Source organism: Botryllus schlosseri, chromosome 7 (genome assembly GCF_051294905.1).
Source record: "Botryllus schlosseri isolate E-star chromosome 7, Bs_hap1, whole genome shotgun sequence".
Taxonomy (NCBI): domain Eukaryota; kingdom Metazoa; phylum Chordata; class Ascidiacea; order Stolidobranchia; family Styelidae; genus Botryllus; species Botryllus schlosseri.
This window is the reverse complement of record NC_137242.1, coordinates 4096098-4167531: the sequence shown is the minus strand read 5'-3', so window position 1 is coordinate 4167531 and position 71434 is coordinate 4096098. Positions and strand designations below refer to the sequence as shown.

The 71434-nt window shown below is 40.3% G+C and overlaps 7 protein-coding genes and 1 long non-coding RNA gene across 12 annotated transcripts in view; 4 read left to right on the top strand and 4 right to left on the bottom strand.

Annotated features, from left to right (window-relative positions):
* LOC145442746 (5'-AMP-activated protein kinase catalytic subunit alpha-2-like) overlaps window positions 1-8770 on the top strand; it is a 12203-nt gene extending 3433 nt beyond the window's left edge. Inside the window, exons 4-8 of the mRNA XM_080320730.1 lie at window positions 427-666; window positions 1123-1374; window positions 3552-3665; window positions 4455-4623; window positions 6231-8770. Of these exons, the coding sequence (XP_080176856.1) occupies window positions 427-666; window positions 1123-1374; window positions 3552-3665; window positions 4455-4623; window positions 6231-6391 (936 nt within the window). The 3' untranslated portion in view covers window positions 6392-8770. The remainder of the gene's footprint in view (window positions 1-426; window positions 667-1122; window positions 1375-3551; window positions 3666-4454; window positions 4624-6230) is intronic.
* An 836-nt stretch (window positions 8771-9606) lies between these two features.
* LOC145442749 (phosphoglycerate mutase 2-like) lies at window positions 9607-10564 on the bottom strand. The gene has a single exon (XM_080320734.1). The coding sequence runs from the start codon at window positions 10497-10499 to the stop codon at window positions 9738-9740; it is 762 nt and encodes a 253-aa protein (XP_080176860.1). The 5' UTR covers window positions 10500-10564; the 3' UTR covers window positions 9607-9737.
* A 1199-nt stretch (window positions 10565-11763) lies between these two features.
* Window positions 11764-27064, top strand: LOC145442741 (centrosomal protein of 89 kDa-like). Its single transcript, XM_080320722.1, has 17 exons — window positions 11764-11922; window positions 12728-12893; window positions 13304-13392; window positions 13989-14088; window positions 15123-15178; window positions 15249-15414; window positions 16032-16184; window positions 16485-16672; window positions 16743-16835; window positions 17835-17857; window positions 18683-18798; window positions 19405-19585; window positions 20203-20266; window positions 21234-21337; window positions 22165-22396; window positions 25131-25300; window positions 26745-27064. Exons 1-17 carry the CDS (start codon window positions 11893-11895, stop codon window positions 26839-26841), a joined length of 2028 nt encoding a protein of 675 aa, XP_080176848.1. The 5' UTR covers window positions 11764-11892; the 3' UTR covers window positions 26842-27064.
* Window positions 27065-28153: 1089 nt separating this feature from the next.
* LOC145442748 (transforming growth factor beta regulator 1-like) lies at window positions 28154-29163 on the bottom strand. The gene has a single exon (XM_080320733.1). The coding sequence runs from the start codon at window positions 29161-29163 to the stop codon at window positions 28234-28236; it is 930 nt and encodes a 309-aa protein (XP_080176859.1). The 3' UTR covers window positions 28154-28233.
* Window positions 29147-31453, bottom strand: LOC145442745 (MSL complex subunit 3-like). The gene has a single exon (XM_080320729.1). It carries the CDS (start codon window positions 31162-31164, stop codon window positions 29446-29448), a length of 1719 nt encoding a protein of 572 aa, XP_080176855.1. The 5' UTR covers window positions 31165-31453; the 3' UTR covers window positions 29147-29445.
* Window positions 31454-38877: 7424 nt separating this feature from the next.
* LOC145442750 (RPA-interacting protein A-like) lies at window positions 38878-41261 on the top strand. The gene has a single exon (XM_080320735.1). The coding sequence runs from the start codon at window positions 39903-39905 to the stop codon at window positions 40539-40541; it is 639 nt and encodes a 212-aa protein (XP_080176861.1). The 5' UTR covers window positions 38878-39902; the 3' UTR covers window positions 40542-41261.
* A 661-nt stretch (window positions 41262-41922) lies between these two features.
* On the top strand, window positions 41923-45021 carry LOC145442751 (uncharacterized). The gene is made up of 2 exons (XR_013916147.1): window positions 41923-42424; window positions 44227-45021. It is a non-coding gene; the product is annotated as an uncharacterized LOC145442751 (long non-coding RNA).
* Window positions 45022-45625: 604 nt separating this feature from the next.
* On the bottom strand, window positions 45626-68762 carry LOC145442742 (mitogen-activated protein kinase kinase kinase 7-like). Of its 5 annotated transcripts, none has more exons than XM_080320724.1 (15): window positions 68588-68762; window positions 65204-65331; window positions 64586-64680; window positions 64167-64305; window positions 63630-63810; window positions 63056-63186; window positions 60971-61117; window positions 60379-60493; window positions 58473-58521; window positions 57507-57581; window positions 55499-55696; window positions 53361-53478; window positions 52499-52668; window positions 48089-48231; window positions 45626-47422 (listed from the first exon to the last, which is right to left on the bottom strand). In XM_080320724.1, the coding sequence occupies exons 1-15, from the start codon at window positions 68663-68665 to the stop codon at window positions 47222-47224; spliced, it is 1968 nt and encodes a 655-aa protein (XP_080176850.1). In that variant the 5' UTR covers window positions 68666-68762; the 3' UTR covers window positions 45626-47221. The 5 variants fall into 5 exon arrangements, with proteins under 5 accessions (XP_080176850.1, XP_080176849.1, XP_080176851.1 ...); XM_080320723.1 differs by having other exon boundaries at window positions 52457-52668; window positions 68588-68761; XM_080320725.1 differs by lacking the exon at window positions 57507-57581 and having other exon boundaries at window positions 52457-52668; window positions 68588-68761.
* Between the last annotated feature and the right edge of the window lie 2672 nt (window positions 68763-71434).

Genomic DNA, 71434 nt, shown 5'->3' with positions numbered 1-71434 from the left:
GTCAACCGAGCAAAATGTGGTCTTTTAGTGCAGCTTTTGTGAAAAAATGAATGCGACTTTTTACTGCAACTTTTATCAAAAATAAATGCAACTTTCCACGGATTTAACTGCAACAAAAACTTGCCCTAGTCGTAATTCATCATGAAAATGACCTGAAACTTCAAATTTAGTGTGTAGCTGATGGAACTATCCAATTTTTATAGGCGCAAACCGTTTAGCCCTTGAGTAAGTACTAAGTAGTGCAAGTTTAGAACTACTTTCTAATTTTCAAAGTGCAAATTGTAAAAAGTAAATAGTTTTGCCTAAAACTGTTTGAGTAGAAGTAATCTCAAGTTATAACTGCATGAGGAAAAGTAGAAGTACTTTTTATTCTGGAAAAACTATGGCGTTGCGAATGTAGACTATTCTAAAATGACTTCCGATTAGGTGGACCCGATGAAACGCGCCACCATCGAAGACATCCGCGGATGCCCGTGGTTCCAGCAAGGCCTGCCAGGCTATCTGTTCCCGGACGACTCTGGAAGTAGCGACACGATTGACGAAGACGCGTTGGCCGAGGTGTGCAAGAAATTCGACGTGACCGAGCAGGAGGTGTACCACGCGCTCGGACATAACGGCCCGGAGGACCCCCTGAACGTCGCTTACCATCTCATTATCGATAATAAGGTGAATATCTTTGTTTGTTCACTCATCAGAGCGGAGTTGGACGAGAAAATTCTTTTCCGAATCGATTTGAATTAGAATTATAGCTACAGTTTTTTCAAATTAGATTACAATTGCTGAATTTGCAAAATTTCATTTCCGAATTAGGAAAAAATGCAAGAAAAATCAAATTCAGCTCATATCAAATAAAACTTCATTCTCATAGGCACGAGAATGGCAAGTCTTTGTACGCCAAGCTTGACTCGTTTCGCACTATATAGTTCTTTAGCATTTTCAGGGAATTCAGAAATTACATTATAATTACAATTAGAGCATAGAAACATTTCAAATTTCATTTTTCATTATTTAATAAATTATCTTTTGAATATCTACTGTATTTTGTCACTGCAGCTGATGATGCCGTAACTGTCGTATCTCCGTGCAGAGATTAACGATTCACCGCTTAAATTTTTCGTTCAGATCATATACAGCCAAGCCCCGGATTTCTTCCTGGCCCAGAGTCCGAGCGCGGCCAACATCAATATCGGTAGCGGAGGAAATTCAATACATCACCCGGAACGCATCGCCCCCTTTTTGGACTCTGTCCCGACCGGTCTTCCTCCCGCCAACGACCCGGCGGGCAATCCCAGAAACCGGTCCACCTCCATGAAGCGGGCAAAATGGCACCTGGGCATCCGGTCCCAAAGCAAACCCAGGGATATCATGTACGAGGTTGGTATCGGAAAAATCTCGAATCCGAATCGAGCATTAATTGTAATGGTTCGAGCCGAGTTCTGAGAGAATCGTACACCCCTCTCCACAAAGACTTATAGACAGGCGCGTAGCCAGGGGGGGGGTTTCGGGGGTCAGTACCCCCTCCTTTTGAAACGCGAAACCCCTTCCCTTTACGCGAAACCCCCCTCGATTCATTTCAATATTTCGTCGGTCAGTAGCACTAGCTAATTTGTAGCACGCTCTTGCGCAATGGTATGACCGATACATATGATGACTTTTTTCTCGTGTCTTCTCTCGTGTGTACAGTCCATGCGAGAGAGCTTTTTTCATGTGCGTGCAAGGGAGACAAGGTAAATTATCTCGTATAATGTATTCGCAGTAGTCAAGTGGAAGGGCACTATACTCAACTCGTCGCTTTTCTGAACGCGCGTAATCAATACTAATGATATCGTATGTATTGCAGTATTCACCTCACTGGCGACGCGTAATTCGTAATTGTCGGGTGGTCCGCGATCTAATCTAATCTAAAACTCTATTAGATTTATGCTTCAACAATTAGATGCTTAATCTCACGCATTCACCGATACACGGCAACACAACTTTGATCTACAATTTGACGGTTTAATATGAACAAAGAACAAAGAAATAGCAACAGGTTATCTGAAGAACACTGCATTCAAACGGCAATCTTCAATCTACGCGAACAATTTTTGCTAACTTCCTCTAACACAGCCAGGCCAGGCTTGCGCGCGGCCGCGGCCAATTGGCGACAAGCGTGTTACCAATTAGAGATTTTGCTGTGCACTGCAAAAACTTAACGAGACTCGATCTAGCTGAGATGATTGCGAAATTGTATGTCGCGCCGGTGCGCGCTCAGCAATCGTTGCTAGCCTGATTTATCACGTCTCCAACAAGCCTAGTTCCGCTGGCTTGAAGAATCGCATAATCTGCAACAGGCCCAGTGCGAACTATACACCATCGTTGGCCTACACAACAATCGCACCTGCAATATGCCTGATACGAAAGATATCATCGCTAGCCTAACGATCGCGTCTCGGGCCTAGCATGCTTTGGCTCCTATCTCTCGATGGATTGTATGCGGATTTGCGATTGTGAATAAAGAGTGACATCGCTAAACTGAATGACATCGAATGTCCGCAATCGACCGCAAACATTTGCCTGTGCGTGCGTACTGCGTACATACGTAATTGATTTTCGCTAATACTTGAACATAACTTCGGAAGATGTGTGTCAATGCTTGAGTTATAAAAGATGAGAAAGGTTTGAAATTGAACCACCTGAAATCGGTGCCATTATAGAACAGATTCCATAGCAACTCGGACATTTTGACTTGTGCAAATCGTCGCCGAGGCTACGTAATATGCGTTGATGATGCGCGTAACACGCGTTGAGAAAGCTCGCGCATTTAATTGTTCGCGAGAAATCAGGGACTCGCTAATTGACTGCACTTCCACAGACACGTTGGCAAGCTTATCATACGCGTAAGTTCGTCAACGCGAGGCGATTGTATAATCGTCATTTACGCATTACTTAACTCTAATGAATTGATGCTATAAAAATCGAAACCCCGCCCATTTTATTTCAAACCCCTCCCATATTTTTCGGCTGGCTACGCGCCTGCTTATAGAATTATAGTTTCGATGCTTTTTTCTCAACGTGGTAGCCTTGAAACCTCGATTGATCGTATCACATCGTGTAGTACAAAACATGCATTACAAAGCTACACATTAGGGTTGTTCAAAACTAGTTTTTTTTCAGGATTCCGGGGATTCACTGATTAAATTGTTGGTTGCCTGCCTGAAAAACATGCGGCATACCAAATTTGGCTCAATTCCAACCAGTAGCAATTTTTGAATATATTTGAAAAAATTTTGAACTATCCTACTGCATGTTAGCGGAAATGACATTTCATCATTGTCATTGTCACAAAGTCCAATGAAAAATACCAAATTATCTCTTTATGGTTTAAAACTGGCATTATCGTCTTTGTGGTTGCGCGAAAGGTACCTATTTTAACTTCTCATATCTTCAATGCTCGTACAACGTTATAATAGTGATACTTGAACACTTGGTTCAGAATCAGAACACTCGGTTACTTATTCTTCCCTACTTATTTTCCCTTTCGGAGTCCGTAAACGTTACTTATATGACAGGTATTCAAGGCTATGAGGAAGCTTCAATTCGAGTGGAAAGTGATAACGCCTTATCACGTTAGGGTGCGAAGGACCAACCCAGTCAGCGGTCATGTAAACAAAGTGAATTTACAGGTGAGTTACACGCGAATATACTGCTCTCTAGGAAACAGATGTATCAATTCGTAGCCTAGATACCGATTCCTGCCGTCGTCTTCCACAAATTTGAGTGTTCAGATATCTTGTGATTGCATGACTTTCAGTCTTTGAAGACATCAATTCCGATGATGACATTTTCATGAGTCAACAGATCTAGTCGATGGAGTGTGTCCACCACAAGTCATAAAATAGTAAACAAATCAGTGTAGGATGTCGTACATCTATCAAAAATACAAAATTTCACACACAGAATACATATTCTATATATATATCAGGAGAAAGAGGTGAATAGCACTCGACTTGAAGATACTTGTGTCTAGAACAGGGGTCGCCAACTCAAAACAGGCTGCCGGCCACATGAATTCAATATCGATCAATGCCTGACAATTTACTAACCACATTTTTTAAACTCTCTAACATGGGTGCACGCCGAGGCAATATGCCCGTTCATATCAGCTAATTCTTCCTCCACGGAATGCTATCACCATTGTAGAAACCGTATCTAGTGAGGAATAGTGATGTTTGGCACAGCAGAATAACATTCTTTGAACATCAACGACAATATTTTCAAACTGAAATCAATTTCAGCATTTCTAAATGCTTCACTAAGCGTTCTTCCTGAATCTCTAATCAGGTCGCGGGCCGCAAAATATGACTTCACACGTCGCGTGTTGGCCGCCCCTGGTCTAGGAGATGTTTTTCATGTTCACTCCTGAGTAATGTTGAAGATTCCAGAAAACACACCGCCTTTTTTTTGATTTGCAGCTTTACCAAGTCGACTACAAGAGCTACCTGCTGGACTTCAGCAGCCTCGCGGAAAACGCGCCTCAGAGCTTGGAGGCGAATTTTTGCGAAGAGACGCCGCGCGCCAGACCGCAGACGACAAGCTTTTCTGGCACGCCTTCTTCTCTGCCGACACACATGCCAATTGACGGTAAGCTAGAATTTGCGAATTGCTTCTGAAATGCTATCTTACGACGAGAGCAGATAGTGAAACTTGATAAGTTCAGGAATTGTAGAAACACGAGTCCAAATCTTATTTTAAATGGGTTTCCGGAGGTAAAATTGATCAATAACGGTATACAATCGAATACTATATTCATATTGAAACATACTTGACTGTTTTCGGATGACACTCTACAGTGGTAATCGTCTGTAACAAGTGGAGAATTTCATTTGTCTGCCTCGGAGTTGACTTCTATCAAAATCCGCCAACTAAGTTTTTGTTTCATCTAAAAATAGTACATTGAGCTTAAGCTATCTGTTCACATTGATCATTCGAATTTACATGCCGGTGACATCGCAATTGGTGATGCAATTTTTGATATACCGGTACAATGTTCTTTTCAATTCCGTACTAGTTGTTGACGATTACTAGGGTCGTAACCAAGTCACATGGCTCCGAGTCACAAGTCAATCTCACTCATATAGTTTTGACTCGAGTCAAGTCGAGTCATTTTCACTTCACCACCGAGTCAAGTCCGAGTCCAAGTCATCAAGCAGAGGTTCCAGTCCGAGTTCAATTCCTTGTGTTGACTGCTCAGTTTCCAGTGAAAGCCTTGTTAAACCCACTCTTTATAACTCTGTGTGGTGATATCGAATACTTCGCATTTAAAATATCCTAATTTTCCTCACTTCAAGCAGTTTCTGGTCACATTTTCAAGTATCCGTACCATTAGACGAAATGTTAAGAGTGTGGTTACTTTAAGTCTTTTTGAAATTACAATGAAATGTCGTCTTGGCCGTTTGAGTCAAATCGCAGCCGATTCAAAACAGATACTGAAAATTTGGCTCGAATTGCATCACCACTTTTTAGTATTATTATATAGATGGAAATTTACAGCAGGACATTAGTCAATCGCAACACAAAATTAAATGCAATTTACACTGTAGTGAATTGTCTACTCAATTGCTGACGATTACCCCTGATGAGTGTCAGCCGAAAATATCCGTGTTTATTGCAATATCAATATATTATTCAATTATATTGCAACTGTTCAAGAGTCTCTTCAAATTTTATTTTTTATTATATATTTATTGTTGTTCGGTAGGGTTGAAGCCAAGTCACAAGGTTACGAGTCACAAGTCAATCTCACGTTCATAGTTTTGACTCGAGTCAAGTCGAGTCATTTTCAATTTACCAGCGAGACAAGTTCGAGTCTCGGTCAGTGAGTAGACAGTTGAGTCATAGTGTTGTGACTTGAGTCCAAGTCATTGTGTTCGCTGTTCAGTTTTGAGTTCAGTCCGGTTCAAACCACTCTTTTCAACTCTGCTCGAGTGATATAGAGTGGCTCACATTCATAATATAGTAATATTTCTCAGTTCTAACAGTCTCTGGCCCTATTTTCCAAGTATCAGTACTGATAGACGAAATACCAATAACGTGGTGACTTTACTATTCTTGAAGCTACAATGAAATGTCTGTCTTGGCCGTCCTTAGTCTCGAGTCAAGTCGAGTCACCAAAAAATCGTGACTTGGGTCGTTACAACCCTGTTATTACCAAAGTTTTGTGTTCTAATTTCTGTTTTTTCCAACTACAGTCGACGACGCAGTCATCGTCGGATCGCCGGTAGACGTTTCCAGCAACAAAGGCCGACAGTCTCCTGATCGCTTGCGGGCGACTTTAAAGCCGCCCGCCATACACCACACCATGGAATTCTTCGAAACCTGTTCGAGTCTTATCACAGCCCTGGCGAGATGAACGCGTTTCCATGTTACTTTCTTACCGAATATTTTGATTTCCGCAAAGCCGATCGCGTGCGGCAGTCGTGTGATGAGCTCGCTTCGAAGTTATTATTCAATTGCTCTAACCACTGATCTGTATCTGTCTTTCTGTCGCTATATCGATTGCCAGTCGGTGGAGATGTACGGGTGATGGTTTATTGTGGTCTGGATTCAAACATGTTTGCTAAAATGGAATCTGGATACTAAAATATAGCTCTGAACGCTGCAGATGTGGACAGATTTGACATTTTGAAATCCATTCAAGATGATTTGGTATATTTTCGACCATTTCATTTCATTGTGCTGGTGACAATGCTGTGTTAAGATCACGTCGGTCCAGAAATGTATTCAATAACGTGCGTAGCGTTTTACGACATGTTTTGAACGCTGTAATACGCTTTATCAAATCTTGCTGATGTTCGTGCAGAGGCTGCCAACCCGTGGCCCGCGAGGTAATTCTCGACATTATTTATAATATCTAAAAATAAATTATCCAGGCAATTCATTGTGAATTTGCAAGGCCCAGCAAAAACTTGATTAGTCCGACTGCGAAATTTGGGATGCCCCGTTCGTCGTAGATCTTCGTATGTGACCATGAAGTAGAATATTTCGTGGAAGATTTATTTGACTTGAAATATATCTTAGCACTTCGCGCAGTTTATTGTCAGTCGATTACTTGTTTTTAGTGTTGGTGCCCCCTCCTGAGGATTACAAATACGATAAAGTTACAGAATTGAGTAGGACTATATTCGCAATTATGAGAGAAAGGTCGTCCAACGTGAGACTTCACGTCTGCACTCGCAGAAAGATCGTCGGCGATGAAACTTTTGCATAAATTCACATGAAAATCGTAGATTACAGGACATTTCATGTCCAAATCCGGCTTTAAAAATTGTGATTTATATTCCAATTATCCCTAGAACAAGAAATGTAGAATGCTGTCCTGATGCAATCTGGTTTCAGAAAACTTGCAGGCCGCCAGAATCCAAAATGTGGATCCTGTACATCTCTATCTACTGGAAACGAGTCGTTTTTTTGCTTTGTGGAGTGATATTTCCACTGTCTTCTCGATTATACTTTGTGTCATTGATTTACTATGTCGGTGGGGCTTGAAGATAGGTTTTTCACCGGTTTCCCTACACCGAAATTGTGTATTATAAGACCCGATTCTTTTCATGTAGACTCCATCTCTGCGTCTTATACGTGGAAACAGCATGTTGCAATTTTATACCATCGTCGCAAATATTTGAATGTGACGTCCTTTACATAGGAATCTTTTATGTTCACTACATGCCTTGTACGCGGGTGATTATGGGTGACCAGCCCGTGTAATCGTGCAATGCCTTGGTAGCATGTTGAGATCTTTGCTGCTGATGTTACGATGTGTGCTTCATTGCAACCTTACTTTTAAGGATAGTGTCAAACTAAACATGGTGACAATCCTGAAATATTTGTCGACTAAAATGACGCTGGCGTTCCAAACGACAGGATTTAAGAGTTTTTTGTCAGATTTCACTGCTGAAAAATTCAGATTTTCATGATCTCAGTACCGAGGCTCGCCCGGGATGTTATAGTTCCATTTTCATGTAACTACCAACTTGACTGTTATCATTACGTTCAATTCATTATTGAATAGATTTCACAGTCCAGGCTATATTATAACTATCAATCTCTTCAAGCTTAGGTAATAAGTCACAAGCAGTGTTCCTCTCAGAGGTCTTGAGGTATTTCACCATCATACATTTACGAATTCACAAGCTTGATTAGTTTGATTGTAGCGTATGGGATCCACTTTTAATATGAATTTGACTCGAAACGAAGTGTTATGTGATGTGAGAATTTCAGCATGAGTATGCATTTCACTAAGATATCACAGAAGTAGTATCTGCTGGCGTGTACCGTTATACCCACCACGAATACGCTCCTGATGTTATATGTTCGCCAGCATAAGTCCCATTTATCAGCCCCTTCGAATTTTTAGAAAATGTAGCGTCAAAGGAGCGACCATCCTTTGTCGTGTGTGTGTTGCTGGAGGTTCACTAGGAATGTTTTGCATTATAAGTTACATTGCACTACTTAATCACTCAGACAGGACCCATAGAATAGACCAGACCATTATGAACGTTTGATTTTAAGGTTGTAAGCGTCCTCAGTAACCTACAACCATTTCATAAATTGTTGATTAATCAAGATTCAGTCTGGCTATAAATGTAGCAAACACGGATGTTGGTCGCTACTGAAGTTCTGTGTTCCGTTATTACTGTTTTTTTATTCTCAATAGCTTGTGTTATATTGCTTACATGCATTGAAATTGTGTATTATGAACTCTCAATAAAATGTGAAGGTACGATGGTGATTTGATGAAGATTGGTGTGGTGGCCAGGTCAGGTATGCAGTTATGCTGAAAGAAGTCGTATGCTACATGAGGTAGGCAGTTTCATGATTCTGCACACATAGTTTGACACTGATTTTGACTGTGTAAAGGGGCTGCTCTATCTATCATACTATTTATTGATGGGTCGGGATATATCTCCGTACTGATCAAGGAGAATTGGACAAGAAGGTAGCCAGGGTTGCACCAAGTCATAAGTCGATCTTATGAAGTTTTGACTTGAGTAATATGACTCACTGCCGAGTCATAGTGTTCATTATTCAATATCGAGTTCAAGTCGGGTTGAAGTGACTGTTATTAAACTCTTGGGTGATATCTACGGCGTCTCATTCATAATATAGCCTAATCATTTTTCTCGCTCTTGACATGTTTATATAACCAGATAAGCTTATAGGCCTATTTTTCAAGTATTGATCCTGTTACATCATACTTGAATGAAACCATATACAATCTCTTGAGTCATGCGCAATGACTCGAATACAAGTCAAGTCAATACACAAAGTGATTCGACTGGGGTCGATTTCAATATTTAGAAAAATGACTCGAGTGAAGTCCAGTCAATGAAAAATCTCAAGTCATTACAACCCTGAATGTAGCCCTCCTATTAATGCAGTGCATCGCAACCTTAACCACTTTTTCAACAATAACTCTTTAATATTATCTCTCGCGATGCAAACAGATTTCAAAATAGGATTTTGACCGCTATTGATACATCGCTCTTGTGAATCCAAGTCAAATCGACATACAAAATCCCTGATATCACAATCCCGACTGAAGTATACATGCAGTGCAGACAAAGACCGAGTATTTATACATATATTTTCGCAAAAAAACAGGTTAGACATGCATTGTTTTACGGAAGATGGCACAACTGTTGTGATACCTGAACTTGAAATGTATACTGCTAGTTATTACGATGAATATTGTTGGTTCACTTCGCTTTTCCTTGCGCGGCCACAGATTCCATCGCCTTTTTCACAGTTTCCTCATCTCCCAGAAACTTCATCGATACTACGGGCTTCATATTTTCATCTAGCTCGTATACAAATGGTATCCCAGTAGGCAAATTCAAAGTCATGATTCTTTCGTTTGACATTTCATCTAAATGCTTGACAATACCACGCAGGCTGTTACCGTGGGCTGATATTATGATGCTTTTTCCAGCTTTAATTTGCGGCACGATCTCATCGTTCCAGAATGGTAGCGTTCTTTTTATTGTAAGCTCCAAACTTTCGAACATAGGAATATCAGCTTTGTCCATGTCTGCGTATCTTGGATCGTCGACAATATCAGAGTAATGATTATGGTCTGGTTTCATCGGAGGTGGTGGTGTATCAAAACTTCTTCTCCAGATTTGAACCTGTTCTTCTCCGTGTAATTTTGCAGTTTCTGCTTTATTCAGACCAGTTAGTCCGCCGTAATGACGCTCATTAAGTCTCCAGGTGCGTTTTACTTCGAGATCCTTTTGACCTTGGACTTCTAATGCTTTTTCCAAGGTTACGATAGCTCTCGTCAATACTGACGTGTAGGCTAGGTCGAACGTTAAGCCGGCATCTTTTAAAGCTTTTCCTGCGGCGGACGCTTCTTCTAAGCCTTTTTCGCTCAAGCCTGCGTCGTACCAACCGCAGAATTTGTTAAGTTTGTTCCATTCACTCTCGCCATGTCTTACCATTACGATTTTGTAGGTAGTCATCGTGAATGAGTTTTATCGAGTATGCCAACAGAAACTGTGATAAAAAGATACTCAGTCGTCGAGAACGTTCACATTCATGTAAAAATAAAGTAGTTTCTACTGAATAAGTACTACAGGCATATTTTCAGATTTTCGAATTAGCTACATAATTTTATTCCGAATTAGATTGGAATTACTGACTTCACAAAAACAAAAATCCAAAAGAAAGACAACAAAAAACAAGTTCAGTTCATATATATCAAATTGAGTTCATTCTCAATATCTCATGAGAGTGAGAATAGCAAACCCCAACAGCATCTCGCCGGCTGTCCGACAGTCGTCAAACATGTCCGCATTCAAGTCGATATACAAGAAATTACTTCTAGATGACATACAAGTTAGCCTTCAGGATTAACGGACCACGACACGACCTAACACATCGATCTTGCCTTCCGCCACATGCTATACCTCATTTTGTCGTTGCCTTTTATATTCTCTGCTTTACTATTCATTCAGTGTGCATGCCTCTTCTCTACTTCGCCTAGGCCAAGGTGGGTGTCTGATTTCAAAGATTACTCCATGTCGTTCCGACACCTTCCTATCTTTTCATTGTATCGCAGTTTTTGTGGTCTTTCGAAATGATGAAAATAGTAATTAACTGATACTGATATGTCTATACGACGCCAGACTTGGCTCGTTTCACATGATACGTGTAGTATATTTTCTGGAAAACCAGAAATTAGATTAGAATTGAAAATAGTGAATAGTAACAATTCACAAATTTAGATTTATATATAGATTACCGGCATTTAGTTGTAATTAGTCTTAACTAAACCGGCCGCACTAGAATATCCCTATCTTCTCTCGTGATAGTTTGATATTTTTGAACCAATATATATATCTCAATAAATGACTAACTATAACTATAACAGTCAGTCAGCGGTTCTAGAAATCCATGTCACTTCCACACCGACGTGCAAATTTGCAAGGGTATAATGGCGAACTCATTCGCGTATCGCCCGGCTTGTTTATGTCTTGATGTCCTTTGACCTTGGTCGTCTTTTCCATACAATTCGTATGGCGCATTAATATATCGATAAATACTCTACCAGAATAATATGATTTCAACAAAAATGATGAAAATCCACTCTATTTACGATGACGATTAAATTCCCGATAAAATCAGGTTCTATTCGAGGGTTTCAGGAAGAGAAACCAAACAACGTCAGCATCGTAAATTTCAAACCGCTACATTTACGTCTCAACACGATGGAGTAACCTGAGAAACTTTCGTATATATTTGTACTCTGTAGTGTAGTGAGTTCGTATTCAGTCGTGAAAGTGCACCGGTGGATTTTGTCTGGATTTATATTTTACGTCACTCCATGCTTGCCTGAAACTATATTAATAGAAGATGTCTTCCAAAAGACGTTCCAAATCGCTGGTGAGTTGATTTTTACACATTCAGGTTCCCCGTGAGGCTATTATGATCAGCAGCTGATATATTCAGCGTGGGCATAATCGATTTAGATCTATGTGTTGTTATTGAGCTTAACTAGTGACTGCATCTAAATATTCAATACACTGTCGATCAGTAGAATTATTTTGCTGGTTTCAAAATATTGATAGGCATGTTAATGATCTGCAATTTTAATTAATCTGAATAAATATTTTTGTATTACTTTTCTGACAAATTGAAATTGAGCCTGTCACCATATATCATTTTAAATTGATCTCAATAGACTGGTCGACTCGTGTTAACTCTCCATAACTATAGTAGAAGAATAGAGAGTTATACCCCTACTTGAATATTCCCCGAGTTCAAATACTACCTACTCCAAATCGTTTCGACACCTATATAATATCTTTTCATTGTATCGCAGTCTTGTGGTGTATTGAAATGATAAAATTGTTAATAATAAATTGAAATCCAAATGGTATTGATAATTATTTAATAACTATATGCTGTATCAATGAATATAAATACATTTTTGTCACAGCCTAAGCAATCTGTCCGCCTCGATTATTCGAAATTTCGTATCAGCGACATCATATTTGTTGTAACGATGTTCTTCCTGATTCTCTACAAGTTGCTGACGAGTGTCAGCCCAAAATGTTCAGGTTCATTTCAATATGAATCTACCATTCAATTGTATGTTGAAGTTTTGTACCTCTAAGAGTGTCTTCAATAGTTTAGTATCAATTCTTGTTCGGCTGTTACTATTAAATAACTTTTGTATTTCCGATAGGAACATATCGCGAGTGCCCTAGTTCCACCCGCAGCCTTTGCGGTAGTACCAAACACACCTCCACCGACACCTCCTCCCAAAAACAAGAAGAAATTCTGGCAAAAGAGACAGAAAACACCCAGCCCGTCTCCGCTAATGCCAACGCTTATGGGGGTAACAATGACAGGTGAAGCTAAAGTACAATTTTACTGCATAAATTGTAACCGACTTGGGTATTGAAGTAACAGAATAGTATATATGTCCAGACCTCGGCCGATTATTATAAATATGGATATAACTATAAAAATAATATTGCAGGCCTAGTTTTACTGAAAATTGTGAAGTAGAAGTATTCTACAATCAGAACCACTAAGTGCAAGTAGTGAAAGCAACCTCTTCAATGCTCAGCAAAATTAGAAATACTTTGTTACTGACCCCTCTGCTCATTGCCTGATAATACCTTGAATGACTTGAATTCGTGAATTTAGATATTCGATATGGATTTAGATTTGGAAGTGATATCTGGAATTAGATTTTGAGTAAAAGTGTCGTTGGTTCTACCCATAGACTTGAGCCTTGACCCATTTTGTTTCTTAGCTCGCGCCGTAGCGCTGGACCTCGACACTTCAAGTACCAGATCATCGCCAGAGCGCCGTTCAAGAGATGCTTCTATGCAAATGGAAGAGGCAAGTTTGCATACGGTATATTTATACGAAAGTAATAAGCGCTGCTAGTGCTCAATTAAGAGTAGATACTGCTGTAAATTTCTAACAGTGATTTCTAAGATAAGTCAAAACTTTTTCAACAGGAAGTAGAAAGTGACTGTTCGCATGGTAATCAAATATGTAGTTTCCAAAGGTAGATTTGGCCGAGTTGTCACTTGTTTGCTACAGTTAATCGGAGGTGGCTACTTTCGAAATCGCACTTTGAATCTTTTCAACTTAGGCAAAATGACTAATTACTCGACAAACTGTAGAAATTTTCTAAAATATATTCAGTTATCGTGACATTTCGCCTATATGATAATCTCAGTCGTAAAGACGATGCAAACATATCTTGAAACGACTATGTACTTTATAAAATTAAAAGTGGGAAAAGTAAGCAGTTTTTTTCCTTGAAAACTGTGAAGTAGAAGTGGAATAGTCTAAAACAAAACCGGTGGAGTGAGTATTCCAAGTAGGTAAACATACTTGACTTTTCTGAAACTGTAGTTGTAGAACTACTCTTTTACCGACTACCTCTGGGTTAAATCTCAATCATACAACCACGTCGCGCATTGCAGTTTGACCGCGGAAATACCTCGGGGCAAAAATCAAGGCGCAGAGGCAGGAGCAAAGGTCGGCGACCGCAAAGGACGTCCGAAACTGTCATAGTCGAGAGAGGTGATGAAATAAATTGACTTCCTTTCCTGTAGTCGAACTATCGAGGAATGAGACTTACCAGCCGTAAGCAGCTTGAATGCAGAGCTGGTCGGTGGTGAAGAACTTCTACTTTTTAGAAGTACTCATTAGGGATGTTCAAATTTTTCTGGCTACTCGATAAAATTGTTGGATTACCTATTATTGCCAATTCTGGCTCAATTCCAACCCAAAGAATCATTGCTATACATGAAAAAAGATTTTGATTTATTTAATATGAATGAATATATGAAATTTTCAGATGTTACTGGCCACCCTGTGACATTGTTAGGTTGTCTGAAAAATCAATGCAGAACAAATTTGGCTTGGTTCCAACCAGGAGAAGTGGAGTTATGGAGTAAAAAATTCGGTTTTGAAAGAAATAGTATGGTGGCAAATTCTTTAAATATTTATCATAGATCTAGCCACTGTGTATACTATGATTTGAAATCCTAAATTTTAAACATCAACAGCTTCGCTTCTACGGGTTGGAATTGAACCAAATTTGTTGAGACGTCTGTGGTCGATCAAACTTGTCAACGAGTTCTTTGAACTCTGGCTGCATTTCGCACGTAGAAACCCTAGATTGTCTTGGTAATGTTCATGGTCGAAATTGTTTGCTCACAAATGTATGTAAACCCAAACATAAAAAGTAGTTACATATGGCAGTTTTTCTGACGTTGTCAAACTTAGACTCCTTCAGTGATGCATAAAATTTGCCAATGTGTTCTCATTAGAATTTCTCTTTCACATTATTATGTAAGACCGAAAACTGTCTGCAGACTGGTCAAGATCTTGCCGCGGGCCAGATCCTAGACTAGTTGACATCTAAGCTTGTATTGATCATTCCTACGTGAAACCAAATACTGTGTTTGTGTTTATCTTTTGTATCATCATCGATATTCTCTGTTTGTTATGTATTTCGGTTGGATGAAAAGTAAAAACGCTCCCTCTGTTTGTTTATGTGTAATATAATCATATTTTGAGATAGTATCTAATAATGCTACACGTTTTTTCAGCGCAAGGCGAATCCTACCAGGCACGTCGATCCGACTACCCAAATCAAAACGATGTGGTATGCGACAATGTAACTGGTTTTGAGCACTATCCCATTTACGCTATCCTTGAAATCTTTGACGACGCAGGAAGGCGGAGACTCCGCGGTCAGCATGTCTGACGTTCAAGAATTCGGGTACGAACTGGAAGAGAGACAACGGCGATTGGAAGACAGGGTGCAGCTGCAGAACGACGAGACCAGGGAGATGGTGAGAGAAGTGATGACGAGACAGCACGCGGACTCATTACGGAGAAGTGAGTACTGTTGTGTACTTTGATATTAGCCGCAGAAGAGTAATGACTCGAGTTGTGATTTTTTGGTGACTCGTCTTTACTCGACTTATATGACGCGAGACTAGGACGGCCAAGACAGACATTTCATTATAGCTTTGATGAATAGTAACGTCACCACATTATTGGTATTTCGTCTATTAGTCATGATAGTTGTAAAACTTGGACTCGGGACCCTCTACTCACTTACTCGGTGGTGAATCGAAAATGACTCAACTTGACTCGAGTCAAAACTATAAATGTGAGATTGACCTGTGACTCGGAACCTTGTGATTTGGATACAACCCTGCTGACTAGATTATTTTTTGCACCTTTTTCTGCTTCGGTAGTGATATCATGGAAATTGAGCAGAAATTTACATGCAGCAAGTAGATATCGTAAACAGGTCTAAGTAGTGCGTTTAGGCACTGTTGAAAAGTAGAACTGTCTCGTTACTGACCGCCGATGGCTAAGTCTTAAGATTCAGAATTTTCCAATTGTTCCTGTGAAGTAAATGACTCAATCTGGCGTGTGTGAATCTAACGCAACTTCTAAGAGCAAAGATCCTATTCAACGCTATCTCTATCTCTTCTCTCATTTAGGCGGGCGTTCAGAAGGCTCGTTTGACATCCAGGATTTGGACGACGATAACCAAGTCCTTATGGGCGAAAACTCAAGGTTGATACAACGAAACACTGGGCTGGTCAAGGATAGGAAAGATCTAGAAGCCGTTTCAGCGACGTTAGCGTCGACAGGTATCTATTTTGTCATATTATCACGAAACATGTTCGTTAACCGAGTGAAATAACCCCTTTATCATGGGGATTGAGTAGTTTTGTAAAAAGTGCATCTAGTTATTTGTGTTAGACGTGATAGTGCTAGTGCCACAATTGGAACATATACATTATACAATGTTCTTTCCAATTCTCTACTAGTTACTAACGATTTATTTCAATATGAATATATTATTCAATGTTCTATACCTCCAAGAAGCTCTTCAAATTCTTGTGAATCGCTATTTTCTCTCCCAACGTTCATACGATGTTAATATCCAGGTAAAAAAGGCTCACCGAAATCACAAGTCGAGCAGCTTTTAAGCGATAACGACTTGCTACGAGAAACAGTACAACGGCTAATGGTGGAGCTGGATAAATATCAAGAAAAATACGGCGCGTTACCTCGTAAAAGCACATCCAAACGACGGATAGAGCCGGAAGATATGGAACACAAGCCAAAATGGCTGGTACGTAAATTTATCTCCGTTGGATCTGTGTGTGGTTACACGTTTAATAGTTTACCGGTATTTCTTACAGACGGAACCTGAGTTTTTAAGTCCGTTATTTATCAGTTACGACGCGCAACTCAAAGAGAAAAATGCGATTATTCAAATGCTAAAGGATCATCAGGTACAGGTTTTTGTTGTTATTTACGAGTTTCAGCCAGACATGGTTGTAACCAAGTCACAAGTCAATTTGACTTGTATAGTGTTGACTCGAGGCAAGTCAAGTCGTTTTCGTTCCAGCGGATAGAAAATCAAGTTTTTGTAAAATTTTTATGTTTTTCGGCAATATTTTGGCCATATTTATGTTTGTCGCATTGTTTCAAAGTTAACCATTGCCGAATGAAAACTTTACATAAGGTTATTCTCTCAAAATGTGAAAAATGGACGTAAGCCACTTTGATTCCACAGCGATGAAATAGGCTTGAGTACTCTGAAATAGTAGGACTTTATTACTGACTATCTCTGGTTTCAACTATTTGTTTTGCTAAATTTTGTTTTTATAGCTAAGAACTGAGCCTTGTGTACACATTGAACCAATAAGATATTGTCCATTCATAGCAGAAAGACCAATTGTCATTTCACATTTTTTAAATACCACCGCCAATACAAACATGCCCATCAACAATACATCGGCCCATAGAAATCGGTTTAATGGGAAATCTCAGCCTAGTACCATGACACACAATTGGGGTTATTATAAATGGGGAATTGGTATTATGTCGTTAACCTAGCGTAGACCTAAAATATCTGTGATGGTATAGTCATGAGATGGGTGTGTGTGAAATCTCTATGAATTTACCCTTGTCATAATTGTAATACCTTGAAAAATTGATATAACAATCGATAGGATGTAACTGCTGGTATTTTCTTTGTGACCGAATAAATGGTAGGATATATTTGAGCTTTTCAAGTCATTATTTTCATGTATGCTGTCACGATGAGTGGTAATAAAATATTTCCGGCTAATTATCAAATCAAATGGGTACTCTATTTTGCCATACCTTCATCATAGCAAATCGGGAAGTATCGCTGTGACGGATTTCCACAATAAATCGGTAATCAAACAGTTATTTTCCCATCATTTTTTAAAATTTGATTCACATCATATGTTTTTTTATTGCAGGATCCCAACACAAAACGAAAATGGTAAGTACTTCATCGTTGTTTGAAGGAAACGATTAGTTTATCAACTCCCTGATCCACCCTATATATTATCTGGAATCGTTTGAAAGGTGGTCTTCTGATCAGCTCATTTAGTTTTGCGATATATTCTTAAACCAATGCATGCTTATTTGAGTCTTTTATAAGTGCAAGTGTTCACTATAAGAATACTATAGGATTGATTACAGTTCTGCATTATCTGAATAAGCGTCATATGTATAGTGTCACCACTGATTACTTCTATTTTTTTAAGAGTACCGGTACCCATTTAAGTACTTGCTACTTGCACAAATTCAAATGGTTGTGTTTATAGACTACTTTCACTTCTAATTAACAGTTTTTGAGGCAAAACTACCTATTTGTATTATTTTTTTAGCAGAATGTAGTTTTGGGTTTGTTTGCATCACCTTTACGCGCGAAATTGAACATATTTTAAAAAGTAATTTTTCGTTGGCTGCAAAGATGGAAGTAGCCACCTCTGATTACCTTAAAAGTTTGCAACGACTCGTCCAAATCTAATTTTTGAAACTATCAACTTGAACAAAGTACTTTTCAGACCTCCATTTTAATCAGTCTTGACATTTATTGGAAATCGCTAATTTTACGCGAGTGGAAATTTATGATGTTTCTTCTACATCTTCTCGAGTACCAAACCAATGCTGACAAATTTAACCATCTCTGTGTGTCAGGCAACTGCGGTGACTCATCTGCAATTCAGCAACTCTGACCTGCATCTCATGTGATTTCCTTTCATAATACAGTTAGTTCATATCAGTGTCATTAGTCCGTTTCAAAATATCTGTCGCACAGGGATAACCTATCGGACCAGAATAACTTGATGACGGAAGAAATCCAAATTCTTATGCAACAAATGGAGATCGCGAAGGAAAAGGCTACTCGGGCTTCCAAGGAGAACGCGAAAGAAGGTTTGCAGTTTCAATTCTGAATAACTTCTATGTGATAAGTCCTACGTACATTTACAATTTCCTCACGCCCTTGACAGAGTAGGTTGTATCTTGATGCTTGCGTGATATTGGCTTGGGGACACCTTTACTTTTGGATTATATCACTGTTTCTTATGCGGAGAGGCGGAACAGCAGTTTACTTTTGAAATGCATTTTCTGTTGTTTAGTGCCTGCTTTTAATTCTTTTGATCAATGGTATACTCCTCGTCATTACCGTCTGAATCATAGCGTAAACTAGAATTTAATCAGAGGTAATTTTACTTTTTCTGGAGTACCGGTACTCAATTAGGTTTTCTCTATATACTCAAGTGGATATAATTTGACTATTCCTGGTTCTACTTGAAGAATTTTTTTAGACAATACCACCTGCTATTTAGACTTTGGATTTTTGTAAAGCAGAAACGAATCTTGAGAAAACTTTCGATGATGTTTCTGAATGAAATTTTCCGTATGGTAAATCACTACATTTTACGAGTCTGCCGTTCATTAAAAATCTTGGTCAATAAATATGACCGCGCTCGGTTTCTATTTACAAAACATACCAATAACACCATTTTTGTTTGACAGTCGCGAAATTATCGAAGGCGTTAGCAGTAGCGCAAGCCGAGGCAGAAGTCTCTACAGAACAAGCGACCAAACTGAAAGATGAATTGGATGAAATTAAAAAAGAAAAGGATACGCTTTCAAGAGAACTCGCTACCATGATGCCAGTGAAGGAACACGTATCTGCTGTGAATGACTTAAAACAGTTGGGTTCATTACGATTGATTGACTAAATAAGATTGCCTTGGATATCGATTGAATATTTATATATAAAATTTTGTGTATCTTAACTGTGTTCTAGAGCGGGCCATTGTGTGGCTTATGACTGGTTAAAGATTTTGGAAAATACACATGATTATGTATATCTCAATTCTTTCATTAATTTGAGTTTCGCAACGTTTTTTGGCCTCGTTGAAAACATCAGTCTGCTATCGATGGCGAACTGGGTGTGGGTCTGTTGGGGCTCATAATACAAAATGAAAATCGACTGCTCATCATAATATCTGATTTTTTTTTAAATTTTTTTTGATGTTCTTTCGGTATAGTTCGTAAATATGTCTCTTGTCCAAGTTACGGAGCAAAACGGCGTATTGATAAAGCTTTGGCCTGTAATTTATTTGTGTTTGGATATTGCAATATTAAGGCCCATGCTGCAATGAAGTTGGAAAAGTGGCCTTTTAGCCCATTTTGAGTTGGTGACCTCAAATTTATTTCAATTGTGCTCTCAATTGCAATTGCAAAGGCTTGTCCATTAATTAGAAACATGAAACACCAGATTTTAAAGTGATTCATGACGGCTTCACTAATATATTCTAATTTCAGGGAGATGGAAATAGCAAAAGATACGGCCGTTAAGGAAATGGCAGGAGCGCTCAAAAAAATTAAAGTGAGATATCAACTTGACTCGATTAAAAATTTTCATTGACTCGAAGGCGGTGACGTGATTCCAACACGGGTAGTAAATAATGATATTGCTTTAAACTATCGCAAATTTCTAGTCACATGAAACCCGGTAAATCCCAATACTTTTTGTATGCATGATAATAATGTACTGTCTCATGTGTTACATTCGAGGTTTTAACCAAGTCACAAGGTTCCGAGTCGCGAGTGAATCTCACTTTCATAGTTTTGACTTGAGTCAAGTTGAGTCATTTCCAATTCACCACCGAGTCCAGATCAGCAAGCAGAGGGTTGAGTCCGAGCCATAGTGTTTTGACTCGAGTAATAATGTGGTGACTTTACTATTCTTCGAAGTTACAATGAAATGTCTGTGTTGGCTCTCCTGGTCATACAAAAATTGACTCAAGTCACTAAAAAATCAGGGCTTGAGTCGAGTCATATACTAAGCTGACTAGTATATTGTGTAAAATCAGTGATTTAACAGTTTTGCTTGGTGTCAGATTTGCGGTATGTGTTTTGTAGAATGGTGTCATTGTGCACACAGCAATTCCAGTAAAAATCCTCACCTAATTTATTAATCACTTGATTGTCTAGGTGGAGAGATGAGCCTATGCGGAATTAAGCTGATGGTAATTATATCATGTAGTACAGAACCATCACCAGTCGTATCTGGAACTCCAGATATATCTAGATACCGATATTACTCTTGGTGTGTACAATTTTCTGGACACTTTGATGTACCTGGCATCATTATAATCGATGGATTTAGCCAATGATTTATTTGAATTTGAAACACTGCAGGGTATTTTGCTCCACGGTTTTTTTCCTGTATCCATTTGTCATATGTGTGGCTGGCAAGCATCCATATTTAGTTAAAACCTATCACTCGCTAAAGCGTGATTCACTACAGACTTCAATAACAATCAATTTCTGACGCGCCCATTTCATTTCAGGATATCGAAGAAGAAAAGAGCTCCCTTACAATGGAACTAACCGACAGTAAAATTAAAGTGAAGCAAATGGAGGGACAGATCGAAGCGTTGACTCAAGCTTACGAGTATGACCTCTCCGTGCTTGAGCGCGATAGGATTATTTCTTTGCATAAGAAAGCTTGATGGTCGCCTATTTTTTTTACCTTGTCTGTGTGTATTATCCACACTTTGTTGATTTTGAGAAATATTACGCAGATGTGGTCAGAAACCGAGTCACAAGGCTCCAAGTCACAAGTCAATCTCACTTTTATAGTTTTGACTCGAGTCAAGTCCGAGTCCAAGTCAGCGAGCAGAGGGTCGAGTCCGAGTCATGATATTATGACTCGAGTCGAGTCCAAGTCAATGTGTTGACTTTCCAGTTGAAGTCTTGCTAAATCCACTTTTTATAACTCTGTTTGGTAATATCGAATGGTGCGCAATTATAATATACTAATTTTCCTCATTTTTAGCAGTTTCTGGTCGCATTTTCAAGGACCGGTACCGATAGACGAAATCCCAATAGGGTGGTTACTTTACTATTCTTCGAAATTACAATGAGATGTCAGTCTTGGCCGTTTGGTCTCGAGTCATATGACTTGGTTCGAGTCATGTGCAATGACTCAAGTCCAAGTCGAGTCATTTCCGTATTTTGAGAAAATGACTCGAGTCAAGTCGAGTCATCATAAAATCGTGACTCGAGTCGAGTCATGACTCGAGTCATTACTATCCTGGTAAAAGTAGTGTGTTATTTTTCTACCAAACCTATGTCTATGTATTAAATTTCCAACCTTTTGAAGGCACTTTAGTATACAACCGAATAATATACTGATATTAAAATCAGCCGGTATATTTTTGGCTGACACACGTCAGCATCTAGTAGAGAATTGAAAAGAACATTGTAATAAATTTTCAGCAAAGTACAAGACAAGTGCAAAGCGCTGGACGCCGAACTGGAAGACTCGGACAAGAGAAACAAACAATGCGAGAGTCACCTGGCCGAAGTCCTGCGACTCATGGACAAGGCCACGGCGGAGCGCGACGCGTTCGCGTCGCTGATCGAGAAAGAGCAGCGTATATCGGAGCAGGCTATGAGGAGCACGATGCTCGGAAAATGGGAGATGGGCAAAATGGAGCAAACCATCCTAGTATGTGGAAGATTTCGCTGGTTTAACGACCCTCTGCCTAGGTGGTCAAAGCAGTTGGCATTGCTATTCGAGTAGAAGTAGAAGTAACAACTTCTCGGAGATACAGAACATCAACACACAATTGAGTGGTATATTCATATTTTCGGCTGACACTCGTCAGGGGTAATCGTCAGCAGCTAGCAGCTGTTCCGAAGTAACAACAACGTTTTTTACACGATTACAAGAAGTACCAATTTTTGAGACATGTCAAAATTACTTCAATCAAGAATTGATTGAAAAGTACCCAAATCCCAAAGTTGCTTTCTACTTCTTAAAATTAATATTGTAAAACGCGACTATTTTGCCTAAAAACTGTACGCACACCATAAATTTCAACTTGATTACAAGCAGAAGTATTGATTTTTGAAATTACTTCTCGAGTCGTTTCAAAAAGTAGACTTGGTCGAGAGCTCGCATACTTTTTCGAGATTGAAATACGCGTCTTCGCGACTAATGCGAACTGACTAATAGCAATACAAATAGGTAGTATCCAGTGGCGGCTCGTCCTATAGGGCAACTGGGGCATTGCCCCACCTAAAATTCTGTTCAATAACAATTCTTTACCATTTATAGACGCACAGCAATCTATATATACCGAAATCACAGCGAAAGTCGTATTCTTCTTGTCCTTTCGCTTGTAAATGCCCATTGCCCATATATAGCGAAGTCTCTGCGAAAATCGAATTCTCTTCTGTGTTTTCGCTTTGCGAATGCCTAGCCGGGGCATGCCCCGGTAGCGCTCATAACAAGCTTTCACTGTCTATTCTCTCAAAGCCGTGCACAATAAAGAAACGGTGATTTACTCTCTCCTATTCATAAAATTACCGAGCAACCGGGGCACAATAGGTCTGTGCCCCTAAGGTGTGATGTAACAATCGTATCTATATATCTGAACTCGGTTACCGTCATATGCGTTTAGTCGACCTTTGCTGGTATCGGTCGATTTTGATGGTGTTTCACTCCATGAAAACTCTTGAAACTTGGTATGTCATGTCGTGATGGTGGTATTTAACGCTGCCCCAAGTTTCAGGGATTCTACTTAAAGTTTAGGGTAGTAATTCCGTTTCCGAAGTTGAGTGTGTGCTGATCCGTCGTGTATCGCAAACAGATTTTACTCAAAAGCCGGTATTGGTATCCATTGATTTTGACGATGTTCAATACCGAGATCGGTTGTGACATTTGGCACGGTAAGCCTTAATGTTAGTATCGAACGCTGTACAAAGTTTTAAGTTTGTCACTGAACTATGTTAGTGGTAATTTCGTTTCTTAAGTCGAGTGAGAGCTGACTCGTCATTTATCGCTAACAGATTTTACGCAAAGCCGGTATTGGTCTCTATTGATTTTAACGATGCTCCTTACCTAGATCCGTCATAAGCTTTTGCACGGTAGTCTTGATTTTAGTATCGAACGCTGTGCCAAGTCTCAAGGTTGACACTCAATGATTAGGGCAGTAATTTCGTTATCAGGGTCGAGTATGGTAGAGATGTGCTCTGATCTGAAACTTTAGCCTACAACGCATTGCGGATTTCACGCAAAAGCCGGTGTATCTGTGGTAACGTTAACTGTGTTCCATACAGAGATAGGTGATGAGATGATGATATCATTCTCAGTTTGCATTCAAATATTTACTTTGATATTATATTCTCCAATGTCAATTTCACCGTGCAATTGTGGCCTTCAAGCCATTTGCTTACAACCCTCTGTCAAGCGCGATAGCTATTTCGTTTTCGATGGCGGCTAACAGCTGATCACTTGATCAGCCTATTCATCTGTAAATGTTTCGCAAAATTCGGTCTGTTCGCATTAATTTTGACAGTGTACCATACCGAAAAGGGCCATGAGGCTACTTCTCGATGATGTCATGTAACAGTGTACTACGGCTTTCATCCACGTATTTATTCGGTAATATATTTTCCAAAGGCGATTTCGCAGCAGACCGCCTATAGACAGTAATAAAGCCGTATGTGTCGTGTTACAGTCTCCAGTTTCAAGGCCAAAATCTCCTATGCTGTACCGAGACCGAATTTCCGAGGCTGCTACTCTTAGTTCTTCAGAATGTTTTGGATTCAATATGTCAGGCGCAATGTATGAGATAACAATTGCGTATGTGTCTGAACTCGTTGACCTTTCCAATTAGGCTTACGCAATCTCTCGAGTTATAGTCACTTCCATTCCTGCAGATAATTAGTCAGGTCTAGTGCGAACACGAACCGTGTTGAATCTTTGTTCCGTACGCCGTTTACGCAGTTACCACACTTCAAGTCACAGCTCATCGGTAGACCTCTCGTGGCACATACCTTAAAATCACTGTTGTCGGGAAATTCATGTTACCGTACTTGTTTACGTTGGAAAACGCCATTGTGACGTCATCTTGATAAAAAGTCGCAGCCCTTGCCCCACCACCCGATATTGTCACGAGCCGCCACTGGTAGTATCTTAGAAAATATCTTCAGTTACCCGTGATGCAGGGGCTCTTTCTGGCGGTTCCTAATAACAATTTAATTCATAAAAGTGATGCAAGCATCTCCCAAACTACTTTGTACTTTTTACGCTAAGTGTCAAATGTAAATAGTTTTTCTAAGAAACCAATTGAGCAAGTAACGCAGGCAGGCAAAACCAACTACGAAAAAGTAGCAGTACGTCGTTACTGATGACCACTCGCATCGCTCTTTAACGTTGTTGTCTGTTATCAAAGCAATTCAAGAAGCAATCGGCCGGTCACATGACGGATATCACCGAGAAGATACGGACGTTGGAAGAAAACCACCAAGGGAAGATACGCGAATATCACAGGGAGATGGCGCACTTACGGCAGATATTGCAGCAGAAACAGGCGGCCTTGGATGATTTATCGCACGAGAAAAGGTATTTGTTTCTAAAAATGGCGCAATTCCAACCCTTAGAAGTGAAGTTGAGTTTTTCATTAATAATCCTGGGATTACCCACCGTCATCCGTCAAGGCAATTTTTGCGAATCCAAGATTTTCAAAATTGTTAACTGCAACAACTTTGCTTCTACCGATTGAAAGTGAGCAAAAACTGTTGAGCATCGTTCTTTTAGACAACTTGACAATTTCCTAGTGTGCATGCCTGGTTCTGGGTTGTAGTGACTCAGGTCATGACTCGACTGAGTGCGACTGTTGTCGCAATTTGAAAAAGGACTCGACTCGTGTCAATTTGTGTATTGCCTGCACTTGTTCTCGAGTCATTGCGCGTGGTGCGACCAAGTCACATGACAAATTTGGCCAGAAACTGTCTGTACCCGTATTAATAAACTTGCTAGGCCACGCCGATAGCTGTCCGCCGAACGGATGATAGAATTCGGAACCTCGAAAAGTGGAAAAAAATCGATATGATGCAATACACAATCCACCTACACCTCCAGTCCTTGATCTTCATGCGATTCCATTTAAGCCTCTGCCAATTTTTGACGAGTAATATAAATGTACAAACTAATATATCAGTCCGATTTAAATTGTGCAAGAGGATCGTTAAGATTATTACCGAGCAGAAAAACACTGCTTTAGGTATGGATAGAATACTATTAGTTTACGACAACGTGAGCTATAATCACTCCGTCTAGAGTCAATATATTTGTGACTTACCGACGGAGGCTATATAAAACTAGGCTACGCAACCGTTGAATGACTGGTCGCTCGCACAGGTCTTATAAGCGTGTCGAGATCATGCACAGCGACTTGGTTGACACCAAAAATTCTGCTTCGAGTCCAGAGGTGGTCAAAGTAGTCACTGTCGCTACTCAAGTAGAAGTAACGCCAGAATTTCTACTCAAGTAAAAGTAGGAGTGGTGGCTCATAAGTAAGTAAGTAGGTATTCTACGCTTATCGTTGCCTACAAAACTGTCAAGTAGAAGTAGAAGTAGTCTAAAATCATAACTACTTGAAAAGTAGCGTGAGTAGGAAAAATCTACTTCAAGTACTTCAAAAAGTAGAAGTACTTCGTTACTGACCACCTCTGTTCGAGTCACGGGTCAGTCCACATTTTCGAGACGCCGAGTCAAGTCATTTTTGCAATGTGACTCGAGTCATCCCAACACTGTTCTCCACTGGTTACTGACGATTACCCCTATTGAGTGTCAGTTGCAAATATTCAGGTTTATTTCATTGTACATTGAAGTTCTGTACCGCCAAGAGGCTCTTCAGATACCAAAACTACTCTATATTTTACAAACCCAACACGTAGTCTTAAAACATATCCATCTGAATACGTATCGCAATCTGCACAAAATCAAAGTGATGACCACAACCACTTTTAAGGCGAAGAAATAACGCACAATTCTGTACTTGCAGACTAATGGAAAGCGAACTGGAGAACGTATGGCAAGCCGCAACTTCAGAAAACAGGCGTATACTCGACTCATTTACCAAAAGCAAAGTCTTGGATTGACGGTGCCTAACCGTTTGACCGACGTACCAAATAAGCTAACGTCGCGGATGAATATTAACTTGCAGCTTACCTGAAGTTCACAATACCTTTAACCATTCCGTCCATGCCATCGGCAGCTTCTAGTGTTATGGTGCAGTTACTGTGCTTATTGCCACTCTTATACTTCTCACTGGTGGCTACGCCCAATTTATACGATGCAGTATTATACACACTCTTGTCCGTAGCCTTTTGTCGCTGGCTTTGCTTATTGTACCAGCGTAGAAATACCTTCGCACGTTTTACAAATGGGACGAACGCACAACCCTTGTGCTGATGTCTGTCACTGTAAGAGGGCAAATACGCAGATATGCCATTTTATGCAAGAGTGCAATGGTTGCTTTTTGCTATGTCAAGGTTGATGAGATGCACTGTGACAGATGACTAAGTGATAGGTAACCAAGCGCGCCATTCGCAGCAAATTAACTGTACTTGGGAAAGATGAATAGTTGTACACTGTGCACACAGAACCTTGGCTACTTTGTTGTGGCCAAATAGTATCGAGACCTGTGTTGCGATAGTAGAAGTAATGTTGTAAAGCAGAGTTTGTAAGAACTCGAATGATTGCGCTTGCGCATGACTCGAGACGTTTCTATATGACTTGATTCAAATCTTGTCTGACGGTTCTGTGTACTGATACTTGAAAAATATGCCCAGAAACTGTCTTTTATCTGTTTGAATCATATTGTTAAAAGTGGGGAAAATGAGCGTTTTATGACCGCGACTTGAACTCCTAACATTATGACTCAAACTTGACCCTCTGCCCCCTTACTCGAACGGTTGTGAATTGAAAATTACTTGACACAAGCCAAAACTGTAAAAGTACGATTGATTTGTGACTCGATTACCACCCCCTGCCGTTAAGTAAATATTCACTCAATTGCAAGTTTCCAAGATATGAAAAACTACATAAATTACAAATGAAAGATCTGACGAGTCCTCAAGTGGTTGTAAAAAGTTGTTTTGTTAGAGAATTCGCAGGCTTTTGGCAGCCAATTGACGGTAGGCTTTTGAAACGTAAAGTAGGCTAATAATACCCCTGAAGCAAAACGACTTGTGACACTGCAAATAGGTGCAATTTTCGGAAAGATCTTCAGTCACTGTGTTACAGGGGTTACTTGTGGTTGGTTATGATAATCCCACTCGCAAAAGTGATGTAAACCTTCCGTGAAACTGCTTCCTACTTTACAAAATCCGAAGTGTAAAAAAGGGGCTGGTTTTGCTTCATAAACCCTCTATAAATAGAAGTAGACTGAAATATCCACAAAAGTACTGCCACAGTTTGTTGGACGAAGAATTGAATTATGAAAACTCATCACACTAGTTATTGCGGTAAAACTAATAAAAAACCATAGATTATGTGTCCCGAGCCCATTTCTCTAAAGCCTCAATGTTAATATCAGATTGCCGCACTCTGCTTTTGACTCTCGACTTGACCCCGCTATTTCCAGGCAGCACGACTTCTATCTTTTTCCATATGTAACCAGCGCAGCGAAACGCACCCGGCAAGCTTTGAATTAGATTCTGCACCGTAGGTTGCGACAGCCCGAAAAAATCGTGGGCGTCCATGTCGCTTAAATCGTGCAGTTTAGATCCCAGATCGTTCTGAAATCGTGAGTACGCGTCCGCGATGTCGTGGCTTTGAAAAATAGTCTCTGGCGCGTCTTCGGGCGATATTTCAAACCTTGGACTGCGTCCGTCTTCGAGTATCTTACAAGTGTACAGGCACTGTTGATGTTGCGAACTGCCACAAAGTCGTGTCGAGCAATATCCAACCGGGAATATGAATTGGTTGTTATGATACTGCGGGCGGTCGTGAATGATTTCTCCGATGCTGTATATCGATAATGACCCGAGCTCAATGGGGAAAATAGGACGTCCGCTTTGGTCTACGTTGATAGGTTTGACTTTTATAACCACAGGCGCATTGTCGGTGTTGCTCTCGCCTTTTGAGTTTTGACCTTTCTTTGACTTTGGGAGTTTAGATTTTGACTTTGGATTGTCTTTCGATTTAGAAGATTTCAGACTTGATATCTTCGGTTTTTCGTATTGCATCAGTTTCTTCATGAGATATTTCCGTTCTAGTTTGATCGTGTTTACTTTGTCTTCGGTACGACCGATTTCGCTGCTTAGAGCCGCGTTTTGGTGGACTATTTCTATCACGGTTTTACGTAATAGTTTATATTTTCGTTTATAGTAATCGTCATCTTTGACTTTTGATACAATTCCTTCTTTGCTGTCCATAGCTATTATTCGGTTCTGTAAAACACTAGAAACAAGATACATGATTGATATCGAAGATAGATTCGCCAACACTAACCCAAGCCCAAGCAAGAAGTATCGAATATGTTTAACATCGTAATTGAAATCAAATATACGCTGAAGCAGTGATAGATGTGATGTGCAGAACGTTCAAAAAAATAATCCAATCAGAGAAGCTTAGAATGTTGCGAAGGCGTCAAACAAATTTTGGACCCGGCTAAAAAACACACCGATACCATGGGCGCAAATGATTATTGCTGGGCATGATGATTCCAGTAGCAGCATTAATTTGAGCACAAGATATCATCAGTCAAACGTCAGCGTATTAGAAGGCACATAACAATCGATTTCAAAAAGTTCTCTTTCATATTCGCTCAAAAATTTCAACAACCCTTGCAAATGTTTCATGATAACCCGAACCTTATACTCGGGTATCTCCATTTTTACCATAATATCAGGCAGTTTCACAAAAAATCTCAACAAATGGTGTATACCGTAAATTAATGAAGGCGGAATAAACACGCCATCATCCGGTTCGTAAGAATCCGGTAAAATTGACCAGTCCCAGATTTTTTTCAGTTCGATGATCATTTTTACATCACTGCCACAACTTGTAATGTATGTTTCCCTGTCCATGGAAGGTGTAGCTTTGTAAAATGTCTGCGTACCGCTCGATTGTGACTCTTGATTACTCTTCCTTGTAGGAGCTCTCAGGAAAACGTGCGGTTTCAAAGAGACCTCGTATAATCCCGGAGTAGTATCGGACATTTTCGGTAATTCTTTAGTCAAACTCTTTGGCATTAGTGCGTCGCTACTTTTAGCGGGGATAGTCTCATGGTGAGACAGCCTACTGGAGCGCCTTCGGCCTTGCGCGTCTTGAGACAACCCGGTTTGGTCCAAATTAGGCTGGTTTGGAATTAGATATTTATGGGTTTCTTCTATAAGCTGGGCTTCTGCGTTTTTCTTTTTGACGTAAGGTTTTGGTGTTGTATGTTGGTTTTCTGAGTGCGATCGTTTGGTATCAGGCTTTGGGGTTGAGACACTTTCATCTGGCGTAGCGCTTTTATGAGGAAGCTGATCAATATATTTGGTATCAGCAATGTAGTATTTGTGAATGATTTCTTTGCGAAAAGTTGTATTTTGCATCATGTGCTTAAATTGTGCCCGTTCGGGTGCGTATAATAGAGTTAATGGTAACGCGAAATCAAAAAGTAGTTTAACGTCACAGCACACTTCTTGAGATAAATTTAACCGCTTTTCTGGAGGCAGTGTAAATTCGGAATCGCTTTGCGTGGCAGATTGCACGCAAAACTTTTGTTTATCAACCAATATGACGTACTGTTGTGCAAATTTTTTGACGTAATTGTCCAGAATTTGAACGATATTCGGGCATACGGGTAGATTGATGAGCATGTCACGTTTTTTTATCATCGTGAAATCGTCCTCGAGTCTCGCACGTAACGAAGGCGGTATATCGAGAGTAACTTGACGGCGGGACGGTAACTCCTCGCTAGTAACGGATATTTCGTCTTCTAAATTGTGCTGCAAAATTGGAGGTTTTACTGCGCTGCCCAGCGCGATTTTTTTCGTAGGGACTTGGTAATCTTCATTTTCGGCCTTCTTTTCTGGATTTGTGCTTGAACTGACGAAAGATTCGACGCTATCCTCAGAGCTGTACGATACATCAGCCATCATTTCCCCATCTTCGTGCTTACATGCGATACCGGGAAGGTGGTGACGCTTTCTACCTTTTTGCAGTCTCAATCTTTTAATCGCTTTGTGAGCTAGTTTTCTTTGTAATTGTCTGTTTTGTTCGTCATCTTTCAGCACAAATGTCTCATCGGCCCACCGATCCCATGCGTGATTCCAGCCTTGAAAGTGGATTTTGTATTCGACTTTCTTCCTGCCTTTGGAGTCTTTGAGCATGTCAACGTCCATAACTTTTGCGTTGTATAGCACTCGCGCTTTTGTTTCGTCAGGTTCGAAGCACAGAACCTTTTCGCCGACATCGAACTTGTACTTCATGATTAAACTTTGGTTCTCCCACAGCGGATTGATACGAAGAAGTCTATTTCAGTTTTAACGACGATTTTACTTCTGACTATTGCATGCATTCACACACTGATTTGATTTGATTGCTGGTGTCAACTGTTGTAATGGTAAATTGAACGGTAAGAAGAAGTGTGTCAATTACATACCAGTAACTGTAACTTATATCACTCGTTAAAAAGTCGAAACGCCCCCTAAAACTATAGTTAATTAACCTACGGTAGGTCTATAGGTTAGTTTATGTCTCGTAAAACGACGGAAAATACTAAAATTAGCAACAGGGGTTAAACCCGCTCAGAGGCCAAACGCCAGACGCCAGACGCCGGGCGGCGGCCGAATGTCTACACGGCGTTTGGCGGCTGAACGGAGACGCTAGATGGCGTAGACGCCGAGTAGCTATACGGCGTTTGGCGTCCGAAAAGTGAGACGCCGTATAGCTACTTGGCGTCTGAATTTGTCTAGCGTATAGGATCTTATATGAGGGTAGTCACTCTCAGGGATTGCTAGAGAGTCGAAGTTGGGAGCTTTAACCCCGACAGACAAAGGATGTCTGCTACATAGAACACTATGGTAGACGTCTTTAGATGCTTATGATTATCGAGTTTTCTTGCAGCAATGACAGCGATTGCTCTAACTGAGGATTTGACACACCTCATTAGAATCATAACAGAAGAACTTAATTGCGGTCTCTGCGAAATCAACACGTTCAAAACGTCAGAAAAGCTAAATGAGCATATCGAGGCGGTACACTGGGCTCATCGTGTACCTCACTATATCGACAACGAAGTGCAAGGTCTGTAAATATCTTACCCGAGTATATAGCCATGTCGCATTCCTTAGTGAAGAATCTCTACTCGATTGTGATTTATGGGTAATAGACTGAGTGTTAAAAAGCTTAATATTATCATGGCTTGCGATTACTTGAAAACTGGAATTCATGTTTTGTAGTATTATCACTAAGCTTCTAGCTGTCTACTTAGACAGATACTTTTACAAGTCGGACTCGAAGTGTATTCCCCCAGACCACATGCTTGTCTGTCATCAAAACAATCCGGAAACCCATCGCATGATCAATCAAGCATATCATAACACCACATCTCCCTTTTTTAGGGGAAGAGACATCAACACTACTTACATTATATACAAGTCACAATACAGCAGCGATAACAATATATACAAGGTGACACTACCCCTGCAAGGTTAGCAAGAGCAGGGCATTTGCACTTAACAGACAGAGTCACCAGGGAGGTAGACTACTCCCAAGGTGTACAACAGGTTAGGGGATTATTCTGCCCCTGATCTTGAAACCTGTGTGTGATCAATATTGCTCAATAAATCGTTGTGGCGGATTTCTAATTCTCGAGGATCGTCTCGCGGGATTCTCTCCGGTAGGTTCAGATGAACCGTTGGCTTCTTGACGGTGTCCTGGTTTCTTCGACGCTACAAGACAATATTCAACCGGTTTATTCTGATGCGGAACAGATGGTTTGGGTTCCTCCGGAGGGTTGTACTTCCGTAAGTGTTTTCGGTTACGCCTCATTAGTCCATTGTTCGTCTCAACGATGATCGCTCTAGGATTTTCATGCATCTCCTTGATGATACCCATCCTTTCGCAATCAGGAATGTATACATGGTCTCCAATTCCGAATCTATCATTCTCAACCACACGATGTCTTTTATTGTAACTCGCAGCCATTTTCTGTCTATACTCCGTCTCCCTTTTTCGAAGATCTTCGACATCAACAGTCTGTGGCCGTAGCTGGTCAGGATGACAAATCACCTTTGTCTTCAATCTGCGTCCCATGCTCAATTGGGCGGGCGATATCCCGGAGTGCAAGGGCGTGTTCCTATAGTTCAGTAGCGTCAGATAGACATCATCTGTTTTCTTGAGCAGGGCCTTTATAGTTTGCACTCCTCTCTCGATGAAGCCATTGCCCTGGCTATATTTTGGAGAAGAGGTGAGGTGCTGAAAATTCCAGGCTCTGGAGAACTGAGAAAATTCAGAGGAAACGAAGACCGAAGCATTGTCCGTAAGCAAGACATCACAGATGCCATGATGAGAGAACACATTCTTGAAGCGAGAAATTGTGTCCCGTGACGAGATCGTTTTCTTTACTGAGAACAGTTCTATGTCTCTGGAGTAGTAATCCATGATCAAGAGGTAGTACTTGTCCTCCAGTTGGAAAAAATCAGCAGCAATTCTAGCCCATGGGCGTGTCGGAAATTCGGTCCCCATCATCGGTTCAGTTCGATCACGTCGATGCTTTTCACAGCGGTTGCAGTTGAGTACTGCATGTTCAATGTCTTTTGAATAACCCGGCCACCAGCAAGCTTGTGCTGCAAGTTGTCTGGTCTTGGTTACTCCAAGGTGCGATTGGTGAAGGTGCTTCAGAACATCTTCGCGCAACGGCGGTGGTATGACGAGTCTGTTGCTTTTTAGCAAGAGATTGTCATGTACTGTTAACACGTCTCTGAGATTCCAGAAGATACGCACCGGTCCATTTAAAGTTTCTTTGTTCTTTGGCCATCCTCCAACAACATATGTCATAACAGTCGACAGTGTCTTGTCTTCTTTAAGAGCATTCTTTATTTCTTCCAGGCGTCGGTCAGTAGCAGACAGCCCGCTGACCAGAGCACGCACACATGCTTCCGCTTCCTTGTGAAGATCGGTGTCTTCGATGCCATCCGTTGTCGGCAAAGGGCATCGTGATAGCGCGTCTGCTGAGTACATCGACTTTCCTGGTTTGCCATTGCCTTTGAATAGCTCAGGGTATGCTTTCTTGACGTCATCTTTGCTCCGCAAACGACTCTCAGGGGTAAGTTTGACTGCCCTGATGGATACTTGAACGTCCTGGCACTCTTGAAGAAGTCCAAGTTCCAGTATAGCAGGAGCGCCAAGGAGTAGCTTATCCGTATCCGATACAATGTAGACTTTCTCTGTTAACGCCTTGAAGTCGGAGCTGAGTTTCATCCGTACAAAACCAACAGTATTGAGAGGTTGTCGATTAACTCCAATGAGCCGTCTATCAGATTTCTGTATAGGCCCATATTTTCTCTTGTACAATCGCCGCGGCATGACAGACACTTCTGCTCCAGAGTCAACAATCCATTTCAGAGTGTTGTTAACGACTCTCAACATGATAGTCCACTGGATAGTCTTAGTAGCCTGTGCTGAACCTACCGATGCTTCTGCTTCCTGGGTTTCGCCCACACTTCCACACATTGCGTCTGGAAGTTCTTCCTCGTCATAACACTCAGCGCTTGGTTCTTCCTCAATCGTTTCGCTATCCAGCACGCGTACATTTCTACTTCTGCACCTTTCCTTATAATGGCCCGTTCTACCACATCTGTAGCATTTTACTGAGGCTGCTGGACAGAACCCTCTGCCTCTTTTGTGCCGTTGACCGCAAAATGTGCAGTTTATTATAGGCACAGTTTCAACTGCAGGCTTCTTAAAAGTTTGAGGTCTCGCTTTGTTGGCCACCGCTTCTATTGCTGTAGGTGCAGATCTCCGATCAGCATAGCTCCGTCTCGTCTCCTGTGTAGTCACAACGTCGATAATCTTCTGAGACGTTAGCTTGTCAAAGTCGATTTCCGATAGCTTGTACAACATCTCAGAATCATCTACGCACCCGACAATAAGTTTAGCCCGAACGGTTGCGTCGTACACTGCTGGAGGAAATTGGCATTTTCGTGCAGCCTTTCTGACTGCATGTACCCAAGATGCAAATGATTCACCCTCTTTGCGTTGTAAGAAATGGAAGAATTGAAGGTGTGCTTCAAACCTGCCATCCCGAAACTTGAAACGTTCATCGAACTTCTTCAAGACGGTATCAAGGTCAGTTTTGTCTTCTGCTGCAACTGCTTCCACACCGTCTGATTCTGCGACTGCTTCAGCAAACACGAAATCCTCGTATATTTCATTTCCTTCATCGCCTATGAATTTCCGTAATAATCCAACTTTCTGGCGCCCAGGTGATTCAGCATGACCTGCTGCATCGATAAAGATCAGGAATTTCTTTTTCCATTCCAGCCAGGCTTCTGCCTCATTCACGGCGCCTATTATTGTGAGATCCCCCGGACCTGATACAACGGCCGCCATAATCTAGTTATTAGGCTAGTTCGAAGTTATCCGCTGCCACCATGTAGTATTATCACTAAGCTTCTAGCTGTCTACTTAGACAGATACTTTTACAAGTCGGACTCGAAGTGTATTCCCCCAGACCACATGCTTGTCTGTCATCAAAACAATCCGGAAACCCATCGCATGATCAATCAAGCATATCATAACACCACATGTTTTGAGGCAATTTTCAGAAAAATCTGAGACTTGAGAGTGAACCAATCTCTGCTGTGGTTAATCTCAAATTGCATTGTAACCGGTAGGCCTACCCAATGGATTCAGAAGTATTTATGTAAAGTTGATTAATTTTGAGGTAGGCTACTTATACCCATCAAATATTAGTTAGCAAGACATGTCAGCGGAGTCAGCCATGTTTCTCTCTTAACCAGCTCTCATAATTATGACATGTTAATTTCCAATTTTTGTGTAGACATAATTGCGCTAGTTCATGTTATGCATGATCAATTTGATTGGGAGAAATTTTTCCTTCAATATATTCTATCATTATACACTATAATCCACTCTCAACTACTTGGATAGGAGTGGAGAGTGGATAGGAGTGTGGTTGATTTGACATGGATTTACCCTTGTGTATCTAATTGTATTCACATATTCCAGGCTATATCGTACCATGCCGTTTGAAGTGTATGGAACGTATTGGTCAGGCCAGAGGCAGGAGTCACTACCACTGCCATACCTGCACTAAAGTTCCAAACAAACAAGGAAAGCAAGACTCGTCGTTTAAATCAACCAGCAGATAGCAAAAGTAAAAAGCAATGCACCAAATGCGACAAGTCATATGCAAGGTCTCATGGCTTGACAAGACATGAACGAGATGCCCACGGCCATCCATCAACCCTTCCTGCAGTTTGTATTGATCCGAAAAATGGTGTGTTTATGGTCTCGCAAGGATCATCAGGCCAAGCTGCTCCTTTGCACGTTACGAAGCATTTATTACGAAGCCTGATTGGGTGTGAAGACAAAGACTGTATATCAATTTTTGGGACCCTCAAGGACAAAAATCCCGGGGTCCAATGTGATCATTTAGATGCTGTAGAAAATGCACGTCCATGTGCAAACATTGATTTAGATGAAAAGGTTTTGAACACCCTCGTTGAAATGAAGCTAATATCAACCGCAACTAGTGAAAAATGCAGCAGTGAAAGAATGAGGAGTGTGCAATGCAATGCTCCACTCGTGGTGCATGCGAATTTTGAAGCATTCAATATTTCGAAGAAATACAAGTATTATTCCATCTTCACTGGCGAGACGACATACTATAGTCCTAGTGAAAGAGTGCGGGTGACATTTGACGTTGACGGAGGCTCATGGTCATGTCTGTGCTCATGGAAAACTGGAACATGCTTGCACATCACACTGGCAAAATGGTATGTGTTCCAGACTGAACCAGATCTGATATCATGTATGTCGAGGTAATCTTCATCGCATGACTTTCGAAGATTCCATAATTAATTTCCTAATATTTGATTTACAGGTTTCGTTGCCTGTTTCTCAGTCAATTTTACTGTGGTTCCACTGCTGATTTCTTATTGACGTTTACTGTGGTTTGATTGCATATTTCTCTGACTTTTACTGTGTTTCCACTGCTTATTTCGTTGTGACTTTTACTATGGTTGCAATGCATATTTCTCAGTCATTTTTACTGTGGTTCCGCTGCTGATTCCTCAGTGACGTTTACTGTGGTTTGATTGCATATTTCTCTGACTTTTACTGTGTTTCCACTGCTTATTTCGTTGTGACTTTTACTATGGTTGCAATGCATATTTCTCAGTCATTTTTACTGTGGTTCCACTTCTTATTTCTCGATGACTTTTACCGTGGTTTCATTGCCTTCTGCTGTGGTTTCGTTGCCCATTTCATATTGTGGTTTCATTACATGCTGTATCTGCAGACTTGGGTCTGAAATTCATTGCGAGTGTACAAATATGGGGTGGTGACCGGGTTGCAACCGATTCACTAGGTTTCAAGAAGTCAAGTCGAGTCGTTTTCAATTCAACGGCGAGTCAAGTCCGAGCAATCCCCAACGAGTCAAACCTGAGAGCAATGGGTCGAGTCCAAGTCATGGTGTTTACTGTTCCCCATAGAGTTCAGCTTCAGATCACTTCTGTGGAACTCGCGGGGGTGATATCGAAGGTCTCGGATAATTTTTATCTTCATTTTTTCCATTCTAAACATGGTTATTGTAACAGATAAAAGGCAGGTTTGAGCCTATTTATCAGTCCCGATATACCATTCTTAAAAAGTCATACAATGAGTAAATCCATTTTTAAGAAAGTGAGTCGAGTCATGACTCGATTCATTGCAACCGTGGGCGGTGATACAATAATTTGATACAGCTGAACATGCAATAGATCATTTGGGATTCTGCCACCGCTTATTATGACAAAAATTTTACAACTTGCAATCTTAGATATCACATAGTTGCGAGAACTTGATAGTCGCACCATGAAATGATTAGGCCTCTGCTCAGTTTACCGAGACACCAATCGGGGGCAAACGCCGTATAGCTACTCGGCGTCTGAACATAACAGAGGCCAAACGCCATATAGCTACTCGGCGTCTCACCCACTGAGCTATATAAAGTTTTATGAAGCTATATAAAGCTATATAAGCTATATAAAGTTTTATGAAGGTACAATGCGTAAACGCATAAGCGCCCAGGTAAAACTTCCGATGAGTAGGTAGCCAAGGAGACAAAATGGCTACGCTTCAATTGTCTCCGCTGGAGACAACATTGGGAATACGAGATGCGCACCGCTTGGTCTCACCATAACAGACGCCAAACGCCGTATAGCTACTCGGCGTCTGAACATCACAGACGCCAAACGCCGTATAGCTACTCGGCGTCTGAACATCACAGACGCCAAACGCCGTATAGCTACTCGGCGTCTGAACATAACAGACGCCAAACGCCGTATAGCTACTCGGCGTCTCACCATAACAGACGCCAAACGCCGTACAGACATTTGGCCGCCGCTCGGCGTTTGGCGTCTGGCGTTTGGCCTCTAAGCGGGTTTAACCCCTACTCAAAATTAGCGGCAGATTTAGTAAGCTGTTCTTTTTCGGCCGCCTAGCGGAAACATCGCGAGGAGCTGGCGGGATACTTTTAGCATAGCCTTTTAGCATACGCTGTAAATTGCTATGCTTTTAGGACAAGCTAAACTTTTGCTGTGCTAATGATGATTAACAACAACTTATAGTGGTACTAGATGGCTAAGCTGGTATATTACTATATAGATATACTCCTACTCGTGTACATCAGCATGCACTATCTATAGAGGCTATCTATAGAGGCTATCTATGGAGGCTATCCATAGAGGCATACCGCATACAGCAATAAGACGAGGCGAATCGGAATCTTAATTAGTGGTAGAAATAATACTAATTTGATATTGTATACAATGCCATTTAAAATATTTATGTAGTATGTATTTTGTATCCTGTCAAGTGAAATTCCCGAATGCGTTTTCGAATTAATGAACCGTGTCATCGATAACATTCGGTCACAGTCACAAATCAATCAAAAAATCAACAATGGGCAGAAGAGAAATACGAGGACGAGGATATTGTCGGCGGTCAGTCCTTGTATGCAATGTACTTTCCAATTCTTTACTAGTTGCTCTTGATTACACCTGAAGAGTATCAGCCGACAACAGTCAGGCTTATATAAACATAAATATATTATTAAGTTGTATATTGAAGTTCTGTACGTCCAATGTCCAACCGTCCAAGAAGCACTTCACTTATTTCTTATTTATCCATCAACATTTTCGCGAACTATGAACACTATATCTCCATCATAGCCTTTCTGCTTTCACTGAGGTAATGGTTCTGCATATTTGATTAAACTATGGTTTATTGGCGAATCAATTTTTGTCGTAACATGTATATGTATATTTAGGAAGGTACGACACTGAAAATTTTTTTTTCATCAATAAGTTATTGCCGCGGGTGAAGTTGCCGTCAATTCCGCTCTGGGAAAGCTGTAGTGGTGCATTGACCAAATGCAAGCTTTCCGAGTTTAAATTTCTTATCTAGCTTGCAGGCGAAAATGATGCTTTTTAAAAGTTTCCCATTCCCATTCAAATGGCTTGCAGACTTGTAGAAACTACTCATTTTTCTAAATCATACTAGAATTAGTAATTTTTCAAAATACATACTAACTCTAACCCAGAGTGGAATTGGTGGCAACGTCACGCAGAATTTTCTGTATAATTACTTGATTATTCTATTCAAAAAAGCTCTCATCACGCAGGATTTATTTCAAAAAATGAACTGAGATTTCTTAGGGGACTCTAACTATACTCAAACACTCAGTAGTTAATTGAGCGTCAATTAGCTATAGATTGTGAGTTTGTATGTAAGTCTGATGGTTTGCTACAAATCACTATCGCATGTTCAAACAGAGAAAGTTTGTACAGTACATACTTGTTTACCTGTGAAGCAGGTTTTCTGACATAACACGATTAAAAATTCATAATATTGTTCATCAGATAATTACATATCATAATCATCATATTCATAACCTATACTAATCTCCTTGCCATCTGCTGTGTGGTATTTTTTCGCTATGAACCAGTCCATATCCGCTCATCAAAAGCTACACAAATGCGCCTCTCCAGGTTGGAAGCAGTCTTACAGGCGTCGATGTCACGATCGTTTGAAAAGAAACAAGGCTCAATTTCTACAACGTTTCCGCGAACAGTGTAATATCGCTAATGAACCGAAGTATGTCCTCGATGATAGCGCGATGGATGAGATTTTACGGTCGGAATTAGATCCGCAAATTGATAACGACGCGAATTTTGACGATATCATCAAAGTGATGGAGGAAATCAAGATGGAATTGATGATACAAGAACGGGAAATACTTCTTCAACACGACCGCCTTAAAGATTATGAAAACGGTGAAATAGCATCGGCGATAACGGACCACGAAAGTCGATTGGATCAAAGAGTCCTGTGCCCCATTTGCTCATGTAATTATCTTGAAATGTTTGCAACCACAATAACTTGTAAATGTGGAATCAGCATTGATGTTGGTCAAGATAGCATAACGCTTCAACACGTGGCTTTGCAACTTAAAGTCGGCGTGACTAGTCATGCTGAAAAATGTAACGGCAGACCGATATTTGGTGTAGTCAGTGAACTAGGTAATAACTTGCTCATGACTTGTGATTCTTGTGACTACATGTTCATAGTTATTTAGATTGGGTTGATCACAAGTTAAGTGTCCGGTAAATATCTGTGTGTTTAGGTTTGAATTTTTTCGGTTTTCTCGTCGACAATATCATGATTAAGGCTGGTAAAAATCGAGTGCTTGAGTAAATGGAGTCTTCGAGTCATGCATCACTTGTTATGACAGTATGAAAAAAGTCGAACGTTTACGCTACCGTACCGCAAATAATATAATGCCAGTTCTGCCTCTTATATTAGTCATTGCGGTAATCACCTGGAATTGGCAAAAATATTTTCATGCGTTTTAGTTGAGTTGAGAGCATTCGTATGTCTGCCAATGAATTACTAAGTTAATCCTCTTTTTTCATGAAAATATGGATATCTTCGTTTTTCGTATAAATAGTGCCAAAAGCATACATTTTTAAAGCGCAAGACCAGAATATGTCGGTGAACTAGTTTTGTTGATTATAGAGTAAAGGGCACGAACTGCCTCCTACTACTGTGCATCGCTCTGGAATTTTGTTGACTCCTTTTGAAGTTAGCCTTGCCGATTTCTTTGTTCTTTTATATATGTTATTTATTCGGGCTGACAAACTTTTCTACGTTCATTCGCTGCTAGTTGTACCCTTAACATCATATGCAGGCTTACTCGCATTGCTGTCGCAATTTTCTGACGTAGCCTTGGCTAGGGATTACACAAATCAAAAGCTTTTGATACTGTTTTTTACAATAAAGATGTAAAATCGTGTGATTGGTGGTATGGGTTGTTTGCCTTATTGTGTTACTTCGTCGTTAGAAGCCGATCAAGATAGCGTAATGGTGAAGCGTCCGGCTTCTTGATCGGTAGGTCGTGGGTTCGATTCCTGGCCGGGTCAGACCAAAGACCTGATTAGTAACACTGGTATTTATGACTTCCCTGCTTTGGCGCTCATGCATTACTGGGATAGCATGGAGGGATGCTGCAAGACTTGTAAATCCCTACAAGGCTATATCTGCACCTTCCTTCTCCGGCGGCATATGCACATCATGCACTCAAGGTATGCATATGCGCAGATCGTGTGTATGTAGGCCTATATCATGAGTCGGTGTATATGCCGCAAAAACATCGAGGACAAAAATAAACTACGTCCTTTCCTTAGATGTGTAGGTAGATGTGCAGTTGAAATTCATGCATCCAGCAGGGGTGATCAAGTAGGCCTACTCAATTAACAGTCGAACTGACAGTGACAATTTACTAGACATGTCAGAACTTGTTCGTCTGGACTTAAAAAGAGAAGGTGTGGAATCGGGGCTGGATACTTACTAAAATGCAAGATGCATCTTCGGGACTAATGCTAGGTGCAATTTCTGAAAATTCATCAGTCACGGTGATACAGGAGCGGAGAGGCTATTTCATACAATTCTTACGACACTACTAAAAGTGACGCAAACTTCCTAACTTTCCTACTTTCTACTTTACAAGATCTAGACAACTTTTAAGCTACATGACTAATTTTCAGATCCTACTTCAAGTACTGTCTGCATGTCCTAAAAACAGTAACCTACTTGTAATTTAGGCATATTGCTCATACTTACAATCGTCAGAGAGTATACTTTGACCGCATCTGCTCATAGCTTATCGTTAAAATGGTTAAAATCTGACCATCTTATATAATATTTTCCCGTGTACTGAGTCATAATTCCCGTCGTATCACGAACCCCTCGACTTGATAGCCTGCAAAGCTGTTTGCGTTATAGAGATCTATATCCGGCATATGGTCGTGGTCGTTTATGTCGAGGTGATTTGGGGCCAAACCTCGGCATGGCGTGCTCATGATTAGTATTAGGCGCTGCGTCGCGGACTTGAGCGTAAGATCGTTCGAATATGCGGCTATGATCGAGAAGGTGTACAGTACACTGTACATGATATTACAGGTATGCGAAGACAGAACTTGTTTTCATTGAGTCTCGTTTGGTGGTTCTCTAAATGTTTAGTGGGATCGTCACTTCATCATGTCAGCAAAGTCCTGACAACTTGGAAAACTAGAAATTGTAGTTGTCTGATTATACTATTAGGAAAATGCAGGTAATATAAGTCTAATATAGTTTGTGAAATATTTCTATGCCCTAATTTTAATTCCCATCTAATTTCTGACCGCTCATAAACCGATTCCGCTAATTGCCAATGATATCGCCTAAAGCAGTGGTTCTCAACCTTTTTGGCTTCGCGGACCCCTTTTGACCGTCATGGACTCTCGCGGACCCCCTCAAGTTTTAGTTCAATTTTAGCTCTATTATTGTGCAACCTTCATATTTGTCTTTTGCAAATATGAACTCTAGGCTTGTGATGAACGAAAAAATAAAGACTTTTCTTGAAAATAACATCATACTATTTATGTAGAAATTGGTGGACTTTTCGTATGTCAAAGCTAATTTTGCTGCTGTATTTCTTGAAGTGCGTGGTCGTGTCTTGAAAATCCGCGTCTTCGTTTTGATTTGAACGAGGAGTGCCGAAAACCAATTCCGCAAAGATAGATGGAGGCTTATGCAATATTAACGCATAACGCTTTCGACGATACTTTCGGTGTGATCGCAACATTTATGGCACCAAAATTAAGAAACAGATATTTTTTTGAATATATCACGTCCAGCATCTAGCGCAGGGACGGGCAACATACGGACCGCGGGGCGGATTCGGCCCGCAGATAGTTTCTACCGTCAAAGTTAAATCCTAATCTAAAAGTATAGACAAATTTTATGCGCCAAAGAATGGATCAAAGTTTTCCAACCTGAGAAAGACTGTCATGAAACTACTTTTTCTGTTCTGGTTTACATATATATTAACGAGCAAACATTTTCGACCATGAACAATTGAACATTAACAATGCATACCAATATAACTGGTGATAATGCTTTGATAGCAACGAAACACTCCCTGTTCTTCAAACAACCAGCCTTGTCGATAGGGCATCCGCAATAAGAATGCGCCAAATCTGATAGCCGAGCTTTCAGAGCAGGTATATCATTGTCCGATTTATGACGGGTGTCAGCCGAAAATACTCGAGTTCACTTCAATATGAATATACTATTCAATTGCATATTGAAGTTCTGTACCTCCAAGAAGCTGTTCAAATAGTGGTTGTATATCACAGGATAAAATGGATTTCGTGGCGAGGTTTCAATACCTGCATTGGGACAAAGTAAGGATATACTTCGGAAATTTTTATTTCGAACGACTGTATAGGCCTACACTAATTTGATGAGACTGACCACTTCAAATCGAGAAGGTTTTGCAGACATCACGAAGTCACCCTGATTGACGTTACTATCTCCATATTTTTATTTTTTCCACAAACCCTAACAAAACGTCTCCAAACAGCAATTTGTTTGTATCAGCAGGTTAATGGAAAATTGGCAATTAAAATGAATTCCCACACTACGATAGTTCATGTCAGACGATTATTATGATGATATGAGTCATGAGGTTTTAGCAGTTTTGGTGCGAAACTGCCTCATGCTTTCTCAAATTAAAAAATAAACTAAAAATTATAATATCAACAATACTAAAAATATAGAGGTCTCGCGGACCCCCTGAAATTGCTTCGCGGACCCCTAGGGGTCCGCGGACCCCCGGTTGAGAACCGCTGGCCTAAAGTTACCGTCACGGTCGGACCTTTGCAGATTTGCAATGCGATGTGTGCCGACGACAAACCGTGCAATAAGACTTCTGATTTCAGTTTCAGAAGTATTGTTTCAGCAAACCGTGCTGTAATGGAATTCGTCATTGGAGAGCTGGATGAGGCAACTATTTCTTTCTCCACCTTTCGCCATGCGCAATCCAACAGCAACGGAAATGAAGCAGATGCGATTAGTCTAAGCTTGAGTTGGGTCGACCAAATACCCCTCAGCCGATAAATTTTGTTGGAACTACTGGCACTTATTGCAAGCATACTCCTCCAGTGCGTATAGCGGTGCCCTTCGTTGCCTCTCCGGCAAAGCCGATATATTGAGGAAAGCGTAGAAATTCCACATCCCGGCGGAAAACCCTTAAACATGTAAATTTAACCTTTTAAAAATGCTAGCCTCGTTCATGTTCGTATGCTTATCAAGATTGTGTGATGTATTTGATATCTTCTCTTCGTGAAATTGTGGTGTGAGGTTGCTATATTTCATCTGGGTCCAACAACTCAAGTGATTTTAAATGTGTAAATAAATGTTTTAACGCGCAAGTGGTCGGCGGAAGCTGTCACATACAGGCAGGCGAGCGCTTGCGTAAGTCGTCTGCACGCAAATGAATAAGGTAATTGAATATGGACTGGACAGTGGACAATGGACATGGACTGGACATATTACAGTATCATTTGCTTGACCAAATGCGAAAATTCCTTTCAGTGTGTTTGTGTAACTTTGCCAGACTATCCGACTGAGCTGAGCAGTGTCTTATGTGGGGTGCGAATGACTTTCATTTATCACTTTCCCTATTTGGTGTTTTAGATTTTCAGGCAAAATCAATAAATTCCTCAATCGCTTTAGTGTTTGCGTCACTGCGTTCACGCAGTCACAATCGTACCACGGCGTCATTATGACGGCGATGGGCATCAGCCTTAGCCAGCTTCAAGCCTTCATTATTCGCGCGCAGGAAAAACTATTGTCTATTGGGGATGCGAAAACAACTTTGCAAATTGATTGTAAATGCACATAACGGCGTCTACTCGAGTACTCACCACGCCAATATTCAGCATGATAGCACTATATGCGTATTTAGAACTTCAAAAACGTAAAAATAGCGACAACAAATCTAAGCGGACTGCTATTATGAATACTTCAGCGCTCTTTCGCCATGGTGCACCCTTTTGAAGTTAACTCAAAGCTTGTATACCCCTGATACCATAACACACGGTTTCCATAGTAAGCCGCATTACGACAGAGAGTCGTCAAGGCCAATCTGGACGACAAACATACTCATGTGAAATTGACTACAGGGAACTTTGCACCGCCGACAGCCCTTGTGATGTTTTCCGCCGTAACTGATTTCTTGTGATATACCCTGCGTCGAGTGACCAAAAAATCACGACTCGAATCGAGTCATTAAAACCCTGCTTTGGAGTAACACTTTCAGAATCGTAACAACCAGTATACAATAAAAGGTACCTTTATTCAATGTTCAAACTGCATATTGTTAGTAATAAAGCAAAGAATTGTGGTCGATAATAACGAAGCGATGCTGTTTGCCGAGTTACAGAGCGCGATCGCACAAATTTTAGTTTAAAAAAGACGGAAGGCAAGTTTAAAACAAACAAAAAACGAGAAAGGCGGCATAAAATTATTTCATTTTATACAAAATTTATAGGTTACGATACTATACTGTACAATCGAATCAAAAGATTCGAGCACATCGAGCACACAGAAGTAAAAGCAATTTAGCTCGAGGATGGTTGGATCTTGCTTAAAATATATAAAACCACACGCGTAAGTGCTGTTGGAATCGTGAATACAAAATGTGACCGGGAAAATTTGCAAGCATGTTCCGAATAGAGATATTTCATCTGAGATTCCGACAACGTAGGAAATCTATAGATGTCAATTATCAGGCAAAGTCATACTAAGTGAATTCGTACGGTAAGGAAATTTCGGCTTAAGAGATAAAAATTGGTGGTAAAACGACAAGATTAACACATGATTAACAAAGCTACATGTTCTTAGAATTCTATAATGCAGGATGCAGCCAAAGGCAATATTTACATTGCCACGATAGACAAAAGAGAGAGAGAGAGAGAGAGAGGAGTGAACACTGAACACTGAGCAGTGTGTATTCATCATATCATTTTTCTAAAAGATCACAAAAATCATTCGCTAAAATGGAAAAAAGATAGCACCCAGAAATTATTGGTTAACATCGTGCGGAATCGATGCATGTCGAAATAAATTTGAACCCTTGCGTTACAAGAGTATTGCGAATGGCATGTTGACACCAGAGAAGGCCATTGATTTGGATTTGAGTGAGAAAATGCATTTCAACATTTCGGCGTAGTAGAATTTAGATTTTGACTCGAACTTGGAATTTTGAACAATTCTGCCCGAAATTTCATATCCGAGTCTTTGTCTAAACCAGGGGTCTCAAACACGCGGCCCGCTTTGCGTGACCTGCGACGAAAGTTCGAATTTTAAAGTATTTGACAATATTTAGGTGTCACATGTATTTTTTCATATTCAAATTGCCCGAGGAACCCGAAACTACTCATCAAACCTCACTATCACATCGTTTTCAAACGCTAGTATGCGGTGAAGATACGCTATTACATCACATATATTCGTAAAACATGACCCGTTGACAATTCTTAGAATTACTTGGACTGACTCGGTGACAAAATGAAAATGACTCGAGTTGACTCGGGTCAAACAACAATTCAGAGAAGGACTTGTGACTCGGAACGTCGTGACTTGGTTACGACAAACTATTCGCGTGTGATGGAGAATAGTAAGAGATCAGAGGCTCATAAGTTGGTATTTCCCTGTGTCAGCAAGTCGTTACGGCAACCATTGGCCCCTTTGACATTGAGAACCCCTATTATTGATGCTGCGACCTGCCACTAGTAAATTCACCCACGAGCACCGCAGGCAATATCATCCAATCCTGTTTTAAAATATAAATTTATGGTCATCTGTGGTCGGGATGACGATTTCCCATGTGGGGTGCAGCTACGTTGTAACGTCATGAATGGGTCTTCCGTATCACATTTTTCTCTGCTGCTTGGTCCTGGCCTTTTCGACCTCCTTCTTCATTTTGGCACGCAGCTGCGTCAGAGTACGGTTCTGTTTCAAAAGTTCTTGGTAATCTTCCACGAGACGGCTGCCCTCCATTTTGTCTTTCTCCTTCTTTTCAAGGATGGCGTTCAGGTCGTCCTTTCGCTGGTTGAGAAGGGTGATCTCGGTCTGACAAAAAAATATCGTGATCAGAGATAAAACAAAGATGAGTGGAACAACCAGAAAATTTTCAACTTCTGAAGGGTAGGTTAGAAATAAAATTACAGGTTTTCAACCTTTTTGGGCAATTTTTTTGACCTAAAAATGGAAGATTTTGACCACAAAATGAAATTTTTGACATTTTTTCGTCTTGAAAAACTGAATTTTGACAAAATGTTGCCCTCGTGTATGTAAATTAGGTGTTTTCGCACATAATGTTAGAATTGCATTACTTGTCTTCATTTCTGGCCTGAAAAAACTTTGAGCGTAACACCATGTCAACCTATTTGTTCCATCTGACCGTTTACACGATTCACAATGAGCAGACAATGGGCCGTCTACAACGGTAGGCCTATAAAGTAGTCTACAAGATGTAAACTGTCAAATGACAATGCAAACATCTACGATACAAACGAAATGCAGATCGCAAAAGAATTTGGAAAATGGCAAATATCTGTACACCAAACTTGGCTCGTTTCACACTAGACACTTTTTCTGTACCATTTACAGGAAAAAATAGAAATTTGAGCATAGAAGCATTTCACAAATTAGATTCGAATAAGATTAATGGCATTTCGTTCTAATTAGTTAAATTACGACACTAGAATTATCTCATTATCCAAGTCTGCAACAGACCTGAACTTTTAGGTATTCCTCGGCCAGCTTGCAGTGCTGCTTGTAAATTTCCATCGACTCCGGGCTGGAAGTCATCGGGGGCAGAGGTTGAAATTGCAAGTCGAGAGCGAGGTAAGCCATCGACACGCTCTTCTCCGGTTCCCCTGCAGAAGGAAATACACATTTTTAAAACGTATCTCAACCATATGCATGAACGGTGCGTTGCCATAATTAAAGCTCAACCGATATTAGAATACAGGACCTGTACCAAATTACGATAGATCAAATTTCTGCTGCGATGTATTTCAAGTAGAACTTCTAGCGACAGCAATTTGAAAAATTCATCCAAAACTTCAATTATTTACATGTCCATCCACAAAGTCCTGCCATATACGGCAGTTGAAGAAACACAACTTCCATGGCTTTCGACCAATAAGTGAACTCTCACAGTTCTCATAAATCGGCTGATACTGATATTTCTACGAAGGCAGACATTTGTGTTGATATGTCGGCCGTGCTTTAAAAATAATCAGCCTTTAATCAAGAATTGAACAAAATCACAAAATCAGAAGAACGTTTCACACGCTGAGATCAGAAATCTGGTCGCAATAGAGCCAATTGTGATCGCCTCAGCACAGATAAACGCAAATACATCACCACAGCAGCATGCTAATTGGATAGTAGCAGGGTTGCAATGACTCAAGTCGCTAATTTTTGTGACTCGACTTGACTTGAGTCAATTTTTCAAATGCGTAAAATGACTCGACTCGAGTCAATTTTTGTATTGATATGCTAGGACGGCCAACACAGACATTTCATTGCTTCAACTTTGTCTTGGAATGATAAAAGTCTACCCAATTTCTACATATATAGTGAAATATTGTTTTTAGAACAATACAATAAAGCCTACAGTTAATATTTGCACAAGACAGATGACTGTTGCATGATAATTGAGATGAATTTGCACTAAAACTTGAGGGGATCCGTGACGGACAAAAGAGGCCCGCGAAAGGTTGAGAACCACTGCTCTACTAGCTGACTTGGACTTGACTCGGCGGTGAATTGAAAATGACTCGACTGACTTGAGTCAAAACTATAAAAATGAGATTGACTTGTTACTTGATTGCAATCCTGCTTAGCATTTCCGTTGAGACTTAACAATATCATTCTTTTGCAATTTATTTCAACGTTATGACCATCACTTGGTCTATATCACCAGGTAATGTGATTATGATTATCCAATCACGAAATTAAAGAGAATCTTTGAGGTATAGAAATTCAGTATAGAGTTGAAGTGAACCCAAATATTTTCAGCCCTGGAATTTTCATGTCGGTGACGTCAAATTTGGCGATATGATTGTTGATATACGGCGTTCTTGACGATGACTCCTGTCAAATGTCCGGGTTCATTTCAATGTGAATGTAATATTCAATAGCATATCAATCACGAATGTTGTGTCGAAAATGTTTAAGCACCAGATCTGGTAATCATTCATGAAAAATGCAACACATATCAAATATGAATGTCGAAAATAAAATAGTCTCTTGTACTAGTTGTAGTCGAATGATGTGTGCACATCATTGCGTGGAATGATGTAATTCAATTATCAATTGATAAGTATTGTAGTAATTTATTGTGTGTTCTTCTATCCATACAGATTATGATGAGCGTAAGTCAATTTGTGTTGTTAAGAATATATGTCATGATCAGCTCTGGGACATCTGTAAGGTTATGATTGTTGTTTGCATTTGGATTGTTTCAATTTTTTCTCGGCATAAAGATCATTCAGTTCGCGAAAGAAAGACATGCAGAAAAGAATTCGTAACACATACCGTTGAAAAAGATCAAAATTATGAAGAACATACAAAAAATACATTCCACGACATGCATCACCTTTGCTTCGGTACATCATCAGTTCAACATACGCTTGTGTGGACCAAGTTTAATGGCGCTGATGCTCTAAGTTGTCATAACCTGCAGCATACAAAGGTCCCAGCCTTGCACGCCTACTTGTAATTGCATAATTCAAGCAAGAAGCTGATACTTGTGAATTTTAGGATGTAATTTGACGCAGAGATTATCGTCGACTTCTACAGATAAAAGGAGCGCTCTCAAAGACTAATGACACTACGAATTGCTGCAATTTTCGAAAATATTCAATACATATACATTAGGGGTCTTTAAAAATGACTTTTTTCTAAAATCGTACTGGCTACTTGATAAAATTGTTAGGTTACCTAATTTAAGCCTACACGCCACATTTGGTTCAATTCCAACAAGTAGCCGCATTGCTCAGGAGAAGTAAGTTTCTATTTATTAAATGAAAAATAAATAACAAAAAATTTGACAATTTTCTGTTCACCCCATGAAAGTGTTACGTTGTCTAGAGCAGTGGTTCTCAACCGCCGGTCCGCGACGACATTCCTGCCGGTCCGCCAGGCATATTAGAATTTTATACTTTAATTTCAAGATGCAATGTTGAAGGCTTGTTCATTGATAAAATAAATGAAGCATCAAATTTTAAACTGATTCATAACTTCGTGAGGTAACATTAGGGCTGGAAACATGTTCGATTTGACCTAAAGTTCAAAACGTGTCATTTGACGACAAGCAAGTGACAAGTACACCGAACAGATACGTGCCGACTCATCGCTAAACAGCACAGTTTGATCATTGGTTTTCGATTCATTCATTTTATGCAGGACCGTAACGGGGGCACCGCAAACCGCCCAATTGGAGAGGGGCCGGGCTTGAATAGGGCTCAGAATTATTTCGCAAATGAACATAAATCATAAATCATAGCATATTTGAAACTTTTTCTAACATTTTTCTATTTTTTTTCGCGCTTTGCACGATTTAGTATACCTAAATGTCTTGCTTAGGCTATATTAGGTGCCCTTCTCTGAGAAATACGGAATGATTTATAGGTATTTCGGCGTCAGCCATCACCACGCCACGACGTGCCAGCGCATATTGAAGCTTAGGTCAAGGTTGGCCAAAAATTCGGGCGTGAGAAAACCGCTTCACTCGTGAATGATCGAAAATTTTCGCTATTGGCGCGATTAAGCTACGTAAACTCTCTGCTTACGCTGAGTAGAATGGAAGTGCTCACAAGTACAGGTGAAAACATCCATCCAACTGTAGGGTCCGGGGGTTAAACCCCCGGAAGTTTGACTTATCGCCCTGTGGGCGCATCATTACCAGCGTTTTTGGGTTGGGCTGATGAAGTGCTTTTTCGGCCCGGATTTGCGGATGGCCGGTATAGCTGCTGTAATGTGTTTTCTTGCGGCACACATTGTATTCGTACAGGTAGTTGCCAGAGTAACCTGTTTCTGGTGGCAGTGGGCAATGAACAATGTAGCACGAAAAGGTGCTTGGTTCGACTCCGATACGATTCTTCTCTCGATATTGTCAAAGAGAACAATATTATTAGAATTGGCGTGGTCGGTTAAGCCCACGGCGTTCGGCGTTCGGCGCGAAAGACTATAAAGGTCTCTCGGTGGTAGCACGTTTATCTGGACAAGGCAATTTTACCTCAACTCGGCAGACTCACTGCCATAAAATCACATGGATGCCATCATGAATAATAATTAAATACGATCAAAACCCTCTAAATTTCATTCTCTAGCACCATATAATTGCAAAAAATGGTTGCATACTCTGCATTTTAGCTTCATTTCAATTTTGAAAGTTCACCGGTCCGCCATACATTTTTTAAAATTTTACTAGTCCGCGAGGTGAAAAAGGTTGAGAACCACTGGTCTAGAGGAACGATGTTTACCAAATTTGGTTCAATTCCAACCAGTGGAAGCGAAGTTATTGCCGTCGAAAAATTTGTATTTGAATAAAATAGTGTTTACGGTGGGCACTACTATAATAAATAATTAAAGAATTGGTCACCGTACTATTTTATTCATAATCGCAAATTTTTGACGGCAATACCTTCGATTGCAATAACTTCCACTGGTTGGAATTGAACCAAATTTCGTTAACATTGTTTCTATAGACAACCTAACACTTTCATGGGGTGAACAGAAAATTTTCAAATTTTTTGTTATTTATTTTTATATAATAAATAGAAACTTTCTTCTCCTGTAGCAAAGCGGCTGCTGGTTGGAATTGAACCAAATATGGTGTGCAGGCTTAAATAAGGTAACTTAACAATTTTATCAAGTAGCCAGTGCGATTTGAGAAAAAAGTCATTTTTGAAGAGCCCTAGTGTACACAATATAAGGCAACGCAATAACTATCTAAACGAGAATTCAACCACCACACGTTGAAAAAGTGGAAGCAGTACTTATTTATTGACCACCCCCGTAATTATGATCAAACATCATCAAAAATAAATTGACGAAACAGAATTGAAAAAAACACAACCATGCTCTTACTTGGCAAAGCCAAATCGTTGGCATAATCATAATCGTCGTAACCTGGTGCTTCGTGAATGAGCAGGGGCGAGTCCCTGGACTGTGTAAACGGGACAGGCATCGGAGCCGACGGAGGCGGCACGTCGGAGATCGTCACGCGATGTTCTGGAGTGTGGACCACGATAGGAGACGAAGTGCTGGACCGGGGCAGCGTTGACGAGTGACCGCGTGGTCTGTATTTTGAATAATATACCGATATTGAAATGAACGTGAATATTTTCGGCTGACATTTGTCAGGGGTAATCGTCAGCAACCAGAAGAGAATTCAAAATAATACTGTATATCAACAATCGTATCACCAAATATGATGACACAGGCTTGAAAATTTGAACAACATATAATGGCATAACATGATTTTATGAATTATTAAAAATAATAATAAATAATCTCACAAAGTGAGAACCAAAGCTTAATAAACCTATATATTGAATGCTCTTTTCTAGGCTATTGATTTATGCCATACTAAATCAGAAAATATGTTAGGTTACACACCGTGGGTGAACAGATGGCTTAAGCTCAATGTATTATTACAAATATCGGCAATTTTCATGACTGCATTCCGCACAATATGGTAGCACTACCTACTTGGGGAGAAATAGAACCATTATCTATAACTGTTCACTGGGAATATTGATATATTTCATATAGATTACAGATTGTAGCCTTTCTACTTTCCCAGCATAGTGATGGCTGTATAGCTGTTCAAATATATGCTGCGAAGTTTTGGAAATGCGCCTTACGCTAGATATCGTATCATTTGAATATCCGCTCACTATATCAGGGATATCAGTGCAAGTTATCGGTATCAGCTCAAAAATTTAACATCAGTTGGACTCTGGTCAAAATACTGTCGAAAGTAACGTACCGCGCCGGCGACGCAGACCTTGACGTAACGGGAGACCTTCTGTCGATCGGAGACTTTTCGATTTCCGCAATCAGTTCGGACGACGACCGCCTTTTATGGCCAGTCTTCGAGCCCAAAGCTGCAAGCAACAAAGCCCGCACTGATGTCAAATTCAATAGCATCGTACAGCCATCGTACAACGCGACATGAATCCGAGCCACGAGAATCATCTGACCAGATGGGTCAAAATATTCAGCATCGGTACGCCGTAAATTTCCACTCAATTACGAGTACATGGCGAGAGTATCAAAAAGTAGACTTAGTCTACGGGTCGCATACTTTGGACGGTTGATTGTGGACGGCTTCTTACAAAATTGCAAGATGAATCTTTGTGACTGAAAATATATTCAGTTAACATCGTAGACGTCTATATTTCGCTATCACAATCTATTTCACTCATAAAAATTATGCGAACACCTCCCCAACTTCTTTCTAATTTACAAAACACAAAGCATAAGAAGTCTCTAAATACGAACATAAGCACTCGAGAAAAGAGTGCAAGGAGGCAAAACCTACTCAAGTACTCTGAAAATGAGGAGTACTTTGCCGCCGACATTCGACTGTAACTATTATTGTCGAGTGATCATGAAGAAATATTAAATGTCTCTCAACATAACGGTTGAATTTTAAACAATTCATGTTAAAAAATAGTAGAGAGAGAATATTCGAGGATAACCCATAAGACACATCACCGATAAGACGCATCACACCTTCAAGATCCTCATATTGTTATCGACATCATTCAGCACGAGATGCTCTCACATGCCTTGGCCCAAGTCTAACGCGAATATCAATTTCAGAATACAGACTACAATCTACTAGCCAACAAGTAACAAGCGAAACTCTCGACAAGAGCAAACAGTGCTTGGTCGGTGATCGCGTACCAATTCTAGTAACATGCATTCGCAAGGCCATCATATTGCCGGATTTGGGGGTACACAGTCAGCTGCTAGTGTGCTGCGTGGTCTCTACCTAATCTACTTTTGGAAATAACTCGAATATACCATTTCCCAGGGTTGTAACCAAGTCACAAGTCAATCTCACTTTTATAGTTTTGACTCGAGTCAAGACAAGTCATTTTCAATTTACCACCGAGTCAAGTCAGAGTCCAAGTCATCGAGCAGAGGGTCGAGTTCGAGTCATGGAATTATGACTCGAGTCCGAGTCGTTGTGTTGACTGCCTAGTTTCCAGCTAAAGTCTTGTTAAACCCACTTTTATAACTCCGTTCGGTGATATCTAATATTAATGAACTAATTTTCCTCATTTTTAGCAGTTTCTGGTCGCATTTTCAAGTACCGGTAACAACAGACGAAATCCCAATAGGGTGGTTACTTTACTGTTCTTCCAAATTACAATGGAATGTCGGTCATGGCCGTTGGAGTCTCGAGTCATATGTAATGACTCGAGTCAATACACAAATTTACTCGAGTCGAGTCTTTTCCGCATTTTGAGAAAATGACTCGAGTCAAGTTGAGTCATCAGAAAGGTGCAATTCCTGAAAATTGTTTAGCTGCGGTTCGAATGCGGTGGCTTCCTGTTTCAAAATAGCTGCTGCGAAAACCAGGGTCGCAATGACACGAGTCATGACTCGACTTGAGACCAGTTATTTCCTTATCTTCTCGACTCAAGTCAATTTGCGTATTGACTCAATTTGTACTCGAGACTGGAATAAGTCATAGGACACGACATATTCACTTACTCAAATCTCTTATATGACGCCAATAATCGAAAATAAGCCCAGAAACCGTGCTCAATCTGTTTGAATAAACATGTTTAGAGTGAGAAAAATGAGTATATTGAACTCAAAACTGATTGGACTTGACTTTCATCTTCAGTTTGACACCACATCTTACATACATGGCGCTTTGGCACACGTTTAGAAATGAAGCTCGTGAATATCGTGCAACATCAGGAATTTGTATATTTCGATATTCCGAAAACAATGATTGAAAAAGGCTCTTGACCTTTTTCTAGCACAGACCCCGAATCTGATAATTGGCCAGGCTTTTGTCTTTATACAGAGAAAAAGTTTGATACGTGACATCTACTCACTACTCTACATCTACACAAAAATCTACGCCACTCGCACACGTTATACCAAAGACATGGAACGGGTCTGTTGGGACTCCCAGTTCGTTTCCGTAGGACGACACCCTTTTATGGCCCCGCCCGGCCCTCGTCGCAGGAACAGAAAACTGCGACACCAGGACAACGGGAGAAAAACGCTGGGCCTCGACCGGGGTGGAAACGCTCCGCTTATGCTGAACCCCCGGCGCCGGGACTTGCAACTGTCTCGCTGTCAACGGAAAATCGCGGAGTTTGACCCCAAGTCGAAGATCGGAGAATGTTATTGATTATTAAAAGCAAATTTCCGCAATTCATTTCACACCGTCATGCAGAATTAGATAAATTTCGGCAACACTTTCGGATTAGACTTGAGTGATAGACCACTGATTTAATCACTCACAAGTGAGGCTATGCAAAATCAAGTGACTGATGAGAAGCGTGATTTTTTTTACCGAAATAAAGAAAAATGTTGACTTTTTTTGACCTAAACAAATTGAATTTTGACCAAATTTTGACCTAACGTATGCAAATTAGGTGTTTTCCCACATAGTGTTAAAATCGTACCACTTATCTTCATTTCTAGTAGGAACTAGCTGTCCTAACGAAGTAGTTTGACCTGAAAAAAGTTTTTGGCTTAGAATCAGGTAAATTGTTACATGAAAAACTAATATTTAAGCGAAATCTGGCCCTACGAAGAATTACAGTAGTTACAATACGTATTATGGTAGAAATAATCAAAATTTGTTGTAGCACAACAACAGATAATTCCCTACATTCTTGGGTAGAAACTGCATGTCCTTACTAAGAAGCTTGCCGAGAATGGAGAAAGAACGTTCAACAGCAGCAGTTGTTGGCTGACAACACTCAAGTTGTGCGTACGCTGCTGGTGACACACCGTCTTGCTTCATTCTGACAATGGTGTCTACATCACAATTTTTCATCATGCGCTTCTTAATATAAGAATGATGCAACGCCCATGAAGTCTTTCTTCAGTTAGGATAGTGCGGTACGTTGACCAAAACGCCACGTCTACCTATGTGTTTTGTTTGACCGTTTATGATTCACAATGAGCACACAATTGGCCGTTTACAACGGTAGGCCTATTAAGTAGGCTGCAAGCTGTAAAATATCAAATAATAAGTTCAGCTACAGTGCAAAATCTACGATACAAACGAGTTGCTGACATCAAATAAATTTTGACTTTGTGAACAATTTTGACAAATTTTGACGTGTAAAAAATAATCGCCCTACTGATGAGTGATTCGATTCTGAATGGAATATTAGGCTACGCTTTTTAATCTAGTATTTTCGAGTAATACTAGCACGTCACAACAGTAGAAAAGACGTGAAAAGTTGAAATATGCACCTTGCATGCGATCACAAAGAGTACAACGCCATTTCTACATCGCGTTCAAGATAATTTTGTATTTTTTCCGCCACACCTATTTCACAGCACTCTGTGACAATGACGAGAGTGGATCACGACTTCAGTTATGTCATTTCCACTAACGTACTTTGTACTACACGTTTCGTACGCTGTGTTACGACTAATCGAGGTTTCAAGGCTCCTACAGTGGAAAATACGATCAAAACTATGATTTCTTTTGATAAAATGACAATTATTAGTGGCAAGGAGCGTATATTTTTGGTACTTGAAAAAATTATCTTTTACTACCAAACTCAAATCATCAGAATTAATCCTCTATTCAGATTCTAGCACTCAAATCATTGCATCCTGCCCTAGTAATAAGTCATTTAGAGACTTTGACATTGATCAAAGAAAAATAGAAATTAAAATAGAAATAGCACACTGGAATATGTCCAATAGAAATCATGTGTTTCAAAAATGTAACAACCGTTTTCGTCGAAAATTGGTCACGTCGTTTGTAATAACGGACACACCGTTCTGTGATTGACGATAAACAATCGTTCATTGTTACCGTGTCTTAGCAATTACGCGCTTTCACATTGCTTGCAAATTAAGCCTCGATTATGCAATTAACCGCAGTTCTTTTTAATTGTGCCACGACTGAAGATACCTCCGAGGCGATAGTTTTCAGTGGGGACCGTCAAAGTGGTTCCGTACGACGACGACCTTTGGTGAGTCTTGCGACCTGATAAATTCTCGATGATCAAGACTAGGTGGCGCCATAGCACAGCGCCCTAACTTTTACAGAATGCCGTCAACAATAATTCATTTGAATTATTGTTGAACAAATTCATAGTGGTACAGAACTTGAATATGCAATTGAATGATATCTTCATATTGATTTCAACCTAAATATTTCGGGCTGACACTCGTCAGGGGTGATCGTCAGCAACTAGTAGAGAATAGATACACAATGTCATTTTCCATTCTCTGCTACTAGCTAACGATTACCCCTGACGAGTGTCAGCCGAGAATATTCGGGTTCATTCCAATAAGAATAGGCTATATAATTCAATTGCATAGCAAATGTGTCGAGTTTGTGGCAAAAAGGTTGACAAAAAATCAAGTTGAATAGAGGTTAATGAATATTAGTAGCTCCACCGATCAAGCAGCTCTATGTGCTTCTCCTTCAGAAGAGACAAAACAAATCAGCACTAGCACAGCACAATACCCATATCCCACTGCTTACATCAACGAGGGCAATTAACAAAGCAGCCTGCCTGTACTACATACTTGAATCAATACGACTTAATGTCTGAGTAGAAATTTACAACGTTATTGTAATCTACTTCTAGTTGAGCCCCTACCACGACAAATTTGACCACCTATGCTTACAGATGATAATCAACCTCGGGGTGGGTCAATAGTTTGTATCGCCGATACAGATATTAAATTCAGAAACATAGTCCACATCAGTGAAACCAAACTTTACGGCACATATTCTAACTACAACACTTTTCAGACACTTCGTAATCATGGAGTTTTGAGTCTTACAACGCTGTGCAATATCGGTGACACAAAAAGATTGTCGATAAATAAAATGCAAGGAAATAAAATTGCGTTAAAAATCACTTACGAGTCGCGTCCACTACCGGCGACGAAGATCTCGATCGTAAACGCGAACCCTAAAACGAACGAGCGCAAATTGAGACTTACACGGTGATAGCACAAAGTCAGAGTGGAGAGTAACAAAGTATTTTTACCTCTTTGGCGGACTGAAACAGGTACTCAAGTGATCACGGGACTTCGAAAGGGTCCACTAGGGTTGTTCAGAAACAACTTCCAAACCGTACAAGCGAAGCTATCTGAGATTTTCCACAATAATTCTGGGATTACCAGCCGTCAATGCAGTTTTGCAAATTATCCAAAACTTTCAACTGCAATAACTTCGGTTATACCGCTTGGAAGTGAGTCAAAATTGTTGTGCATTGTTCTTTTAGGCAACTTAACAATTTCATCGGGTTGCCAGTTAAATTTGAAAAAAAAAAATTTTTTCAAAAATAAATTCAAAAAGTTCAATTGCCTCCGCCGCGGTTTGTACTGGTTGGAATCGAGCCAAATTTCGTGCCCACCTTTGACAATAACAAAGGGGATCAAATCACCGTCTGGCAGTGATGGGATCAATTCACTACCTTCGAGTCACAAGTCAGTTCGAGTCATTGCACATTTTGACTCGAGTCATGTCCAGTCAATTGATTTCAAAGGTGACTCGAGTCAAGTCAGGTCACTCGATTTTTGGAGCTGACTTGAGTCAAGTCAAGTCAAGTCACGAGTCAAGTCACAACTCAAGTCGAGTTGCCTTTTCGAAGTATGAGGTGTGATTACGTCATTGCGTTTTGCTAGCGGTCTGAAATACGGATTGAGTGGTCATTGATTCCAAACCGATGAACGAATATAGAGTTAAATATACATGCAAAAAGGCGCTGTATCGCTCACATATGCGTAGAACTGTTAAACTACGCAAGTTATTGCATAGCCTCAGTTTATAGTTAGCAGTCAAAATAGAGAATGGAGAATAGAGAAACGAATTGAAAAGATGCAATACATTAGCCACTTATATATTGATATGATACAATTCGAGCCTGCGCCAATAGTTGAGTAGTATATAAGCTACATCCAAATTCAATTTCAATAAAACAAGAGGTTTGGTTAAGGAAAGAACAGAAATATATATTTTGTTATTAAATCACTTTACTACTAGTTTACGACACCAAGTTCGATCACTTCGTTTGTGGTCAATTTATTTGTGAGAGAACAATGAAGGCTCAGTAAAATGCACGATCACCGAATGGTTGGTCGCTCTCACGGGTAACACCAGCGTTTCGCCAACAATCCAAACATATGCATCACGCAAGATACAGTGATTTTTATCGACACCGATTGCTTGATGACTTGAAATCGACTCGTGAATTTTGCTCCGACTCACGAGTCAATCCACATTTCTGATACGCCAAGTCAAGTCAAGTCAATTTAGCAAAGTGACTCGAGTCAAGCCAAGTCATACGAAAAAGGTGACTCAAGTCATCCCAACACTGCCGTCTCATCGCTATGCCGATAAAGCCATGCATACGCACGTGTGAAATTACCGATGTTTCGTATTCGTAGTAGGCGCAAAGCCAGAGCAAAACCTCATTTCAATCTGTCACAACGCATTTCTCATCATGAGTTGGACGCGAAATATATTTTCATTTCAATCTAACCTATCTCAAGCCAAATTTCAAACCGATATTTCCAAGCCCGATTTTCAGCCCAATTGCCATACACTTGGCTATAGCTCCAGACAGCAGACACCGCCAGAACGAATTTGGGGTAAAATCAGATCAGCAAGAAGTGATGTCAGATGTACAGTCTGACGCTGTGATAATAACCGAGTAACAATCTCCAAAATCAAAATTTGACTGAAGCAAGCGCGCTATTTTTCACCCAACTATACAGGGGGCTTACAATAAAATACATAACGTTTTCACACGAAAGATGGTTACCTCTGACTTTAGCATTGGCACGGATTTCGATATTGCAATCTTCGAGTTTGGATTCGTAATGTGAGTCTCACGGAGCGTGTCGCTGATAGTGGAGCCGTAATGCGAATCCAAGCCACTATAAATGGGCAGTCATTCAATCTTTGCCTATGTCATGTACAAATTGTGCATGTTCCTTCTCATTACACACATTTAAATTAGCACATCTTTCACTGATACATGCAACTGATATCGTATTTTAGCCCCTGATATATTCAGCCGATATTCAAAAGAAATGACATCTAGCTTAAGCCACATTTTCAGAACTTTACAGCATTGATTTGAACAGCTTTACAGTCATTGCTATGCTTGGAGATGATATAAACTAGAAATGCTTCATCTCGACATCTTTAAATATACCAATATTCCCAGTCTGAAGTCGCAGATTATATATAGTTCTCCGACAGTCTCTACTACCATGTTGGAACGTCACAAAATGGCCGACACCGACATCTCCTTCAAAGTGTGATATCGTCTCCATATTAGCAGCAATAGGTCAGGTTCTAATCAGCAGGTAGAATTGCCAAGCCAAATTAAGTTGAAAAAGAGAGCTTACTCTTCAGATTCGTAGTCTGCGTCGTCTGCTACATACTCTGGAAAAACTAACGGCTTCTCACTGCCCGGGAAATACGGCATGAGCTCCTCCATCGTCATGACGACCTCATGCATACTTGGGCGCTCGCTAGGAGTCTTTGACCAACAACTGGTTAGAAAATATGGCGTATAATTACTGGGTTATGAGCAGAGGCAGTCAAAGTGGTAAGTGTTGGTACTCAAGTAAAAGTAACGTCCTAAATTTTGCAAGTACAAGTAACGATTTCCGAGCAATCCTAAAACTAGTTCCAAAACGTTGATTTGGTCGAGGCGTTGCATACTTCAACAGTTAATCGAAGGTGGGTCACTTACGAAATGAAAATGAAAATAATTCTCATGACACTATGAATAGGTGCAATCCTGATTGTAACCAAGTCACAAATCAATCTGAGTCCGAGTCCAAGTCAGAGAGCAACTTCTGTGATATCGAAGACCTCCGATGCATAATATACTCATTTTTCTCAGTCTGAACTATTTAGGGCTGTTCAAAAATAACTTTTTTTCCTGAATCTTGCGGGTTACGTGATTAAATCGTTAGGTTGCCTTAAAAAACGTCACACACCAAATTTGAATTCATTCCAACCAATATTCGCGGATTTCGTAGAGTTTGAAAATTTCGAATTTGCCTATGAATGCAAAAAAAAAATTTTTTCAGATTTTTCTTCCAAGCCCATAAAATTGTTGCGCTGTCTTCAAAGATGATGCAAAACAAATTTGACTCAATTCCAAGCCGTAGAAGCGGAGTTATTTGACTTTTTCGATGATAATTCTTGGATTATCCTTGATTGGGGGATAATCCCAGAATTGTCATCGAAAAACTCAAATAACTCCGCTTCTACGGCTTGGAATTGAGTCAAATTTGTTTTGCATCATTTTTGAAGACAGCGCAACAATGTTATGGCGTTGAAAGAAGAATTTGAAAATTTTTTTTTTTGCATTCATAGGCAAATTCGAAATTTTCAAACTCTACGAAATCCGCGAATATTGGTTGGAATGAATTCAAATTTGGTTTGTGTCGTTTTTTAAGGCAACCTAACGATTTAATCACGTAACCCGCAAGATTCAGGAAAAAAAGTTATTTTTGAACAGCCCTACTGAACATGCTTATTCACAGATAAAAGAAAGTTTCGCCTCGTTAGAAAAGGATTTCATACAAACCACACACTGTGGACATAATTATCCTCCGTAGTCGGTTGCAATGAATACATAATTTATGCATTCCAGATTATACTTTCATTTGAACATGGCTAAAATTTATCCTGCTTACTGAACTTATGAATTAGTCGGTCAGCCATAGTAGAGTAGTCGGCCAATCTCGCCGGTTGCTTGGTTTTCACAGAATAATAGCAACACGTCATCGTTGAACTGCTGCACTAATATCGTGTAATACCGCAGGGACAGGACCGATAGATCTGATTGAAAAATCGCTCAAGAAGGTCTCGCGTCCCACAGCTTGTGAACCACTGCGGTAAGTTGTGATTTTGTGAATAGGCAGAAATTTAGGGTTTGCCGTAGGCTTGCAGCAGGTCTCTAATGACTCGAGTCATTCTCTAAAATACGGAAAATTACTCGACTCGAGGCAATTTGTGTATTGACTCGACTCGAGTCATTGCACTTGACTCGACACTCGAACAACTATTATTAATATCGGTACGGTATTTTGTCTAACGGCACTGATGTTTGCAAATAAACTGTGTAAAAATAGGAGAATTACTATACTATGAATGCGAGGCATTCAATATCACCCGAGCAGAGTTGTGAAAAATTCAGTTAATGAGGTTTGAGCTCGAAAATGAGCAGTGAACACAATGACTTGAACTCGGACTCGAGTCTCAGCAGTGTGACTCGGACTCGAACCTTTGCACCATGACTTGACTCGAGTCAAATCTATAAAAGTAGAGCCGACTCGGGACCTTGTGACTCGGTTACAACCCTGGCTCGCAGATTAGCGCAATGGTTTGTCAGTTTAGTAAATATTAAGAATCGCTGATCTAGAATTATAAAAGGTGCCGCACGTATTGAAATCGTACGTCCACAGAACACCAACCTTGTCATGAGTTCCTCAACAGGTTCTGGACATCCCTGAATGAGAGGCGGTCTAGTGCCAGTGTGTACGGCCCACATAATACGAAATGCCGGACCGCCAATTTCATCAAACGGTTTTCGTCTGGTGAGAACCTAATTAACGAAGTAGCGTTGAAAATGAAGCTTGCATTTTTCTGATAGACTTGTACAAACTATGTATTTTCAGAACGGAACTAGAACTAGAAGTACCCTACTCACTTTTCAAAATTCGCCACTAGAAATAGAACTAGAACAAACGCCCTTAAAAAATCAGCAACTAACTGAAACATAACTAGCCAGATTCAATTCCGAAGCAACTCATCAAGCATCAACAGTATTTTGCGTTTTGAATGGGAGGGGTTTCAATCCCCAAACCCACCCCTAGCAACGCTACTGTAGTGAGCTAGCAACGGCTGCAAGACCATCACACAACAGAACACCGGTATCACAACACACGAAAAACAGTGACACATATTTTCAAGGTGATCGGCAAGTATTTTCTTATAATGTACAACTACAACCAGAACTAGGACTAATCACTTTTCACAATCACGAACCTCCCACAAAATGATACCCCAGCTGAAAACATCGCATTTCTCGCTGTACTCTTCTCCTTCAAACACCTCCGGTGCCATCCACGCGGCGGAGCCTTTGTTGTTGGTCATCTGCGTGTGTATGTCGCATGCGGTACCAAAATCGCAAATTTTCAAGGTGAGTCCGTCATTGGTGAGCAGTAAGCTGTAAAACAAACACAGACAAAACAATGAGTGGGTATGTATGTAGAAATGACACAATGGCATGTAGGTTACTCGCTGATAGAACAGAATATGTTTTATTGGCAACTGGAATTTACAACAGGGTTGTGACCAAGTCGCATGGTTCCGAGTTGCAAGTAAACCTTCCTTTTATAGTTTCGACTCAAGTCGAGTCATTTTCAAGTCAAGTGTATATCTGGGTACACTGTTTGAAGAAGGATACAAGAAACATATCAAATCGAGGCCGTATTACAATAAATTAAAAAGATATAATGAGCAAAGCCCAAGATTTTGCTATTGTGAACGTAGTCATTTTTTTACAACGTTCAGACAACTTACTTTGGTGGCTTCAAGTCTCTGTGTATCAACGCCTTTGGTTTCATATTATGCAAGTATTCGACGCCCTCCGCACATTGCAAGCACCAACTCATTGCATGACCTCCGTTGTAATGCGGCAGATTCCCGTAACCATGAAGTACTAAAACACATTGATAGTAAAGCAGATTTCTAAGTATAGGCCTAGTAGTCTATATATCAATCACTGACTGGCCTAGAGAATCAGAGTGTAAATATGTGTTACTATCAAGAAAAGAAGCATATTTTCTGCGTTCTAGATCTGTCTACCATGACTAGACATCAGTGCAGCATGTTGACACCGCAGAAGTAGTGCTAAAGATACACTAGGCCTTGGCAATGCATTCGTTATTTGAAGGGTTGCCTATTATATAGGGAATTAAAAATCAGCGCAGGGTACTCACAATTATAAAGTGAGCCACACTCAGCCAACTCCATTACGATGGAGACAGGATTACTGCAAGCTCCATACAGACGAATAATATTTGGATGCGACACTCTGAAAAAAATGACAATTCTGATGATCATTATTCGTTCCACACATAATTTCTGAACAGGAAATAGATGATCTTCTAACTATAAATATATTATTTACAACCGGGCCTCTATTTATGTCCATGCAAAATCACAGAAATTTCTTCCGCAGATATACAAATTTCTGATGCGATTTCAAATGAGTGAAAAATCATCACATTTTGTGAATAGGATCAGTGATCAGACTGACAAACAGACAGATGTTTACTTCAAAAAATCAATAATCACATCATACAGTCAGATATGGGGCATTATCTTATAAATAAATATATATGCTGTAAAGTATATTGCAATATTATGTATATATAATACCGTAATAATGTATAATAATATATGTGAATGTCAAAGCCAATCAAACTAGATGAAACAAGTAACCATACTAAGTACACATACAAAGGAAGTAAAGAGGAAGTAAACGAAAACACAACTGATTGAGTTATAATCATTAATTTCCCTATTGGCATTGATGGTTCAGAACAATCCTTCACCTGGACAACTGTCTCAGTTCCGTGATGAAAGCTCTTCTCTCATTCTCCGATTCAATCATCTTCACGGCTACGGGGATATTTCGGTATTCAGCCTCATATACAACGCCAAAAGCCCCTTTTCCGATGGACTGCGAAACAATTAATTCTACAGGTTAAATACACTGATTAAGGATCATCAATAGAACTACTTAAGCTCAAAATGATGTTCATCAGTGGTATACATGTTAGGTTTGTGCATTTTCATGGGTGTCGTTGATTTGTACATGTCGCCAATGTCGCCAATGTCACCAATGTCACCAATGTCGACGTCTATCTATTTTGTCAATGTCGCCAATGACGCCAATGTCGCCAATGTCACCAATGTCACCAATGTCGGCTATGTCACCAATGTCGCCAATGCCGACATTGCCGACAATGCCGCCATTGCCGACAATTCCGACATTGTCAACGATGCCGCTCGGGGGCCGAAACTAGGGTAATGTAATGACAGGATTTTTGGTGACTCGACTTGAATCAATCTTATTGGTATTGACTTGACCTGCATTCGGCTACTCAAGCACTTCGACTATCTCGCTACATACTACGCGATTCTTGACGGGAAGACCTGCATGGCCACAAACGCAAATTATTTATAACTAATCATATTATTTATATTATTAGGCCTACGTTGAATTGAATGAACGTCGAAGTCTTTATACATTCCAGTGTAGGATTCGCGAGGAAAATACACGACCGGGCGTGGGTACGCTGGCAAAAAAGTACACCATTTCGCATTCCATTGGTGTCAGATAGTGCTCTGTCTGTGAACTTATCATTTGACTCCAAGGCCCCCCAAATGAAGTGTGGACTGCGTCTCCCGAAGTGAAGAAACCTGTCACCTCGATTATTTTTGAGCAAGCAAGATTATCTAACAAATGTTTATGGCATTTGCCTGTTGTGAGCGCGAAAAGACGAAAGATTTCGTGTTGACGGTTGAAACGCATTCAAGTCGAAATACAAGCAATTTCTTCTAAATCAATACTAGCCAGTCTTCAGGATTACCGGACCACGACCTAGCATCGACCTCGCCCTCCGCCACATGCCACCCCATTTTGTCGCTTGCGTCTTATATTCTCTGCATTACTTTTCATTCAGTGTGCATGCCTCTTATTTACTTCGCCTAGGCTAAGGTGGGTGTCTGATCTTATTGGCTAATCCAAGTTGTTTCGACACCTTCCTATCTTTTCATTGTATCGCAGTCTTGTGATGTTTTGAAACGATGAAAATAATAATAAACCTGATTGATTGACGGTAGAGGCCGACTTTTATCAAAATGACGAGTGTCAGCTGAAAATATTCGGGTTCATTTCAATATCAATATACTATTCACTTGGGAAGGTAGGCCTACTTAATTTGAAATTTCCATTCGTGTAAACCAGGGGTGGCCAACCAGCGGCCATAGAAGGAAATTTGTGCGGCCGTGGACACGTCATTCACTTTCCCTCTCCATCAACTCTACCGTTGAATAAGTTGAGTGACATCTTGAAACTGAATAACATCGAATCTGCGCGGTTCGCCTCAAACCGTAATTGGCGTAGGCCTAGCCTAATTGATATATCCGCTAATGCTAAAACATAACGTTCAGAAGATGTGTGTCAATTAAGGCTCGAGTTATCAAAAGATAAGAAAGGGCTGACTTGAAACTTGAAATCGCTGTCATATACAAAGCAGATTCCAATATAATCACTTCGATATTTTGATTTGCGAACATAGTTCGTCGTCGCCGAGATTGCGCCAAATGTCGCCCGCGACGCGATTTCGAACGATATTATGTCTTTCTAACCAAGACGTACGCCATCATTGACTGCTTTTCATTTCTACTTACGCCATTATTGTCCGTGGTGTAAAAGACCAACAGGTGGTAAGTGCCAAAATTTTCTTTAAATAAAAAAAAGACCTTTGGAATCGTGTGTGTCTCACAATTTTTTTCGTACGTTTAGAGAATTCCAATATATTTTGACTTTTGTGACAAACCTGATGGGAGGTCAAGTAATAACAACTTGCAACAAAGTGATAACAATGCTGCGCCCACCCGATTCATCATTATATCAATTACTTGCGCTAAATGTTCAAAGACACCCCTCCCATAAGCTCTATCTGTAAATCGATCAAATGGTTGGAGAAACGATAAATGTATGATATAAAATGTGCAACTATATCAATATTATTGACGAAATTCATATATAAATGGCCAACGTGCGTCGTATGAGTAATCCAGATTTAAAATGAAGTCAGTGTAGCTATAAGTGCCCTGTAGTGACAAACCTTCTTTGTTGCCATCAGACTTGTATAAACTACTGGATTTTCAAAAAGCGCACTATAGAACTAGAACTAGCCCTGTTTTATATGAACCCCTAGCTTGTTCAAAAATAATACAATTCCATATAGCGTAGTATGTAGCGAGATAGTCGAAGTGCTTGAGTAGCCGAGTGCAGGTCAAGTCAATACCAATAAGATTGATTCAAGTCGAGTCACCAAAAATCCTGTCATTACATTACCCTAGTTTCGGCCCCCGAGCGGCATCGTCGGCAATGTCGGAATTGTCGGCAATGGCGGCATTGTCGGCAATGTCGGCATTGGCGACATTGGTGACATAGCCGACATTGGTGACATTGGTGACATTGATGACATTGGCGACATTGGCGACATTGGCGACATTGACAAAATAGATAGACGTCGACATTGGCAACATTGGTGACATTGGTGACATTGGCGACATTGGCGACATGTACAAATCAACGACACCCCATTTTCATTCACTGGAGTCTGGAGATAGGTTCCATTTCTTATTCACACCTTATTTCTCCATTATTATATATCAAACATTATATAAACTAATGTTAATTATCAGAGGTGTTCAGTAACAAATTATGCACATCTCAATTATTCATTTGTTTAATGTTTTGCAATGAAAAGATGGAAAATTCCAAGGAAGTACAAGTTCAACTCTATACCTTGTGTTATGAAAATGTATTGAAACAAACAGGCTCTAATTGACTAGATCAGTCTGGTCAGATCAGTCTATCGGATCATTACACTGATGACTACACTATACACTCTAGCCTGTTCTGTTCCTATCCTATATAAATAATGTAAACATTCAACCACAACCATTCAGCGTTTTCGTACGTATTGCTTTCGGACCAAACTGTGAATTTCACTTGACTTGATTTTCAAGAGACATTTCTATACTTTATAAAGCAAACTTCAGAACCAGACTGAAATCATATCTGTTCTAGTCACTTCGTTGTAGTTTAACTGAATTCATGCAATAAATCAGATTCAGTTACAGTCCGATTGATTTCTATTCCTATACTTTCAGAGGACTGGATAAACTTCACTTACTTCTTTGAGGATCATTTCGGAAAAGTTTATCTCCTCAATAAATCCAGGAGGCGGCTCATAAGGATGAGCAACTGCCATCTTTATCTTTTCGTGTCAACAAAATAATTCCCAGTCCTAGTCCTACCTCCTACGACTCCTACCTAGATTTCAGACCGCAGTAAAGTGAAGCGATCTCGGGGGCGATGCAACCTGAGCATGCATCGCTTGTATCGTATGTATCATCAGATTAATTTGCCTTCGGAAATCCAGGATCTCCGGTTCATATTTATTCTTGATGACTCTCTGTCTCTGGTAGCCCGGAGAATGCCACTTACTACTAGGATCTCGTGAACTTCATTGAAAGACGTATCCTTGTTTTTTTTTGCTAATTGCACTGGTCATGTGATATTTGAACTATATACAGCAGGGGTTCTGATCTCAGACCCCTTCAAACATCAAGCTCAACTATAGTTAGGCTATTATATGCCTAAAATAAGACAATTAATGACTGCAGAAGGTCTGCACAGTCACACTCACGACGTCATTCCCAAAAGATAATATTTTTTATTTTGTAGTTTCTTGATGCCGGAATGGCCTTTCACGGACCCCCAAGTCCGTGAACCACGGTTTAAGAACCTCTGATATACAGTCATATTCTAGGCTTACCATACGTCCTCTTTTAAGAGGATTTGTCCTCTTTTTTGGCTTTTTTGAAAGTGTCCTCGGAGGACGCCCTTTTGTCCTCTTTTTTGAGATTTTGTCCTCTTTTTTGAAAATTTAGGCCAGATTTAGAGGAAATTGCGAGTGATATGCCGCAAATTAGCGCAGAAGTGAAGCTCCGGCGGGTGTTTCGGAGGGAAAAGCGGTTATTTTAGCTCTGAGCGAAAAGAAGACCTTTTTTTTTCTAGTCATCCACCTGGCAATGTGGAAAAAAAAACGTTATTTTGAGCTCTGAGCGGAAGTGATGACCTTTTTTTTTTAGTCAACCGATCACGAAGTGGGAAAAAATTTACCGGTTTTTGAGAATTCTTCTCCAGTTTTGCATGTCTGAAATTTCTGAAAAAGTGTCCTCTTTTTACATTTCCAAAATATGGTAAGCCTATCATATTCTAATCCTCCGATTTGTTGTGAATGTGATGCCGACTATGTTGATAAAAGCATGCATCTCACCTTCGTTCATTAGTACTTTTCTATTATTTTTAGTTTTGGGATTAGTTTTAGGATTAGTGAGATTAGAGAGAGATATGATATTCTTTTTCGTCTGCACCATCGAGATGCTTTGACGACGGAGATGCGATACGACCGTGAGGTCACCTAGTCTGCACAAAACCCGTTGTTTTTTCTCCTCCTTGCTATCAGTGGATGCTGAGCGCCTATAGCAGAATAGCCACGGATACCAGTTTTCAAGTCCTTGATCAGACCCAGCCAGGGATCACACGACCACGACCTACGACGCATCACCTTCCGATCAAGAAGCCGGACGCATCACCATTACACTATCTCACTCGGTACTAGAGGAAGTTGGCGTAGTGGTTATATCCAACGTCATCGACTTCGAAAGTTCTGAAGAGTCGGAGGCTTATCTTGACTCATTTTCTATGTCGCTCGTCCTTACAACGATAAAATTCCAGGAATATAGTGTCTAGAAAAGGGAAGACAGTCTAATGAAGATCGAGATGGAACATTTCATGGAGCGGTAGGCAGAGGTGGATGCTAGATTACGATGACGTAACTGGTCGTTTCGGCATCCTCCTATCTGTTCATTACATCGCATCTGTGTCTTGTTTTCGAATTCTACATTTTGCGTGTCTTGGGCGGATAAAAATATATAATTCAACGGTTATGGTAATGTCTCAAATTTAAATCTATAGAGCACTCGTGAAATAGGCCTAGCATTCGATATCGAACGGTTTGGTCACGCCCGATCCAATGTCAGGCATACGCATTGTAACACAAATAGAACCCCAACAACCCTGGGATATCTCCATGAGTAGGCATAAGGGGAGTTAGCGTAGTGGTGACGGTACGCGAATACTACCCGAGTAGCCCGGGTTCGATTCCGTGTCGAAGGTATGTCTTGTAACAGTTACTTCAGACGATTGGAGTCGATTGTAGACTGTTACATTAATGTAAGCCTGCTCAGCGGTCTTGATGCTAACACGTCTCTTGGCATCTTTATATCAGTCATTAAACGGTTTATGATATTTATTGGAAACGGTTAACAATAATTTAACTCGCTCTAAACGAAAAGAATAAAAACAAATTAAAAGACAATCCTTCGGGAACCACACATTTCCTGGGCCCCGACACCGAAAACATGTGCGGGGAAAACCCCGGCACGTGACTGCAGTTATTCACCCGTTACATTCTCCCCCTCAGATGTGCATATCGCAGAACATCGGGTCTAAACAACAGTATGGGTGAATACAATTTCAAACACTTGACTTTAGTAGTAAACAAAACTTGGCCTGGCTCAAGTCCATGGGAAGTCCTTCAAGTTATTTGCCATCTGCACATATCCTTGCAGGAACAATGTTCAGATATACGCCACGGGAACGATTTCGTTTCTCATTAATATTTGTACTTGCAATCTTGGCATTTGAAACTGGATTTGTTTCCTCCCTTTTTCTTTCAGTTTTGTTCTTCTGATTGATGTAGATGCAGAAGGGTATGATGTCTTTTACCACAATCGGCTTCTTCACACCTAGATTGACTTTTACATACTTTTGCAATATGTCCTCGTATTAAACAATTACAGCATAACCCTGCATTCTTCACAATCGCAACACGTTCTGCAGTCGGTTTGTCCATGAATATCTTGCATCTAGCTATTATATGATCACCTGAGCATAATGGACATGTACTGTA

Excerpts from the sequence above, each read along its gene's own strand:
- LOC145442742 (XM_080320723.1), bottom strand. The coding sequence starts at position 68,665 with ATGGCAGTTGCTCATCCTTATGAGCCGCCTCCTGGATTTATTGAGGAG. Across the intron at positions 64,306-64,585 it reads GTGTGGCTCACTTTATAATT|TACTTCATGGTTACGGGAAT; the intron begins GTGAGTACCCTG and ends AATGTGTTTTAG. Across the intron at positions 53,479-55,498 it reads AGACCCGTTCCATGTCTTTG|CTTTGGGCTCGAAGACTGGC; the intron begins GTATAACGTGTG and ends TGTTGCTTGCAG.
- LOC145442745 (XM_080320729.1), bottom strand. The coding sequence starts at position 31,164 with ATGAAGTACAAGTTCGATGTCGGCGAAAAGGTTCTGTGCTTCGAACCT.
- LOC145442748 (XM_080320733.1), bottom strand. The coding sequence starts at position 29,163 with ATGTATCTTGTTTCTAGTGTTTTACAGAACCGAATAATAGCTATGGAC.
- LOC145442741 (XM_080320722.1), top strand. The coding sequence starts at position 11,893 with ATGTCTTCCAAAAGACGTTCCAAATCGCTG. Across the intron at positions 14,089-15,122 it reads AACTGTCATAGTCGAGAGAG|CGCAAGGCGAATCCTACCAG; the intron begins GTGATGAAATAA and ends ACGTTTTTTCAG. Across the intron at positions 15,179-15,248 it reads ACCCAAATCAAAACGATGTG|GAAGGCGGAGACTCCGCGGT; the intron begins GTATGCGACAAT and ends TTGACGACGCAG.
- LOC145442750 (XM_080320735.1), top strand. The coding sequence starts at position 39,903 with ATGAACCAGTCCATATCCGCTCATCAAAAGCTACACAAATGCGCCTCT.
- LOC145442749 (XM_080320734.1), bottom strand. The coding sequence starts at position 10,499 with ATGACTACCTACAAAATCGTAATGGTAAGACATGGCGAGAGTGAATGG.